This window comes from Durio zibethinus, chromosome 24 (assembly GCF_047325235.1).
Source record: "Durio zibethinus cultivar Kanyao isolate XHJ-2024 chromosome 24, ASM4732523v1, whole genome shotgun sequence".
In the NCBI taxonomy this organism is placed as follows: Eukaryota; Viridiplantae; Streptophyta; class Magnoliopsida; order Malvales; family Malvaceae; genus Durio; species Durio zibethinus.
The window spans coordinates 4836840-4908676 of NC_143185.1; the positions used below are offsets into that span (position 1 = coordinate 4836840).

Sequence of the window (71837 nt, forward strand, 5' to 3'; positions counted from 1 at the left end):
TGTTTGTGTGAGACAAAGAGTTTGAAGTTTGGTCTTCTTTTCTGGTCTCTAAAATCTGTTTAGACTTCTGCATTGCTTCAAGTATTTGTTTAAGGGCTCTAAGATCCTTTCCCGACTTCTTGAACTCAAGTTCTGTCAACCTTTTCTCAATTTCACCATAAACAGTTTGAGAGGAGATTGGGGATTTCATTGGAGTCTCTCGACACTTCAAAGTTGATTTTTGACCCTTGCTTCCATCCAGCTGCTTCCATGGAGCCGGTTCATATGGGCATCTAGTTACAGGTTTCTTTGGGTCCGCATTTGTCAAACGGGGTGAGCTGGGTTCCTTTTTTGAATTTCTTGGAGAACCCGAAATCCAATTTCTCTTATTCTCATCAATTCTCGATGAGACTGAGAGGGGATCGTCTTTCAAATCTTGACAGGTTTTGATCGGTCGGCTTTGATTCCCATTGGTTAAAGTGGGGTCTGGCAATGCTTCCAACCCCATCAACTTGGCTACAATACTAGATGGTCCTTTGTAGCTTCCAGGTTCTTGCTGTTGGTTTCTTACATCTTTGGAGTCCATGCTACTTCTGTGCAGCTCTTCTAGAAGAAAATTTGATTTCATACTGTTGATGGAACCTTTTATGGAGCTTTCCCTACTATCCAATGATAACCTTGGGAAATCTCTGAACTTAATTTTAAGTGCATCTTGTGACCCCCTCCCATCATAAGAGAACCGAGGAGCATCCCTTTGTGGGAAAGTGAGAGAACCATTCCTGCATCCACTGGACGAACTAGACGCTTCATGAAGCTTAGAAAGAACATGACTTGATTCATTGAGACTGGTGTTCCTGGTCTTTGCAGGTTTTGGTGATTGCAAAGGCCTTGGCGAATCTATGTACTTCAAGGTTTGGTGGCGCCCTGCTGCCACTTTGGTTGCAGTTTTAATTGATAATCCACGGGCTTCTCTGTAGATGGAGTCTTTAACCACATTTCGGAGGTCAAGGGAATGTTGGTTTGATTGCAAAAAACCATTTGATTGATAATTGGATATTTCCTTCCTTGGGGTTTCAGGGAAAGTGGTTTGGCTCAATGAAGGTCGGTCTACTTGAGATGCTTTGCTCCATTCAGCAGATGAGAAACCAGATGAACAAGAAGAAGATGAAAGCGAGGTTCTGGGTGATTCAAAGGAGAATCCTTGTTTCTCCTTCACAGTCTTCTTCAGATTATTTTCCTGCAGGAGTAATGAAAGTTGCATTAGCTTTAACTATTTTTGTCGGTTCCTCCACAAATATAAGTGATTAGAATTATTTCTCACTTTTATCTTTTGTGAGTCAATCTTGGGCTCTTTTCCATGCTTGCCATTTGGACCTAGAGAAACACTGAATGTCAGCCATAGAAGGTAGCAATGTAGATGGTTTTAGACATTAAAATGTTGCAAAATAAACGTAGTAAAACAAAATTAATTTTCCAAGCCAATGCAGTATGAATGAAAATTCTTGTAGATGCAGACAGAAAAGGAAGAACTGAGAAAAATGTTACAAACTCTAACTTCATTCAGTACGTTGGTATTTTTCAAATTGGAGTTGAACATGCAGCTGAAATTAACAGAACTGGAAACCTCTTAAAATTCATGCTGTTTGGCCTAAAGATTCATGATAGAAATTCAGAAACGTTAACCTAAGCTAATCTCTCTTTACATCCTATAGAAAACTGAGAGAAATTACCTGAAGGAAGCCTTTTGTGGTTTGGACTGGCAATGCGTCGGCTACCAACGAAATAGTGGCGGTCAAAGAGCTGGAATAGTCCATTCATGCACCCAATCTGCTTTTGCAGATCTGGGTTTTCATCTGATAAAGAATACATAAACTTTGCAGACATGTTCAGTTCCTCTCTTCAACTTAACAAAAACAAACAGAACCTAAACTTTCTTCATCTGATAACATACATTGGCAGAAACCATGTAAAGGGTTTTTGTTGTTAAGGCTTCTGAATAAAATCTAGCTGCTTACATGTCAGGATTCTGAAATCTGAATGTTGATGTTTTATTTTTCTTTAACTCAGACATTTCTTTCTTTTGGGAGTCGTGTTTGGTGAGGTTTCAGAGAATTTTCAGAGTAATGACAGAAAGGAGAATGGGAGGGACACATTTAAAGATAAAAAGAGAAACTGATAGAACCCCACATTTTCTGTTCTTCCCTTTTGCAATGAGATAAAACGTTTTCTTGGGCTTCACAGAACAAGGTAGCCAATATCTTCCGCGAGAGGGGACCTCAAAAAAGAAAAAAAAAAACAAATAACAGTCACCGCCCTAATAGCCCCCACCTTCAAAGGACTAATCTAATCTATGAAGAAAGACTGCAGGGGAAGTTCTGCAGACCCCAAGAAGAGATGTTTTTTGGGTTTCCTCACCGAAGAAAAGAATGCTTTCTTTTGGCTCTCTCTAGGAATAAGGCAGCTAGAGTCTTTGAGTATTTAACAGGGGATGTTGGCTTATCATAGTTAGGCAAGGCAATGTGAAAATCTACTTATGAAAAGTAGTAGTGCCAATTTTTTATAAAGAAAATCGGAGTTGTAGTTTGAAAATTAAAAAATTAAATTAAATATTTAAATTTAAATATTAAATTTGTTAAATATTTTTATTTGATAATTTTAAATATAATATAATAATATGACATAAAAATAATATAAATAAAAAATATTAAAAAATATAATTTAAAATTTTAATAAAAGTTATTAATAAATTTAAAATATATATTTTATATTTTTATCTCTTAAAATATAATTTTTATGTAAAATAAAATATAAACATATAAATTTTTAATATTTTATATAACATAAATATATAAATTATTAGATCTTATATAAATTAATTAAATTAAATTTTTAATTGTACTGTCAACTTTTTTTTTCATATATTTAATATATGCGTAAGAAAGAGAGATTTAGAATACGTGGGTCAGATCTTTCTACGAAAGACTTTAACAAAAAAAATGGCGGGCAATAAATAATTGGAAAAAGAAAGAGGTTGGAGCTGGAGTTGTGGTCGGAGGTGTGATTATGTGAACAGGTGGGTCTCAGATCTGGTTTGGTAATTTTCTCCCACTTCCATGTGGACAAAATAATGTGGTGGGTCAGCCGTCTGGACCTCTCCCTCATGAGCATGTGGAGTCTGTCAGAGAGCGGCAACAACACCGTCGACTTATAAGAAGAAAGTGGATTTATGTACTGGAAAGCTGCCCTTTTTCAACCATTCTCTTCAGCTCTCAGCTTTAATTTACCAATAGTACTACCCATTGGATTCCACTCTTGGATTTTAACGTAACACGTTACAACCTAACACTACACAGAGAGGAAATGCTAATGTTCAAGAGTCTAATTGTACGATTACTTAAAAATTAAGTATTGAATATGGAGATTTAACACCTACCATCCCTTCTACTTTCATCTTATAAATTTTTTTTTATAAAAAAAAATATATGTAGATATAATTTCTTTTATTACAAAAAAATTAATATCCTTACAAGGGAAAGAAAGATGACAGGATTGAATTCATGACTATGTAACTTTTAACCCGTCTCTTAATTAGATTAAGAGAGGAAAGTCGATATAATATTATTTATTTTCAAACAAGATAGCATCACTCACATAAATGTTGATATCCTATTGTGATTTCAATGATGAACGTATGTAAGGTTCCTGGCTGAGATGCAATAGTCATTAGTGGCTAAAAACACTTGTCTCGTTCTGTGGTGGTTCGATGTGTTCGGATTAAATCTTTAATTCTACTCTAAAAGGATGATAATAAACAAATAAGAAAAAAATTTAAAGAACATACAAGATTTATAACGATTTACTTTCAATGTAAAAGTAATATCCATTTGTACTCGTTGAAGATTTTTATTGTAATGATTGAAAGATTACAAATGCTTGATAGCCCTTTAAATAAAGTATAAGGAATCAAATTATATATGTGAAAATCCCAAAATACTCTTACTAATAATATTTTTACATATAAAATTTTTTTAATGGGCTTTGTCCTCTTAAAACCTTTAGGAGGGGGTTTACCACCTCCATCCAAGCCCTACCTCAATTTTACCATGAAAGTCAATTGGCATGTTGACTCTACATAAGGACAATGAATTTCAAGAGGCTATACTCATCTTAACACGATAAACTACTTGAAAACTTCAAACCACTTGGTTTCTTTCATAGATAAGGTTAATATGCACTAAGATAGGATCATTCAGTATAATTAAACCATATTTATTATCTAAAATCTGTAATCTGTAATCTGTGCTGTTAGATATTGTCATGGGTGCAGAACATAAATAAACTGTATAAATTTTATCACTTGCCACATTGTTCCGTGTTGCTCCAACACTTCATGTTTCTTGATTTTCCATGTACGACGCATATTTGATCGACGAGGATATGACTTTTTAACCCTTGAAATAAAAGTAAAAAGTAAAAACATAGTAAACAAAACGTATTTGTGTTGGAAACATATGATCTGTATCCTTCAATTACCAGCCCTAGAATCATAGTTGGTGATAATAGTTGCACAAATCTACCATGTGATTCAAGATTAATAGGGAAAAGAGTGATAGAGAGAAGGCTATTGAATTATAACATGATACGCAAGAATGCTGGTGGCTAGACAATCATTTAATGTAATTTTGGCAACTTAGGAGTGAATGCGATCAACACCTGTTAGCACTGATATGTCCAAACCTAGGATTACATAACTTCGACCTCATTTAACAAAATGGGCTCCCCAACCTCTATCTTGTACAATTTTATAATCTTCCTATAATTAACAGTTTATAATATGGAGAAATAGCTGCATATAATGTCTTCTGTCTAGCACTTGGTCGATTATGGCTAAGGCACTATTGCTTTCTTACTTTAGGTTTAGAATTGGTGAATTAATCATTTATAGTGTTCAATTACATTTTTCATAGTATCATATCGAAGTTTTGATGCTTTCATTTTGATAAATTTTGATAAATATGAGAAATGACTATTATTTTGTACATTAACGGTGAAATTTTTTAACAAATTGTTTATAGGAAATTGCCAACATATTGATTTAATAGTTATGTAAATATTTAATTTTTGTAATTATAGCCTAATGCAAATGTAATAGTCTTCTAAATTCAGTTGTGAAGTTTAAAAATTTTACTATCATAGAATAATTTCTCTGTCTACCATGAAGATGGTTCATTCTCTTATCTAATATTCGAATAATTGATCTTTCAAGATAGTACATTGATCAATAGGATGGTCCAAAAAATGCTTACTATTTATGTTATAAGAACATAATTTTACATTGAATAGGCATGGTAAAGAGACAGGCAAAGAGGTGAATGGGTACTGCTGGAGCTGCAAATCAAACATACTTACATTCAGACAGATTATCAACCGAGGTCCATGAAAGATTCTATTACTTCGATTGGGAAGATATCTAGGTTTGTTTTTTTCTTCACAATGTTAAATTTTCCTCTTTCCTTTTTTTCTTTTTTTCCTTTTGGAGCATAAGTTGGGAGTTATTATATGATGATTTCCATGTATATATCCCCATAATTTCCATGTAAAAGCAACAGGGTGGTCCTATCCTATAAAAAAAAAATCACAAAATTTACTAGGTTTTTGTCTTTGTTTTTGTTTTTTTCTTGTTTGGTTTTTGTTTTCATCCTAGAATATTTTATTTGCACAATTGTCTAATATTAGTTTCCGTTTGTTTTATGAAAATTGACTTTCAAAAAATAATTTTCATATTTTCAAGTGTTTGTTTGACAGAAAATTGATTGGTCAACGAAAAATGACTTACTAACCAATAGAAAATGAAGTCACTTTTCTAAAAATTATCTTATGAATTTGAAAGAGAGAAAACATTTTTTGGAAAAGAATTATATGTGAGTATGTATATTTATTAATACTTTTAGGCATAATTTTACTTATAAAAAATATTATAATAATAAATAAATAAATAATATTATATTACAATGTATTAATAAATAATATTATATGAATAAATAATATACTATTAATATAATATATTCATAAAAAAATATTATATTAATAAATAATATTAAGAAATAATAATAAAATATTAATAAATAAAATTATATTAATAAATAATATAATAATAAATATTATTAATTTAATTAATAAATATTATAATAATATATGAGTAAAAAATATATTATTAATATCATATATTAATAAATATTATTAATAGATAATATATTAATATATTAATAAATAATATAACGAATAATAAATAGTTTTATTTTAAGTATTTATTATATTAACATAATATTTTAATATTAAAATTATTATTAAAATATAATTATTTTTTAATATTAATAATAAATAATTTTAATATATTTTAATAATAAATAATTTTTAATATTTTAATAGTTATATTAATATTATTTTAAAAAATAGATTTTTTAGAAAATAACTAAACAATGAAAAATATGTTTCATTAACTCATCCAAATAGCAAAAAATCTCTTTAATTCAAAAAATATAAACATTTTTCAAAAATTATTTTTTAAAAATTATTTTTTATGAAACAAAGGACCCTTAATTACTTCAACCTTGACACTAGAAATATATGCCATGCAAGATGGAAATACTTAAATGTTCAATATGACTATCCAAAGGATTGTTTTTTATATTTGCAATTAATAGGATGGTTTTTCATTTGGTCAAATTTTTGAAAACTTAATAAAATTAGTGAGATTTTTAGTGCCCAAACATTTAATTTATTAATCGATGTATGATCTCTTTTTTTTTTTAAATAAAGTTTGAATCTTCTCTTATTAAATTAAAAAAATAAAAAAGAGATATAACAAAATTTTACTATCAATGTATTTAATAATTTTTTATTTATTTAATTACCTTATTCCACTAGCAATTTTTTCACCACTTCATGTCAATAAGGGTCTTTTATTTTTCTTTTTCTTTTTTTTATCAAAGAAAAAATAGTTGGTTTAATCCTTTTACCCACGTTGATGTCAAGAAAGAGGAAATTTCTAAGTACCAATCATTGTCTTTAAAATAAAAGAAAATTAATTCCCTTATAGGTTCTACGAGTCATCCTCAAGAAGATATTTCAATGGCCTAACTTGAATCTTAAGATTTTAATTTAAATAATGAGATGAATGAATATTATGTCTTATTATGTAATTCAAAAAATTATATGTACAAAAAATGTAAAATTTTCATTAACCTAGTTTTGTGTTTTTTTTTTTTTTTTGGAAATACAAAAATTAACAAAATTCATAAAATTCACAAAAATTAAAAAAAAAAAAAGTTGTCTTTTATTTTTAACTAATTTCAATTATAAAAATTAGGGTTGGCATCGGGTCGGGTTCGGGGCGGGTTTTGCTCGCCCCGAACCCAACCTGACTTTATTCTTAAAAAACCCGAACCCGACCCTACCCGAAAAATTTTTGTTTTTTCATACCCGAACCTGAACCCGAACCCGACCCGACACTATATAAATCGTACCCGACCCGATCAGACCCGAAATTAATAAAATATTATTTTTTAAATATAAATATTTAAAAATATCATTATATAAATATATATATAATTAAAAAAATTAAAAAATTAATTTAAAAAATTATTTTTATATATATATCGGGTCGGGTAGGGTCGGGTTTGCCTAAAACCCGACCTCGACCCGACCCGACCCCGATTTTATCTTCATGCTACCCGACCCGACCCCGACTCAACCCCCGATTTTCAAAAACAAAAAACCGACCTTAAAAAATCGGGTCAGACCAAAACCCGTCGGGTACGAATTTTTTTGCCTTCCCTAATAAAAATGCATTTTTAATATAGTTTAAGTAAGAGAATAAGTGGAAATAAGATCTAGCCATCTAGGGATATTTCGATTATATTTAAAAATGGATAAAAATAATTATTATAATATTAGAGAATGAATTGCATGATCAATTTCATTAGACAGAAGGGCTAAAGGGCATCACGTGCTTTTGCCTACCAAATGAGTTGTACGACCAATTGTGCTTGTAGCATCTTGGAAACTGCTGTCTACCAATTTTATATTTGCCCCCTTAATTTTTTTTATCAACTTTGGTTTTATTATTAGATATTATTAGCACACTATTGAAAGTTGTATTGCTTGCGTAATCATAATTTTTTTTGTAAGAAAAAATTTGAGTCAAATAAATTGTACAAATTTTAAGTTAAAATAAAATATGCCATATTTGATAATTTAATATAGGTGATTGTAAGTCATGATCGTGCATTCAAAATGATCCTAACAAATGATCATTAACAAGATTCAAATTTAAAATTTTTTTTATCAAAGATCTTAATCAATTGAATCATTCATTTATTGGTATTTTATTCAATTCAAAAAAACAATAATGATATGTAGTTGATGATGATGGATGAAATGCAAAGATAGGGAAAAGGAGATGCAAAACCACATGCTAAAGGTAGGAGAATCACATGAAGGGTGCCTACGCTTCATCAGGCAAGCAGGGACCAAACACCAACTAAGCCATCTCCATCCTAAAACTAGGTTTCTAAAGAGCTGTTTTACCTTATCAAGCCAACCTTGATTGGCACATGAATGTTCCTTTAACCCAAATAAACCACGTGAATCACCAATTTTAATTAATTTCTTTTGTTAGTTTTCTAAGTCAACACCAAAATTGGGATAAACCATCCCACAAGGAGTTTTTGAGATCAGAATAAAGAATTTTTTGGTCAAAGATTGAAGAGGGAAATTTTAAAATGCAACAAAAGCAAGTAGTAGTATTTTTATTCAATAACCTAAAAGGCAGGTTCATGCTCATATTCCAAGGTATTTTCATAAAGGAGCCTGGATAGTGTGACCATTAAACAAGGGGAGGCTTGGGTTTATTTTTTATTGTGGGGTTAAGTCAACATTCCATCTTATCCCTTTTCTCACATGTGAAAGATAATTATTTCAAATCTTTACATATATAACCTCCAAAAAATTAGATTTTACAATTTTAAATCCAATACTAGATACAAAAATAAAACAAAAAAAAAATATAAAAGCAACATAATTTATAATTTTAGAAAAATTATATATTTATGAAATAAAAATAAAAATTTGTGTTTTATTTTTGACGTATCGACATAATTATGATATAATAATTTTTGTATTATATATTTATATTTGATATAAAATAAAAATAATACGTGGAAACAAATTGTTAAGTTTATAACAAACTGAAGTAGAAATTTTTGAAAAATCATGTTGCTTTCCAACTTCCTATATGCATTGTAGTTTGTTTATGCCAAATTAAGGAAGGACATGCCCATTGGTGAGAATGGCTTAGTACCCAAGCCAAGAAATTGCTTGAACAAATTGAACTAAATGACAGGTTGTGGTCCTGCGAGATCATTGAACTTGCATATGCAACTCCTTTAATTATACCAAAAATAAAATTTAATGATCCTTGCCACATGTACCAAGCAGCATTTCAACCACTAAAGGATTAGTGATTTTTAACGCAAAATGTGGCAGATTAAAATGCATCTTAATGAGATTTGCAGCACATTGCAAAAAATGAGAAAGAGAAGGTCAAGGAAAAAATATGACACAATCAAAATTGACAGTTCATTAGCAGCAAGAGTTACCTATACTTCACGTGCATGCCCACTTACCATATCTTGATCAATCAGATATGGTTAGAAAACTCTAATTCTTCACTTCATTGCATCATTAATGAAGATTCTTGCTTGATTATACTAATTACCATATCTTGATTAATCTGATATAGTTAGGAAACTCTAATCTTTCCCAATTGAACAATATTTGTAAATCAAGAGTCTAATTAAACTTTCTTTCTTCACTTCAATGAATCTTTAATGAAGATTCTTATTTGTTTGGTTCATGGGGACCTTTCTATTGGTGGGTTCAAATAAATAAGCATTCTGTCACTATTGTAATTGTCATACATGTATCAGTTTAAGATAAGTTGTTAGGGATAGCAAGGGATAATAAATAAATAAATATTTGGTATTATTTAATTTGATTTGATTATATTGAATTCGGATATTTATAAACGGAATCGAATAATAAATTTATCATCTGTAACGAATTTAGATTGATTTTAAATAGTGATATCTAAGTTCATTTAAATTTTTTAACGATAGTATTAGATATCTGAATTTATCGTTTATTTGCGTATATAAAATATATAAAATTTTATGTTTGTGAAAGGGTTAAAATCTTAACAAACAATCTTTATTTATTATTAAGAGTAAATTTAAATTTTATTTATTTTATATTCAAAAAAATTAAGGATATTTTAATAAATTTGAATATTTAACATATAATACTTATTTAATTAGATATGAATTTGAATAATAATATTATATTTAAACAAATAAGTAAACAAAATCAAATATCATTAAAATTAAATAAATACAAATAAAAATATTTAAAAAATAACATATGTCCATTTCGTGACCATTCTTAATTGAAATATGGTATGTTAACAGTACAGTAACCCTTGGTCTGTTATTTTCTACAGCCAGGCACAAGATTTTACAGTAGGGTCAGCTGGGAATGGGCAATGGACCTTAAAAGCTTGTAAAGTCAATACCAACTTCTTTGAAGTGGTAAATTAGAGCAAGAGAAAATGATGGTATTTGATACAAAGCCATGAAAATGCAGACAGCAGCTTGCATGCAGCTTTAGTAACCATTTGGATTCAACCGGATTTACGATGACATACGATTAAATTTATTGTATCATTAATTATATTTAAATATTAATTTTAATAAAATTAAATTAATATAAATTTTTTAATTTTTTTTATTATAATTATAATAATTTTTAATATTATTTTTAATCTCATCATAATTAATTTTATCATTAATCCAAATAAAACTTTACCCATAAGATGTCATGATTTTACTAAACTTGAAGACTTTTTATTTGTTATGTTCCACCACTTTGTTCATAAAAAAAAAAAAAAAAAAAGGATTAAACTAAAGGAATATTACTATATCAATTCTACCAGAAAAAGCAGGAATGATTTGACAGTTATTGTTTCTGTTCATTGGATAAGCACACTTCAAATGTGGTAAAGCACATTTATTTTGTGAATTTATTGGTGATTTGAAGCGCCAAAAAAAAAAAAAGAAAAAATTCAGCTGGCCATTTTAATACTAATCATGCCATTGCTAGTACGTTCACTACTCCTTGGGTACGGAGTCCTGACCTAAAGCTCTTTCCCACCCTTTACCCTTTGCAAGACATTATTTTAAAGATGTAAATTTTTTTTTTTTGAGTATCAAAGGGGGTTAGTGTCCGAATAAAGGGAGAGGGTATGGCGGGGATTGAACCCTCGCCTAGATGATTTTCTGACGGCCTCTTAACATTTGGGCTAAGAGGGGAAAGTCAAAGATGTAAATTAACTATATATAAAAGAATCTTTTTGTGATTTCATGATTTTTTTTTAATTAATAAATTTAAAAATATTATTTATAATTATTTATTAAATTTAATAAATAATTATAAATAAATAAAAATTAAATTTATTTATAAATTATTTATCAAATATTTTATTCATTTACACCATAAACATTAGAAGACTAATTTATCGATTGTCTATTTAAAAAACTTTCCTGCCCTCTGTGAAAGACATTTGAAGCCTGCTGAAACTTTTTTTTATATTTTGTAAAACTTCTAACATTTTCCTTCTGTTACTCTCTATTCAATGATTTCTGCCTGAAATTTTCTTTCCCTCGGCCCAAATGTGATGAACAAACACAGTTGTAGCAAAGCTAACTCTTCTAATTTAGCTTACTAAACGCTTTCTCTCCTCAAATTTGCCATCAGTCCAAGCCGAAACCACAAGTCATCCTCCCATTGGACTCTTGTTTTTCTTTTAAATGGTGAAATGTTGAATCCTTGACGGACATAAACGACCAAGCGTAAGAAAGAAAGGGACAAATATAACATCATCAAGGGATGGTTTTGGTTACATGGTTTGACATCATTGGAGGCAAAAGGACCTCTTACAATTGAAAAAAGCTTAAGTTGAAAAAATGTAATTAGAAAATATGATTAAAAATTTTTAAGTATTTAATATTATTATAAAGAAATGTTGAGTAATTGAAATGTTTAAAAAAATTCATAAAATAATAAAATATATGAATAATATAGTGATTTTCTATTCCAAATGCATTTTTTCACTGCACAAACATTTCTTAAAGAGTTTTTTTTTTTTTGGTGGATAAATCAAGTTTTTTAATTGAAATCCCTTTTTTTTTTTTTTTTGTTTAGCATTAAAATTAAGTCAAAAGTAACATTTGAATATAAAAATTATTTTCAACAGCAATGCTAAATTAAGCCGAGATTATAAGATAGTTTTGAATTAACTTCATCCCTGCTCATGATGTTCCTGGGTTATGACAGGAAAATCCATATGCATTACACCCCAAAAGCCCTTGCTTTTTTGCAGGCCAACCCACAAATATACGTGAAGTAGGTTGCCCTGCAGTTACCCTTCCTAACAACGTCCAACACTCAATCAGTACCAGGCTGTCGAAAGAAGAGGACGTTGCAATTTGATATGATTTCCTAGGTCTTATCAGCTGACATTCACTCCATGATTCTCAACATAATGTTAATCCAATCCCAATCCAACTAGAGTCTGAGTTGATGTTTGCAACAGGACTTAAAACAAATGAACTAAATCATACAAAGTTGGCATCTCAAGTCCCTAACACTCATTGATTGGAGCTCCATAGTTTGTCAAAAAGGCAAAGAGATGTTAATATACAGTATATATACTTTGCAATTCATAACAGTAATTCCATAATAAGATAGGATTGCTCTATAAAAGTCAATCAAACCATGTTTCCAACCACTAGCTTGCCATAAACATTGCACACTATAACCATCTCTATGTGATCCAACAAAAATACAAATTTATAAAAGCATGGCACAAAAGCAAATCAATAAATAGCAATTATCAAAAAATAATCCTCCCTGCAACTTTATTTTTAAGCTTTCTCTCAAATTCTATCTTCATGTAAGTTGCTTGTGCTAAATTCCACTTAAAAGAATCCCAACTAGGAGTTAAGCTGGGAGACCCACATTATTTTGTGGTTCAGAATGAACATATGTATTGATAACCTGGCTGTAGAAGCCCCAATCATGGCTTCTTTCAGTGATAGCTCTCTGACCAAATGGGTTTTGCTCTATAAAGTTCTGTACATTCTCGGCCGAAGCTAATCTTTCCAAATAAACTCTAAGATCACCTCCAGCACCTGACATAAATAACTTGAAATCATTATAACAAAAAAAAAAAAAAGAAAAATTTACAAACTTACCAGCAAAAAGTATTGTCCACCAAACATATTTCATTAAAAAAAAAAATGTACATATGAACTTTACTTCAGCAAAGAATAGAGACAATAGTTCGGCTTTTCTTTTTTCCCCATTCATTTTCATTTTATTTTCCTTTTACCTCTTTGTGAGGTGATCAATGCCCAATTGAGCATTGAACCAAAAAGAGATAAACATAAGTTATTCAACATTCTTTCAATTACGGAGCTTAACAATAGTAAATAATTTCAGAAGTCATCTTACCTAATGAATTATCATTCATGCCGTACTTGAATGAATGAGGAAAAATTGCAGTATGCGGCTACAACATCAAAGATTAACAGAAAATCAAAAACAATAATCAGGAGTTATACTAAAAAGACAAAGGAAACTATTAGGGACATAAACAACAAATAAAATAGTCGATTTACTTACGGGATTAAGTAGTGCTTTGTATGGAGAATCATCTATCAACAACGTATTTGATTCATTATAATATCCCTTCTCCCATGGAAGATCATGTTTTCCCCAAATCTTCCTCAACTCTTTAAAAACTAAGGGCTTATATCTATGCCCAGGAGCATTGAATCGTGTCGTAGTGCAGTAAAATGAATCCTAATAAATCATCATGCATAAAGCAAATGGATCAGAGTTTTGAACTGTTCCCAGTTTAATTGCATATGAAAATTGTGTTTGATGCAAAAAGCATTGATATCTTCTCATGCTATCTCTATCTAGCTCTCATGTAGAATGGTGTCACAAAAGGACTCCTAGCAAAGCACCTAATCCTCAAACTACAGAAATCGAATTTCTTTACACATGAGGCACCAAAGCGGCGCTTTTTTTTTTTTTTTTTTCCTTTTATACAAAGCAAAAGTTAAATACTTAAATGGGTTAGAAGATTCAATTTGTACTCTTGTTGGTGATCAACCATCAATCTTGCCTAAAGTCAGCTTGAACATTTTCGTACGCATGTATAACAAGAAGGCAATGGTAACAAAGACAACTTCAAAATACAAAGTATACAAAAAAATAAAGAAGCCTTCTGCAGCAAAGCAAGTTTAACAGAAAGTAAAAGGAAACAGGCCACATTTACCCAACAAAACAGCAATTTATGTTTCATGTCTCCAATCAGAAAATCAAAGATTCTTTCCAAATTTTTCCTGCAAAAGTTAATAAATCCAGAAAAAACAGTAATATATCAGCGCTCCATGGTAACAATTTAGCACTAAAAAAAGGCAATCAATTGTTTGTTTCCAAAAAATCAATCTTATTGAAATATACCTGTTCCTTGAAGACCATACACCAACTTCAAAACAGTCACAACAAAACCTTAAAAAATCATCACAAAAGGGTCTCTTAAAAACTGAAAAAGAGAGAAATTACCAATTAGTTTTTAAATACTTGGACATAAAATGTATTAACATTAGCAAATAATTTTTTTCAAGAACATGTTCTCACTTGCCCGCCCTGCAATGCGTGCATCTGCTGTGCAGTTCTTTGGAGGACGATTGACTATATCAGCAAGTAACCCATTCAAATCAAGAACAAGAAGTTTTTTCTTCAATTGACTAACAGGAGTTTTAATAATAGCGAGAGAAACATCATTTGTTTCATTTGCATCAAACGAATCACTATTTTCTTCACTATTTCCTTCATCTGATAGAGTTAGAGTTGAAATAATATTCAATTGATCAGTGTTAGTAAGGCCAACTTCCTCAGGCAGCTTATCAATTTGATTTTGACCATTATTTTCTGAGGAATCAAGCTGCTGTGTCGCCATCCTTTTCCTAAACTTGGTTTTTTTGTTATATCGATGATCTTTCTTCTGAAAAATTCCAGTTGTACCCTTGCCTGTCTCTAAAGTTCACACGGATGAAGTTTGTGACATATTCACTTCTACAATATTATCTTGCATTTCAATCTAGACAACTGAAAAAGAATCAGAATTGGTTGAAACCCCACAATTTTTATGCGAGTATTGTTTTGATCATTTGCCTTAACCAAGTCAGCCTCCGTGTTTTCTGCAACCTCCTTTATCATTCCCCCCTTTCATAAGGGCCCTGTTACCAAACACAAGAAGCATCGAATGACATGATGAAGCAAACAGAAACTTATTATGTTTTAGCTTAACAGAGCCAATGTATGTTATATGCAAAATTTAAGCTCAGCACCATTAGTCAACCATTCAAATTAAAACTTTCTCTCCGTTATTAGGGACCAACCAAACAATTCAATGGGTTGGACAACTAGGCAAAGAGTCTTAATCGCTAAGAGTCTAAGCCAGAAACACTCTAATTGTTAAAAACATATTCTAACTCAAGTCAGCCAGTTACACTGAAATGTTACATCACGAACAATTTACAACAAGAATCTATATTTTCCTCTTTTATTAACCCACATGACCTAGCAAAAACACTAGAGCGCCACTAGTAAATGCCATCTTCACTAGTTTTTGTACTTGAGATTCAAGCATGGATAATTTATTATAAATTGTTGGTGGAGTCTGAAAACTTCACCAGTGAATTTATACCTCGTCAGTTATCCATTTATCTAACTATATTAACTTAAATAATCCAACGTTGGATTCCTTATTTATAGTTAAACCGACATGGAAACATGGCAATTACATAAATCTGCTTACCAAGTTTTTACACTGCACTGCAATGCAATCCTTAAAGGAGTCGCTACAGTGGCAAATCAAATCGGCCCTTCTTAGAACAAAGAATTAAATCTTAAAAAATTATAACAAAAGTTCAGAAAGATTGCAAACCCAATAAAGAAAAATCAAACAATAGCAATAAAAACAGAAGGAAAATTTTCCAGGCTATAAAGAAATAAACAAGTAATTAGCATATTACGAAAACGTACGTTTGATTATACGAACAAATTTAAACAAAAAAAAACACAAATATCCTTACGAAGAGCCTGTAAAAAACCAATAAAATTATAATTCAAACAAGGAGAGTGATGAAGAGATATTGAGCTGTAATTAGAAGTAAATTAACATCAAATTAAACTCTGGTTACCCAGAAAAAAAAAACAAAGGAGGTAGAGAAGGACAATTACCTTTGCGATTCAACTGTTGACTTTGTTGTGTGGAAGAGAAGAACTTACCGACATCTTACAATATGTTTTTCCAGATTTGCTTTTTGTATTACCCTTAAGCCGATATCAAGACTCTAAACTAAAAACGACGTAGTTTCAGCCCATTAATCAAACGCAGACGGTTGCTTGCTGGATAAAATTGGGATAGGATTTAAATGTTCAATCCGACAAACTTTCCAACCGTTGCTAACCAACAAGTGAAGCCTTTTCTATTTTGTTTTTAATCTAAGATTGTTGGGAATTTAGGATTCCAATCCATTTACTATAATTAAAAATTTATTATTGGTGTCGAACTCTAAATTAAAAGATAAAATTTTAAATATATAAAAAAAAAAAATCGTTAAAGATAAAGTTGAGAGTTATGTCAATGTTTAGATTTTGACACTTATAAATCGATCAAAAGAGAAAATAAAAAAAAAGTAAAACATAAAAAAGCGTAAAATATCTAGATAATATCTAGATGATCATATTTATAATTAAAGATAAAAGATTTTGAGATTACTTAAGCTATCCACAATTAATCTTGTGGTTAGAATAATTTGACAAATCGAGTTGATTTAAAGATTGATCATTTATTCAAAGAATAATAAATTAGTATAAGTAAGGAGTATTTTGTGTAAGATGATGAGGTGATCAAGTTGATGTAACAAAACGGATCATCTAACATGTTAACTCAATCTAAAAATTATAAATATTTTTTATTGTCTGTTAACTACTTCTAATGAAGAAAAAATATATAATTTTATCTTTTGGACTTTAAAATGTTCATAACGTTAGCATTTTACAATCTAATTACATAAAATTTAGCAAAATATTTTATTTATTATTGTTATTGAGGATTTACCTATTTTTGCAACAATTGTCTTTTATTGTGACATGTATTTGTTATGGTACAAAATTTTAAGGAAATATAATTTTTCTTTTTGGTTATTATATATATGTAGTTATTTTCATGCTATAGGGATGTAAGTGCGTCGAAATATGTTGAAAGAAAAAAAGGAAAATGAAACTAAAGACTTGATAGCAAAACTAAAGAAATTATAGTATCATTCTGAGCCAATTATTGAGCATTTGGAATCATAAGATGGACCTTTAGAAACATCAATTGATATACCTAGGCACCACAGCATCATTCCTAACTTAGCAGTCAAGTTTTCAACACAACCTTTCTTTTTTTTTTTATCTCTTAAGTCATAGATAAATTTTTTAAACTCGTAAAATTTCGAAAGAAATGAGATTCAAAATTTTAATTATTTATTTGATTTGATAATTTTAAATATAAGATAATATGATATAAAATAAAATTTAAAATAATATGATTTGAAATTTTAAAATATGATACTCATTAATATTATAGTCTAAATTTGTAATCTCTTTATCTGTCTTTAAATTATGACTTTTTTATTAAAAAAATAAATTAAAAAAAATTGCAAAAAAAAAAAAAACCAACAAAAGCTCTCTCTCCTTTGAACCTAAGTATATGCCCAATCAAACCAAATTGTATGGCTTTATTAGTTTTTTCACTTGAAGAGCCACTTGAATCTGGTCAAAACTTTCAATTTAACCCATGTGAAGCTTTAGTCCCAATTAGGGATGGCATCGGATCGAGTTCGGGGTAAATTTTATTTGCTTCGAACTCGATCCGATTTTATGATTTATTAAATTCGAATTCGATCATATCTGATTTTTTTTATATCCGAACTCGATCCGATATTACGTAAATCGTATTCGATTCGATTCGACCCAAAATTAATAAAATATTATTTTTTAAAATATAAAATATTATTTTTTAAATATAAATATTTAAAAATATAATATATAAATATATTAATTAAAAAATAATTTTTTATATAATATCGGATCAAATTTTAGACATACTTAAACCTGACTCTTCCCTAATTATACCTGACTTGACTCGATCCTAAATCTAAAATTAAAAAAAAAACTCGATCTTATAAAATAAAACCGAATCAAAACCCGTCGTATACGAGTTTGATTACCGTCCTTAGTCTCAACTTTAATCCCTTAGAAAATAAGGTACATGTTGCAGTGGCTCTAATTTTAAGACAAAAGGAGTTAGCCCATTTGCCAAAGCACTGTTGATGCAAAATTGGCCTTAAACCTTTCCCTTTTCAATGATTGAGATGCTATTGGAAGCAAAATTTTCCCTCATTTTATAATCACCACTCCACTCGCACTCCACTTTCTAAGAAAAAGGACAAATGATCATGACCCCCCCCCCCCCTCTGCAGTCAATGATCTCTTGAAATGTTCATACAACATTTGGACCACAGATCAATGGCTCAAGAGAATTGATGAGTTGGTTGTGCACTACTGGTTTTGGTCCTTTTCCTTTAATATCTATATTGTACACAAAAACTATACACACAACACACACAACACACACAAAAAAATTAATACATTTTAAATTTTAATAAAACTTATATATAAATTTAATAAAATTAAAAATATATAACGTATCGATATAAATTATAATATAATATTTTTTATATTTTATATATATTAAATATAAAATAAACATAAACAAATATATTATCAGTCTACATGTGATCACATCTCTAAAGCTAATAACATGACATAATTCTATACCAATTACCTAGTGTTTGCTTTGAAGGGGGAGTTACTAGGATCATGTGCACATCATGCATGCCATGATTATGGAAACTCATGCTCCTTTGATTTGATTCTGCAAAATCTTTTTCACATTTGCTCTGACCATGATATAAGAGGTTCTCTTATAATAAGAGGAAACCACATGCTTTGTTATGATTCTTCATATTTACAATCTGCAGTCTGAAATATGCCTATTTTGGCAATTCAAGAAGTGGTCCTAATCAATAGTGAAAAATTTTGCTTATGATCTAATTTACTTTACACAGGATATCTGGATTTGCTCCATTTGGATAAGGTAATTGTTAAGTGGTGTTACTCATATAACCATGGGTTTTTTGTGATCTTATTTTGGGTAAGGCATGAAATTCTGCTATGCATAATTGATATTTACTGCCATGAACAAGGCTTTGGGGTTGCTTAATTTAATGATCGAAGAAAATTCACTCACTATAATTGGAATTGTTTCAGGGTTTTGAACATTTCAATGATAGAATCACCAAGTCTATGGCCAGTTGGCATTTTCATTCAAGTCCTTTTCATCTCAGCAAAGTAGCAGAATATAATTTCATTAATGATTTGTATGCAAAATAGTTCTATGAACGAAGTGTACCCTTGAACATCAGCTAACAAAATAAGTGAGAGAGAGGAGGTGGGAATTGAATTATTAGATATATGCACAGATGGGGAGATGATCTAACACACAGGCTAGGCATGTGAGCTTTAAATTTGCCTACACCCCATGCATTGCACAAGGGGCCAAAAAAGTCAAGCCATTAAAGAAAGCCTCAAAATCAGGAGCCTCCAACCAGCTCTTATGCAGATCTTCACAAGACTGGGGAGAGTAGGGAAGTAATGATAGATTTCACAATTTTAAATTTGACACCGTAATATAATATAAAAAATAATATAAAAATATATACAAAAATGACATAATTTAAAATTTTAATAAAAATTATATATAAATTTAATACAAATAAAAAAATATGTTTCGTATTTGAAATATCAATAAAAATTATAATATAAAAATTTTTATATTTTACACAAATAAATATATATAAATATAAGAATTATCATATCTAATTAAAAATCCGTTTATAATCCACTACCTTTAGAAGCTAAAGGAATTTTTGCATAATTTATTTGTTTATTTATTTTATTTTTTAGACAGGAAGCAAGCAGGAAGTTTACTCTTAATTGTCAAGACATACATGAGAAAAATACAAGTTAAACTTTTTCAATTGCAAGGCATAAATTAAAAGAATGCTGAATTGAAACCTAATCGATCAAAACTAAATTTGTTTGGGAATTTCTAATCTTGCATTGCATGTAATAGCAATGGATGTGCTTAAGCAAAAGTAGGAAAAAAAAAGTGAGAAACTATTGACAGCTTGAATATAGCTATTAGAAATTAAGAAAAGAACTGATAAACATGGCACTACAATTCCTTTATAAAAGTAGTACTTTTATCCCATTTATAAGAATCTGATTCCCAAAATAACAGGTGATTGATTGGATTTGAAGTTTTTTTTAAAAGAAAATTAAAGAGAGAATTAATGTTTAAGCCTCAGTAATGGAAATCAGGTCAACATTAGAGCTGAAAGTTTTATTCTATGCAAAAAAGATTATTCTTTAAGGCATATTGAAAGAGAAAAAAAGTTCCTAGAAGATGCATGTAAATTTTTTTAGAGACTGCAATGTGTTTGATTCATCTTATTTATTCACATTTTGGGTCAATCATCATATCAAAAAAGTTGTATTCTTGTGGTACTTGTCAAGGGTTTTGAAGGAATAAGCAATCTTCATCATCATCATTTAAAACAAGTTGAAAAGTCATAACCATTCACACAATTAGAACTGTCAAATGATGCATGGTGAAAGGAACTTTCCGTGAAAAGTAAAGTAGGTTGGTTGTTTAATCTTACTTTTGTTTAACTCATGCAAGCAGAAGGAGCGTTAGTCAATTTAGTACAACTGGTTACTATAGGGCTAGGCCCTTGTTGAAGTAGGAAATAAAAAAAAACAAATGAATGGTTGGCATAAGCAATAAATACTGGTTTTTTTTTTTTTTTGCTATTTGAGAGATTGTGAAAAAATAATTTTTCGGTTAGACAATTAATTGGTTCAAATTAATTAGGAAGAAAAGATAATTTTTTTATAAATTATTTAACTTCAGTAGAAATAAATTTACTTAGATAAATTGGAAAAAATATTGAACAAAATTAAAAATCTTTTACCATTTCTAAAAAAAAAAAATTCAAAGGAGTTCATTAAATCCCTATTAACATAAAGGTATGCTAGTTAATAGGTTATCAAATTCTTAAGAACCATGAACATTATGCTTAACCAAAAATAAATTTAAATTTAAATGCTTATAGAACTCCCAAAGCAAATAAATATTAAAAGAACTTGTGGAACTTTATAGTAATTTTTTTCTTTTTTTTTTTTTTTAAGTTACATCAATTATAGATCAAAGGAATATAATTTCACCATCCAAAATCATACATTTAATATCTCTAATGGAAAAATTTATTATTAATCATTAATAAAAATAACAATCACTAAATAAAAGACCCATAACATTCTATAAAAAAAAAAAAAAAAAAAACCCCATAAAATTGTTTGTCGTTCTTCTAACCATGCATCATAAATTTTCAATAACTCATCATTTTCTCTATCTTACTAATCATTGAATTCAACTCACCCAACTTTCCTCTAACTTCATTCATGTTTATTATCTAAATCTAAAATTTACTTAATTGAAAATAAAATTCAGCGGAATATCCTAATCATTTTTCTTTTTTTTTTTTTTTTTTTTTAAGAAACACTAAATTTTATTTGAATTCTATGTTTTAGATTCAATTGGTTACTTATTCGAATAAATTATTATTTTGAAAAAAAGAAGATTTTAGTTTGAAACAAAAAAAAATTATAAGTATTAAAATTTAAATTTAAAACATATTAGATATTATTTTTTAAATATAATTGCATTAATTAATTAGACTAAACTTTGGATTCAATAAATTATTATTTTATGCACACTATATTAACATTCAAATTAAAATTTAAAAATTTCATGTCATTATATAAAGAGTTAATTATATTTTTACTTTTGAACATAATTTGAGAAAATGTAAAAATTGGTATATAAATAAATAAAATGTACAATTTACACCTCGAACTTTCAAATGATATATAATTTTAATGCAAATTTTTATATTGTTAACTAAACTTGCATAAATGATATCTAATCAATATAATTTTGTTTATGCATATTATTTGTTAAATAAAAATAAATAAATATTTTGTCAAAACTTTCATGTAATATCACTTGACAAAAAATATTAACCAATCCTAGATATTTTTTATAGTTCAAATAAATTAAAAATATATATTTTTATTTATATTAAAAAAATATTAATAATATACGTGATAAACATATAATTTGATAATATTTATGAAATGCTATGTATATAAGCTGTGTGGTTAATGGGATTAGATGTTGAATTAATTTGCTTTATAATTTAAAATTTTAGGTGCAAATTGTACATTTTTTTAAAGTTAAAGATGTAAATGATATACTTTATTTCTTTAGGTATTAATTAATTTATTTTTTCAAAATTCAAGTACCAAAAATGTAATTAACTCTTATATAAAAAATAAAATTTATTTAATTACATAATTTTATTATTTTAATTAGTTTAATTTTTTTTTAAATTATTAATCTACTCTTAAATTACTCAATTTTACAACTTATTTGATAAAAAAATTATGCACATAATTTTTTTTAAATTTATAACTTTTAAGTGGTAACTCCAATAATAAAAAATATAAGACAGTAAAAAAATGAGAGACTTTGTAATTATTTATTGAATGTGAAAAGATCATTGATAAAATTCTAATTAAGAGAATAAAAAAAAAAGCAAGCCAAGTTTTTTCCCACACTCCTATAAAAACTCCTCCACTTCTGGGCTCTCCATCCCACGGCCGTCAGCCACGCACTTCACCTCCCTCTAACTCCCGCTCCTTTTCCACCTCCTCAAATCTCTACGTAAATAAAAACTGTATTTTTATACGTATAAAATACGTAAATACAAACTTATATGAACTCTCTCTTTGCCTTCCTTTATCTTCTTTACTCTTCATGCAGTCGACAAAATGGGAAACCTTTGCACCTGCTTTGCACGTAAACCGGTGAAGAAACGACTCCTCACGAAACGGTTGCAGAACCAGCAAAGCGGACCCAACTCCAGCAACCGGTGGGCTCGGGTCCGATCGTCGAGGAAAGACAAGCTTGATGATACTCTGATTCAGGAGCAGGCTTTAGCAGCTGCGATCCTGTTCAGGCAACACCAACAGCAAAACGGGGGCGTTTCGTTGCCGTTTGATAGGTCTGCTTCATTGAGGTACCCCAATTCTTGTTCGGGGTCTAAGAAAGCGGGACAGCTGCCTCGGAGCTCCAGTTCTAGAGCTAGGTCCCTTACTGACCCGCTTTTGCAACCTCATCAGCTTGTTAACGAGGTTTGTGTAATTTTCTTTTTAAATGGTGTTCTTAGGTAGGTTTTTTTAGGTAATTTATTGGGTAGAAATTGTTTTTTTTTTTTTTTTATTAATTAGGGGGGGGGGGGGTCATTTTTGGTAAAGTAGGCTGCTTTAGTAAATGAGGTATTGAGTTTAATTTTTTTTTGGGTGAGTTTTTGTGTTCTTTTTGATAATTTTATGACTTTTAATTATGGGATGTATGGTGGTTATGGATGAAATGAAGATTATTTTCTAATTTTTTATTGGTTATAGTATTAGAATTTTTGTCATTTGTTGTTTATATTTTGTCAGTCGGCTGTTAAATTTTGGTAATATTTGCTGGTTCTTTTATCTTTTCTTTGGGTATTTGAGGAAAATGGAGTTTTCATGTCATTAGAGCTCTGGAAAATGAATTAGCAATTTTGGAACTTAATTTAATTATGTAAGTGTGTAGTATTACATTCCCCTGTTAAACCTTGCATGTTTAAAAGTTTCTTTTTGAGGTTTGCCGTTGCTTCTTTTTTTTTTTTTTTTTTTTTTTTGTGATTCTCTTGTTCATAAATGCCTTGAGAACTCTTTTTGTGCACTGGTGTATGAATTTCTAAATCTTGCGTAAAACCATGGGAACCACACCTATTTCCATGGTGGCTAGTGGTGGTAAGGGAATGTATTTGGCACAAGAATGTCAAATTACAGATGTCTTTTTGGGAGATTCTTTGTTCCATTTTTGCCTCACATCGTGGCGGACATTTAAGGTTTTTTGCACCATGGCAATGAGCCTCAGTTGCACAATATGTGGTGGAATAGTTTTATGGCATATGTTGAATTATTTCAGCAGTGACAAACTGAATATTAAGGATGTTTCTGGTCTACTTAGATTAACATTGCTCATTTATTTATTTATTTGACTATTAATGATGAGAATGGACTTAATGAAACAATTACTATTGATGCTCTTTTACTCAGTTTGTAGTGCTGCAAGAGTGAGTTAAGAATAAAAATGAATGATTCTTTTGTTGTTTGTAAGAATGCCCATACATGTGCAGTTATAATGATGCTAAGTCCCACAATTGACCATTTAAGGGAAAATTTGTTAAATTCCAAGTCAACTGGATAAGATAGAATTATATTCAGAAAATTTCTGGACAAATTTATCTATCTTATAGTGTTATTTTGCACTATTGTCTATTGTTTGGCACTACAGCCAATTTCTTTTATTATAATTATTTTTATGGCCTAGTCTAAATTCTACCAATCCGTCAATAGTTTTCCAAGAAGACTGCATATTCACAGGTTCTGTTTAATTGGCTGTTCTTGGTTGCCATTTCACGTCAATTTGTAAATTATAATATAGTAACTTTGCTTGGTTAGGTGTACTTTAATTCTTTTGAGTGTCCCTTATGATTTTTCTCATTTTTTGTCTTTGACAGGATGTAAAGCTTGATACCTTGGAAACAAATCATTTTGTCCTTGTCCATGGGGGAGGCTTTGGTGCTTGGTGTTGGTATAAAACAATTGCACTGCTAGAGGAAGGTGGTTTCAAAGCTACTGCTGTTGATCTGACTGGTTCTGGAATTCATTTATTTGACACAAATGGCATTACCAGTCTCTCACAATATATGAAGCCTCTAACTGATTTTCTTGAAAAACTTTCTGAAGGCGAGAAGGTTCTTTTCTATTTCTTTCTTTCTTTCTTTCTTTCCTTGTATTAATTTCTGTTACTTATGCTCCCTGCTCCCTTTTCAGCTTGTTTCTTGGTCAGAAGAGACTTTTTCTTATGGAAATTAAATTTCAAGCTTGTTAATTAATTCAAGATGTGTCCTGCTCAGTACGAAACTTTAAACCTTGGGAGGTTCTAAAATAGTTAATATAACCCTTTGTGGGGTATATAAAATTTTATTTTATATTGGTTGCTAAAGTATTATACTGGTTTTGGCCAAAAAAAAAAGTATTATATTGGTGCTTGCATGTTTCTGCTACCAATCTTTGTGACACATTCTTTACAAATTTGCATTCTCGCTGTTATTGGAAAGTTTGAGATAGTTAAGAGATCAAGAACAAAACCTCATTGCTCATAGCCTTGAAATAATGCAGGTGATCTTGGTGGGGCATGATTTTGGTGGGGCATGTATATCATATGCAATGGAGCTGTTTCCTTTTAAAATTGCAAAGGCTGTTTTTGTGGCTGCAGCAATGTTGACAAATGGACAAAGTACTTTTGATATATTTGCCAAGCAGGTTTGCATTGGTTGGATCGTTATAATTTCCAAAAGTTGGTATTGGTTGAATCGTTATAATTTCCAAAAGTTGTTAATCTGCAGAAGCCTGCTAATTATGTTGGACTCGAAAAATACACCCTAAGAGATTGTCTGTTTTAAGTGTCTGTAGTTCAAAATTCAAATTGCTTCTTAGTACTTTTGCTGAACTTAGTGATTTGCATGCATCTTTGGCATTGGCGTCTTGTTTCCCCATATGTATCTGCCTTGGCTCTGTTATCTCTAATCTTTGAAGGAAGTGAGGCTTACCTTTCTTACATATCTTCAAATGGGTATCCGTTCTGCAGAAAAAAAAAAAGGGTTAAGTATAGTAAGACATCCATATAGAATAAACCTTTGAGATTTTGAATAGAGAATGTCAGATTTATTCTTATATTCCATTTTTAGTTGAGAACAAACCTTTGAGAGAGGGAGGGAAATCTAACTTCCTATGAGATTTATTTGGATTGCTGAAAACCTTTTCTTGTGTATGTTGAATAAGTACCAAACGACTTATTAAGGAAAAAAATCTGAACTTGCTTTGAAGTTCCATATTGACTTCTTTATTCAAGAGAAAGGAATTTACTTGAGCATCAAGTTGCGTTTTGTCCTAGTCATTTCATCCTAGATAGAACATGTTAATGGGTTGCTCTAATCCTAGATAGTACTTGTTAATGCTTTCTATGAACAGTTAATCTAACTATTTGCACTTTATGGCTTTATGTAACTAGTGTTAAAAACTTTTGCAGGCAGGTTCTAATGATCTAATGCAACAGGCTCAGATATTTCTGTATGCTAATGGAAATGACCACCCTCCAACTGCTATTGATCTAAACAAGTCTTTATTGCGGGATTTGTTATTCAATCAAAGTCCTTCCAAGGTGCATCTGAACTCGCAATTAATGATTTTTTTTCTTAATTAATTGAGTTATATGTCATACAATTAGATCTTTTGGCATACTAATTAGATATTTTAGTATGCTGGCATGCAACAATGTGCATTTATTTGCATAACCACATGCTTCTCTGTATGAATGCAAACAAAGATTTTGTATTTAAGTGGGTCTGTGTAAGCATTATGTCATTAGTAGCTTGACATCTCCAGAGAATATGAAATGACTAGTTATGCTGGTTGTCTGCTTTCACTTTAAAGTAGAAGGTTCATTGGAAAACAACTTTTATAATAAATATGTTAATGATCAGGTTAATTTGCTGCTATTGTGAAATGGATTTAGTTTCTTTCCTGGGCATCGGATAATGCTGTTTATTTCTTTTTGTTGCCTCATCACTGTGTCACAATATATTTGACATGGCATTTTAATATAATAGACTACTCCCCAGTGGATTGGAGAAGAGTAAATCCATTTGAAAAAAATGACTGGTTAAGACTTAAGAAGGTCATTTGTTGGTTCCACTTAACAAGTGAATGATTCATCAAGCAAATTTTTTTAAGTATTACTTGTAATAACTGCTAAGATTCCTAGTTCTTGCCCATCACGGCAAGATGTTCTAAAAGCCCATTTTAGATTGCTGAACTAAAAAACGGATCTGTAGTGGGGTTGTACATCTGGATGCTACCAGCTATACTTTGTAGCCTTTGTAGTTAACCCTTCTAACTTCATTGTCTAAAACTTTCTGATTAATTTAGTCTTTTGATTCTTTATTGTTCAAATTAGTCTTTTTCTTTTGTATGTGTGTATGTAATGCATTTGTGGTCATGTGCAACATGTTGTTCTTTTTCTTACTCTCACTACCGCTGATTTTATTTCACTTTCCCTGGTCCAGGATGTAGCATTAGCATCAGTTTCGATGAGACCAATCCCTTTTGCACCAGTTTTGGAGAAGCTTTCTCTTTCTGACTTGAAATATGGATCTGTGAGGCGTTTTTACATAGAAACTCCTGAAGATAATGCCATGCCTATGGTACTTCAGGAAAGCATGATTAACTCAAGCCCACCAGAAAAAGTATTCCGACTAAAAGGTGCTGACCACTCACCATTTTTCTCAAAGCCTCAAGCCTTACACAAACTATTGGTAGAGATTTCAAAAATCTCTTCACCTTGAGAGAATCTAATTGTTAGATGTTTTATGGAAGTGCCACTCGGGGCTTCATTTGATGTGGTATAGGGAAATTATTCACTGAATTTGAGTGAACGTATATATGCACATACCATCAAAAATGGTGTATGGTGCTCAACCACTAGATAGCTTAGACCTCTGTATCAGAGCACAGAATATGTTGATATCTTTTTCCTTGGCCCTTTTTGTTTTTGTTTTTGGTTTTCCCTTCAAGACATATTCATATTTATGCTAGTGAAAGATTCACACTTCAAAATAATGCGATACAAGCTATAGTTTTTCCCAAGGCTTGGTGCATACTAGAATGCTTGTTTTGTTAATATGGTTGTTGAATCGAGTTCTCTTGTAACATGATGCATCTGAGCTTAAACTTGTTGAATTGCTGAAATAAAAGGTTGATGATTTATTGTGGCTTATAATCACTAAGGGATAAGCAGTTCTGCTTCTCGTTGTTGATGACTCTCCCTTCGGAGAACTAACAGGCACAAACAGGTGCGGATGATTGCATCGTAAAACAATTCTGTAGATTTTGAACCCTGGAGAATATGCTAAACTAATTTCAGTTGGTATCTCCATTGGCGTAAGCAGGAAAAGGCAATCTTGCTGGAAATATCATCATATTAAATGCTTAATACCCTACACCTTGATCGCTTGATGGATATGGCTCCCACAACATTGGATCACATTTGCGGGCCGGAAGCCACTGGACTATACCACCACAAACGTTCCATGTTACTAAATGGAGTTTAAGAATATTTAGTAATAGCATTATGACTTTAGGTGAAACTATGAACATAGACAGGCAGGTAGTCATATTTTGCCACAAATCTTTCTCGAAGATGAGAGAATGTAACCCTTTTTTTTTCCCTGGAAGAAGGTTAGAATTTTAATTGATGAAGAGAAGGGGCAAGTAGTAGAAGAATTCCATTAGTTTCCATCCACAACCACAATTTCACATCACTTAATGTTTCTTTTTTATTTTTATTATCTTGTGAGCCTGTTAACAATTTTTTAATAAAAAAAGCCGAGAGTAAAAGAAAGATTTTATTAAATATTACATTTAATTAAAAATAATTACATGAATCAATTGAATAAATTTTAAATTTGTTCATCCTTATCCTTACAATCCCATCTGCAAAATGAAGAAAAAGCAAATCTTAATAGACAGAAGAATATCAGTATCTGCCATAACAGAATTCCCCTCAACTCATTACATGTTTTCTAAACGAAATTTTTAGAAACGAATGTAAAATAATTAGTGATGGCAACGAGTCGGGGCGGGGCGTGTTTTTGCTCGCCCCGAACCCGACCCGATTTTAAATATATAATACCCAAACCCGCACTTGACCCGATAAATTTTTTTATTTTTAATATCCGAATCCGACCTGACTCGATATTATATAAAATTAAATTCGACCTGATCCGATCCGAAATTAATAAAATATTATTTTAAATATAAATATAAAATTAAATATATATAAAAAAAATATATAATTAAATATAAAATTAAAAAAATAATTTTTTTTATATATATCGGGTTGGGTAGGGTCGGATTTGCCTAAAACCCGATCTGACCCCGAAAATTTTTTACTCTACCCGACTCCGACCCGAACCGATACCCGATTTAAAAAAAAAAAAAAATCGACGCTAAACTGTCGGATCGGATCAAAACCCGACGAGTTCGGGTGTTTTACCTTCCCTAAACATAATATGCATTAAAGAAAGTAAAAAGGTCAACCAAATTAAGACAAGAATTGGATTTGAATTAAGTTACTAAGGATGTCGGTTGGTGATTATTACAGGCAATTTTAGAAACATAAACTTTGTAAACTGCTTTAACGAATGAATTAATGCCTATTTAGTTATTAGGCCAAATGCAGCGGTTGGTGGAGTTTATTTCAACTTAACAATTTTAAATAGAATATCATATAAAATATATAATTTAAATTTAAATATTTTTATATTTAATATATTGATATATGATAAAATAATTTTTATATTTTATATTTATTAAATATTAAATAAACATCTACGTATAGACTATTAGAGTTTATTAATTTCATTTCATGCTGGCCAAAATTTTTTTTTTCTTTTGGCATTTAAAAAGATATAAAAAAAAAAAAGTTAATAGACGGTAATAAGTATAACCGTCTATATAATATAAACATATAATAAAACTACAAATCCAAAAGTGCTAGGGTTTTTCATGCTCTCTGTTTCTCGCTCTGCCCGGCCCAATAACCGAAACGAAACTAGGGTTTTGTAGATCTTCAAAACGATAATGACGACCGTCGTTCCAACCACCGAAGAAGATGCCGCCCTCGCTGTTGTCCGATTCACCGCTGAAATCGCTTGGGCCGATGCTGGTCCCGATGTAATCTCAAATTTTTTCCAAAAATCTAATCTGAAATAAATTATTTTTTCAAATTTTTATTAATTTTTTTGTTCAATTATGGTTAAAGGTTGCGGAGCCGCAAGTGACGAGGCTGTGTATGGAAGCACAAGAGTGTATGGTGATGGGAAGATGGTTGGATTTGGCTTCTTTAATGCTTACTTCTGCCGATTTAGTCTTTTCCAAGGTCTCCGATAAAGGTGCGATTTGTTTTCGTTTCATTTATTTCAATAATTTAGCAGATTTATAAATTGAAATAAATACTATTATCTCCGTTCACACCGCGCTTCCATGGAGATTGCTGAATCTTAATTTGAGTTAGTATTAGTTAATTGGCTGAGGATTTAGCTGCTGCTTTACTGTCCCATTTGCTAAAAACGTGTTTGGATATTAAAGCGAACAATGTTTTGGAGAATTTACAAATTAAAGATTGAACTTTTGGAGAATAAAATGGTTGATTTTATTTTTACAATGGAGAAATTATGTTGGAATTGGTTTTGCGGTTTTGTCTTATGTTCACTTTTAATCAATTAGGATTTTTCTTTTTTTCTGCTATTTAGAATGTGAAAAGCAAGAAGCAAAAACCCACAATGGAGCCTTATTGCATTATGGTGTTTTAGTTCCAAGATTATAGATACTTTTCAAATTATGATATTGTAACAGTTCATAGTTCTGCAACTTATTTTTCTGAAAAGATAGGTGAGATCTTGTTGTTCAAGCCATCGTTTGTTCCCTGTGAATAACTTTTGTGTAACTAATGTAGGTAGGAGTAGGACAGATTGAATTGTCATATGTACTTACTGTCATTATGAAGTTATAAATATTCATTGAAGTTCTAGTTTTACAAATAATTAATTTCTTTTTTAATCTTTCTTCAGATCTTGAGTGTACCTTCACTGTTATCTGTGATCTTGTCTCGAAGCTCGAAAATCCAGATGAAGAACTTGAGGTGGCAAAACTCATATCCACAAAAGTCACCCAACAACCAAATGAAAAGCCTGCAATGCGTTTAAAGATGTAATGTTCCACAATGATCTATAATTCTTGCTTATATAATTTTCAAGGCTCTTTCTGATGTTTCTAGTTTTTTTTCTTTTTTATTTTTTCCAGCTTGTTTAATCTCTATAATTTGTTGGAGGGCCCAGATAGCCGGTTCTTTGTATACATGCAAGCCTTAAATTTGGCATTGAATGGGAAAGTCACTGATCATATTATACCTTCTTTCAAAAAGATTGATAGTTTCTTGAAAGAGTGGAATATTGGGGTCAAGGATCAAAGGAACCTCTTCCTTACCATTGCAAGTGTACTGAAAGAAAACAAAAGGTATATAGGAACCCCAAAGCATAAATTCATTTGCCCATTATCTATATGTGATTATACCTGTTCTTTTTTATTGTTTGCACTCTTACATATATTTCAACTTAATGGCTTTTTCTGCAAATCCAGCTCAGGAAAGGATTCTATCAAATTCTTGACCATGTATTTGGCAACTTTCTCTAGTGAGGACTCATATACACTGAATGAAGCCAAGGAGGAAGCTGTGCACGCAGTCATAGAATTTGTGAAGGCACCTGACATGTTTCAGGTATCTTACCAAAGTTGCAGATCCTGGCTGATCTGAATACATATGTTTCTTCATTTTAAGCTTATTTTGTTCTAGTCATTTCCATGCTTCTTCAAACAACCCTCCTTTTTTTTTTCTTGCATTTAAACTTTTTTGTTTTATGTTATCCCTCTAGAGCTTTTGAAATATTTGGCTTGTCTTGTGTCCTACATTCTAGCAGAGTACCTGCACGAGCATTTAGTCTTCTGCATTCTCCTTGTTTTGCTCAGAGTTAGTTGCTTGTAGATTAATTCTTGTTGTCATTTTGCAGTGTGATCTATTAGATATGCCTGCCGTAGGGCAATTAGAGAAGGATGCTAAATATGCATTGGTCTATCAACTTCTGAAGATCTTTCTGACTCAGCAGTTGGATGCCTACTTGGAATTTCAGGCTGCAAATTCTACCTTAATGAAAAGTTATGGTAATGCTTTATCTTTTGCCTTTACACACTATAATGGCCTATTGTACGAGCTAAAGTCCCTACAAATTTTAATATATCTCAATATTCCATGGTTCAGGTCTTGTCCATGAAGATTGTATAGCAAAGATGAGGTTGATGTCATTGGTTGATCTTGGCTCTAATGAATCTGGACAAATTCCATATGCCCTCATCAAGGATACTCTTCAGGTAAACTTGCTTAGCTACCTCTGCACCAGATTTGCTGCATAATCTAGGGGTTTTTTTTTTTCTTTTAAACTGATGTATTTCTCTTTGTAGATCAAAGATGATGAGGTGGAATTGTGGGTTGTTAAGGCAATAACTGCTAAGTTAATGGACTGTAAAATGGATCAGATGAATCAGGTTGTGATTGTGAGGTAAGCTGTTAGTTCTCTCTCTCTCTCTCTCTCTCTCTCTCTTTGTGTGATGCATGTGTGATTCAAGTTGATCTGATTTTCTGGCAAAAAAATGTTGGTCTCATTTCATCGCTTTCTTGTCCATGGGATTTATCTAGAATATGCCTTTTATTTATCTTGACTATTTGTTTAACATGCAGCTGCTGTACTGAGCGCATTTTTGGACAGCATCAATGGCAGTCTCTTCGATCAAAACTAGCAACATGGAGGGTAAAGAATTTCACACAATTGATGCTTCATTTTTTTCACTCAAGTTTCTTCTTTTTTCTGTGATATTTACCATACGTGTAGCAGTTGGCATGGAAAATGTTTCTTTGATTATTACCTAGCCATTTATCTGTTTGAATGTTCACAGTTTTTTGGTCTTGGTTGAAAATATTTCCAATGTTCTGCATCATCTATGTACTTGTCAGTAACTACTATTCCTTTCATCGGATATATCAATCTGATTAAAATTTGTTTTAGTATAATATATCTTATCGAGTCGAAAGCAGTATGCATCTTTCATTTGATTTAACTTGTGTTTGCATTTTCTAGTGACCCTATCTATTTCATTTCCCAGGGTAATGTTGCCAGTCTCATCAGCACCATTCAAGCAAACAAGGTTGTTGAAGAAGGCTCACAGGCGACGCAAATGATGGCAATTCGTTAAGAGTTATTCTTTTATAGCTATTTTTGTCAGCCATTTTGTTTGGAAGACCTTGTTTATGCAGCAATATATGAGACTATGAGCTGGGCAAAACTTTGTACTCAAAAGTATTCCCATGGTTTTCATTCATTATCCAAATGAATCGGAAATTTTGATAGTGCAATTCTTGATTCTATCTTGTTCACAAGTCTACCATGCATAATTTTATCTGGATGGAATTTTTTTTTTTTTTGGGTTTTTGCGCTATTGAAGGATTAGATATAAGTATCAATTCCTAAGGTCTCGAACTGCAATCGATATAATCAATTTGGAAAGCTGCAGCTAATCTTTTATGTTTTTCTTTTCTAGGGTCTAGGGTTTAAGTGAACTTTATGATCACAAATGGGTTAACTTTAGAAATTGCTTGATTCACTCCTGCAACCATTTGTTCCATTGAAACCTGTCGATCCTGGCATGTATTATACGGTAGTTGTCCTATGTTTTCAAGGAGTATGATTGCTGCTCTGGGATTTGAATTTGAATTATAATTTAGTTGGTTTATATTTTTAAAAAGTAATATCTAAAAAATTTAGAGTTTTGAATTTTAACACTTTCAACCTCTGATTTTTGTTTTTTCGGACTTTCAATTTTCTTTATAAAAAAGTCTGCCAGATTACTTTAAAAAATTTGTTGTAAACAAATATCAGCAATAATTTTTTATTTGTAATCTTTTCATTTTTAGTTCAAGATAGTAGAATCAGTAATGAGAAAGCAAGACACTGGCAATTTCAGATTCTTTGTCTAGCCTCTGAACACTCTTTTGTGAATAGGCTCCTGAAGTAAAGCTGTATTATTTTTGGGTGTGGTATCTTTTAAGTTGTCTTTATAACTTATTGAAAAATTCAGTTTTAAATCTATTTAGAATTCAGATTATCAGAATTCCAAGCCATTTCCTGATTCATATTGTTTCTATTTACCAAAGTTACATTATATATATATATATATATCTTCGTTTTCATTTGCTTCCAATGCAGAACTTCTCAATGACACCTTCTTTTTGTTATGATTATCTCATCTGCTCCTCCTTATGTCCCACAAGATGATATTACCCTGGATTGTGGAGCTCTTGTCATCTTAACAGCTTCAGATTCTGGATTGTGACATAAACTCGAAGTTTGGTCCAGTAGAATCATCCCATAACAACTATGCAGCCTATAGGGCTAATCATCAAGGTGGTTCAGTAGATACTGCCCCTTACTTCACTGCTTGTCTCTCTGGCTCCGAATTCAAGCACTTTTTTTTTTTTTTATAATGCAAGAAACTGCAGCCTGAAAATTAGAGAAGGCATTGCAGCTTGCATGCAGGAGTTGGAAATTAAACTTTTGACCTACCCAATGCTACCTCTGGCAGCATGAACCATTGAGCTAAGCTATAGGTTCAATTCAAATAGATTTTCCCTGCTAGTGCTGGAAAGAAATTCGTTCAGACTACTTTTATCCTGTTTCATATGAAAATTTTAACTGCTCCAAGGCCTTTTTCTCTGTAAAAGGAGGTTCTCACACTTCACTAAAAAATTTCAGTTCTCTCCTTACTGCTGAGTTTATAGATTTTGAATCATTTGTCAAAGAATTCTGCTTGAATGTGGAAGAGAATCAGGTGTTGGACCTGATTTTCACTCCATCCCCAAGTGCTTCAAATGACACTAGGCTTTCATCAATGGAATCGAGATAATGTCAATGCCTCCCAATCTTTACTACACACCACCAGATCATTATGGGGTTTCCCTTTCATTGGCCAAATTTCTGGGTTCGATATTAACAATAACACCGCACTTGAGATGGTTTATGGGTTGAACGTTGGTGGCAAAGTCATCTCACAGATGGAAGATACTGGCATGTTCAGGCTCTGGTCTGGTGACTTCAGTATGCTTTCCTAGCTTCGCCATGTTCTTTTGGTGTCCTTAATTCGATAATGCAATGAGGACCATGGGATGATGCTCATGCATCATTAATTGATTACATGATTAATGGAACTCTTTCTGATTATCTTTATGGCTCTAATTACGATTCTGACTAACCAGTGAAAATACTCTGGACAATGCTACATTTTCTGCTTGAAAAGTTTCAAATCAAAATCAAGTCCGCTTCACAACTGGGAAATAAAAATAAAGGACAAATAACATAACCATCCATCACCTCAAGGGCACTGCCTTGCTCCAGATCTGACATGGGGCGGTTTGATGACTGCTTATCATTTGCCTGCACAAATGGAAGTGAATTGTTTCTATTAAACTAGTATGCTTTACTAAATAGATAGGCTTTTCCTCATCTGAAATTAAATACCATCAATTGCAATTTTTTTTTCCCAAACTGAGCTTTTTCTTAATATTTTTTTATGCAACTATATCAAGAGTCGCCTTCAACATTCTTCTTCATTCTGCCAAATATTGTTATGGTATACATAAGCTATTTGCTCAATTTATGAGTGAGTTTTAGATATGAATATGTGTCTCTAAGCTTGATCATTTTAAGTTTTTTCTTTTAGTAAGAGCATTAATGTATCATATATGTGCTCGAGACGTATAATTTAACAAAAATGAATAGTCAAAGTGACATAGGACATAAGGATTTCAAATTGTATGGTTTCTGAGAGAATTTGAGTCAATGATAGTGAAATTTTGTGAGAGTTTCAGTATCTGAGACTAGAAATATTCACTTATTTCAGCCTAAAATAGCTATAGGAGTTAGGACTCAAAATCCGAAGACATTGCTGTCAATAGAACAAAGACCCTAATCATCAGTCAGACTCAAAAACAGAAAGATCCAAGAAAGAAACAAAAGAGATTGTAAGACAATATATTTATGTATCATAACTCAAGATACTTTACCATATATTCATGCATCGGAACATATTGGCTACAATAAAATGAGGTGTTTTAGAATTGAATCATTAAAAATTAACAAACTACAAAGTTAACTTGAATGTTAAAAAAGAAATCCTAGAAAACATAATACAAAACCAAACAAGATGATATGTATATGTTACCATGAATATATAAGAGAATAAGAAAACAAACTTCCTTGTACTAAAGGGGGACTCTTTCACTGCCTGAATGAGAAATGGAGCTTGAGGCCCATGCAAGTTTTGTTTCTTCCCCATGTTAAAAGAGAAAAAATCATTTTTTATTTTGATTTTTGGGTGCATTGTTGGTTTTATAGCATGTTTCATGAGGCCATTTTATATCATCAATAAACAAAAAAATGCAAACAAATCATTTTTCCCTTCTAGTAAAAAAATTAAATTTGATTATGCAACAGCTTAGGTTAAAATCAAATATATAAAGTATATACAGAGAAGGAATTTTCCTTTAAACGTTAAGCATAGAAAAGAACTGTATATAATAACTTATCATGTTTAATGCTTCTTTAGATGAAAAGCAAAGGCCAAATGGCAGGGAGCATGAATCATTTTGTCTTGTGTTGCTGAGGTTTTTTCTTTTTTTTTTTGGTACAACGAGGCCATAGTCTGGGTCTAAGAAAAAGGGTTGAAGATGTTGGGATTTGAATATTAAACCTGCTTGATGTTAACTTTTAAAGATAATTGTATCAACTAACTCAATGAAGCTCTGGATTTGAGTTGCTGATGTTTTGCAATTAGTGTTTAGTTTTTGAAGCTTGTTGGAATATTATTTTCATGTGATGGTTGTTAGTTGTAAAGCTCAATTCTTAGCCTCCACGCCCTAGTTCTTGCCCCGGAAATCATAGTTTTAGGTGATGAACTTGTTTTTGGGTTGAGAAGATCTGATTATATATCAATTAATATATGCAAATCAAATTCCATCCCAGTCCACTGATGCAATGATTTGTTTCAAGGAATCCAGGATCCTTGCATGAAACTACTCTTTGCTTAACATGTATCATGCAGAATGTGGATGCTCTTTTTTCCCTTCTATCTCAGAATTATTTGCCCGTTTCCTCTGAAATATGCTTTATCTGATAATGGAGATAGTAATTTGAGAAATGAGAAGTAGCGAAGCAGTCTTATCAACAAATTCCATTGAAGAGAAAATGCCATAAAGGATAAACAAAAATGCTTTAGGGTGAGCAAGATATGCATATGGACATTGTTTGACCATTTGGAACAAGATTTTGATGTTTGATCCTTCTTGTTGCCTTCCAACAAGTGCTGTGTAGATACATTCTAGCTGAGAAGCTCTTCATGGGTGTCATTCTCAGCTCTCTGTTCATCGGACATTGTTTGACCATTTGGAACTAGATTTTGGTGTTTGAACCTTGTAGTTGCCTCCTAACAAGCGCTGTGTAGATGCCATTCTTACTGAGAAGCTGTTCATGGGTGCCATTCTCAGCTATCTGTCCATCAGATATGACGGCTACACTGTCTACACTTTGGACTGTTGAAAGCCTGTGTGCTATGACCAGAACAGTCCTACCCATCATCAATGAATCCATAGCATCCTATCCAGTGCATTAAAATTAGTTAGGGTATTGTTTTTAAAGAGTGACCTGATTGAATTGACAGATAAAATCAACTAAATACATCTCTTGAGTTTGAAAGAATTTCGAAAATGTTAACGAGCTCCAATGCATTTAAGATTACCTCACCAACAAGGCAAACAACAGTAATATTGTAGGCTAAAGAAGACAGAGTGGGTAGGAGAGATAGGATTCACTTTTTTTCTTTTAATACTTCCTTTGTTCTTAAAAAGGAAGAGTTAAGAGTCAGATTGTATGAAAACCAATTGTCTTGAATGCTAATAAGCAGCTATAGTCTCACCTGGACAAGGAATTCACTCTCGGCATCCAGAGCACTAGTGGCTTCATCCAACAGTAAAATTCTTGGATTCATTAATAGTGCTCTTGCAATTGCTACTCTTTGTTTCTGGCCTCCCGAGAGCCTCAAGCCACGTTCTCCAACAACTGTTTGATACTTTTCAGGAAATTTTTCTATGAATTCATGAGCATTAGCCATTTTCTGCAGCATTTTACTTTATTAGAATACATGCATAGAAAAACTGAAATCTGTGAAGAAGGCTTATTGATATTGGTAAAAGAGGAAGAAGAAGGTAGAAGATGATCATAACTCACAGCTACTGATTCTATTTCAGCACTGCTGGCTTTTCCATTTAGCCCATAGGCAATGTTCTCCTCTATAGAACAATTGAAAAGAACAGGTTCCTGGCTGACTATACTTATCTGTATTCCAGAAAGACAAGGAGAGTAAGGGTGTTTAAGTAACCTCAGGACATCCAAATGATTAAATTTTTGTGAAAACCATAGGTAATGAAGGAACAAATATTAAAGCATTTATATTAAGAATCAGAGGATTATAGTACATAAAACATGAATCCAAAAGGATGAAATGATACACTTTACATAATTGTTTACACAGTTCCTTTTCTTCTTGAAAGATTGATAGAAAGCTTAAACTATGTCATGCTTTCAGTCAATTCTAGTTCAAGACAGCAAAAATTGCAGAGTTGGTGTGAATAAGGGGGGCTGAATGTCCTTATCAGCAAAGTGCTTCAGTGATTAGTGTAGGTGTCAATTATGATGGACATTGCAAAGACAAGCTCTCATGGATAAAAATAGGTAAATTTGCTGCAACAATGTTTTGTGTTGATGCTAAGCTTTCGAAGTGACTTCTTTTCCTTTTATTGGATAATGCAGATTTTGAAATGACATTATGGAAGTCCGTTCACGGTTATGAACTTGACTAGAGTTTTTATAAAGGCCATGCAGACACTTGAGAGATATCAGAAAAACAGGGGATTACCTTTCTGTGAAGATATTCATGTGATACTTCCATTAAAGGAACACCATTTAACAAAATCTTTCCCTTCAGAGGATCATAGAATCTTTCAATTAAGTTTGCTATCGTGGTCTGCAACAGATCAAAAATTTAGGTTCAGTTATTAGTATTGCGGGTCATAGAGGATGGAGAAAATGACATCGACTGTTGAAATACACAAACAGAGACAAATAGAAAAGAATAAGAGGGAAAGGGATGATAATGTTACTTTTCCACCACCACTTGGTCCAACAAGAGCAACCTTTGAACCGGGTTTTAATTTTAATGTTATTCCCTGCAATTCAAACAGTGTCATCAGATTTAAATCATGAAGTTAAAAAATTGTAAAATCATGACTTAACATGGTGATTTTGATACAAAAATTAAACTCCCAAAAAAAGTTCATTCTATACTCAACTGTTCAAAGGTAGGGTTAAATAAACATCATTCATTGGGTTGAGTAATGCCAATCTATGTACTGGTAAAATCTCAAATCATTAATAATTTGCAGGAGTATAAAATAGCTAGACTTAATTATAAAATATTTATTGTTCATTTCCCTTATGTTTCAATGTTTCTCGTATTCATATTTATCACACTGCAAATCCTAAAAGGAAGGACCCACTAAACCAAATCCATCACCATGTTATAAATGTACTTTCTTAGTTCATGCAAAACTGAGATTAGTTTAGTAGAGGATAATATGTTTTAGATTGAAATGTGACATGTATGTGTAACAGAGAAACCATTACCTTAAGTACGATATGACTTGGTCGAGAAGGGTAAGCAAACCAGACATCATTCAATTCTACATCTCCATCTGGATTTCTGCCATTGACCAATATATTCATGGATTAGAAGCAATCAAAGTCTAGACAAAAAATGGTAAAATGATATAATTCTATGCACGATTTTAACACTGTTAAAGAACTGTCTTGCTCCTGCCATTTAGATTACTTGGATTTATACAAGGACATTGTCATATGACTAACCCCTCTGGGCACTTGTCTCCTGATTTCAGCATGCTTGAGACACGATCTAAGAGCTGGAAAACCCTTCTACTTGCCCCTGCAGCTTTCATGGCAGTTGTATATAGTCCAGATAAAGAGGAAACTGAGGATCCAACTGCAGGCAGAGAGAGATACAGCTATATGAAAATTATAGTGACAAGATTCTGCCATAAAATCTACAGAATAGGTTAAGCTTGGAATATTAATTTATCACAAACCAACAATCATGGGTTGAAATGATTTAACCATCGCATGTAGAATGAGGAGGAAAAGTCATGGAAAAAAAAATGATAGAACAAAAATAGCCTCTTACCAAAGCTTTGACCAATGATATGCTTTCATCTTTTTTACCAGAGACTTGTTTTTATGTCCTATAACAATGGATGAGATCTATCACATTTGAAGATTATTGCTGCTTTTGACAAACTTTTACAGAGAGGCCAGAAATGTTGGTTAAATTTCTACTATGTTTCAGGTATTTGCAGTGTCTCCATTGAGACCAAAGATTAAACAGAAACTAGGCAAAACTCGGAAATAGGGCAAGCTGCAAAAATTGAGGTACCTGTGAGACTATAAAGGATGAAGGATGTAAGAGAACCCGCAGTCATAAATCCTATTATTGTCAAGTAGGCACCATAAATCACCACTATCATAACAGACAATGTGGATGCAGCATTCAGTCCTCCAAAGAATAGACCAACTACTTTCTGTTGAAGAAAACAGTAGAAATTATGCAAAGTTTAGTTTCTGAATGGCTGTACATGCACGTGTGAGTGACCGGAAGAGAAAGAGAGAGAGAGAGAGAGAGAGAGAGAGGGTTAGCATCCTGAAACTTACAGCTTGTTTTAGTCCAAGCTTCAGTGTCTCATCAACTTTTTCAGAGTAATTTGATATTGCATAACCTTCTTGAGCAAATGATCTAACTGTTCTAATGGCTCCAAAAGATTCCTAAGCATTAAAATAGCTCATGAAGGCTAGAATATCAAATAACGGATAATGACCTTACCATGCTTTCCTGCCTGTTTTTGGTACTTAAAATTTCTCAATAATAGAGGAAATCAGATATACTTAATACAAACCTCAGCGATGGAAGCAGCTACTGCAGCAGCAGCTTGGGTTGTGTGTGAAAGTTCTTTGAGATAGCGCCCAAATTTTCGTACAGCAACAGAAATAATTGGCACTACAGCCAAGGCTAGCACTAAACCAGAATAAAAGCTACTGTGAGTGCTATACTCATTTGATAGAAGGCATCCATAAAAAATACTTAAACAAGAAAAATTAAATACATGTTAATTTCCACGATGATGAAAACATGAAGCCAACACCAATCAATGCAGTTGTTAGATTCCGCAGTGCCTCTGAAAGATTGGTTGTTGCTGCATTTTTAATGATTTGGGTGTCCTCAGATAGCCTGCTGAGGAGTTCCCCTGTTCGAGTAACATCAAAGAAGGCTACTTCCTGTTGAACCATTTTAGGATCAATATTGCTGAAAATTGAGTTTTTTTGCTAAGGCTGATAAAAAAGACGAGCAGAAGAACTAGCAAATCATTGGTCTTAGACTATGCTGGATGGTAAAACTTAAGTCAAGCATTCATGAACCATGAATTTTAAACCTGCTCTACTAATTATTAACTTGGCAAATCTTACAACCAGTTGATGATTTAATTGGCCTGACCTGCTGAATAAGGTGGCTGAATAAGTCTTTCCTTAGGCGAGCTACAACCCGTTCACTGGCAGAAGAAAACAACCATGCTCGAAGTGCTGAGCACAGAGACCTAAAAGGATGCGAGAACAAAAAATGATCTATGGGATCAATCCATTTAAGATAAAAATCAAGTGATAAAGTTTTTTACTTTGATGCACAGATATAGATACTATAGATTATGCAAACAGAGATATAGAAATTTTTGAAAAAGTAATATTCTCATCTCTTATTTTAATACTAATCTTATATTAAATTAAATCATACAAGGTTTCACGCATAGAAGCTTATTATAGATTAATTTCATCAATATTTCTTTTCATGAAAATGCTATAAAGTAAAAGAACTTCACTTTCTTCATTTTAGTTCACAAACTCATTCTTAAAATGATTGTTTTGAGGTTCAGCATGTGTTTGACATGCACCTAAAAGTATCCAAAAGTATTTTGCGCACCTTAAAAGGAAACTTTTAAGTTTTAAATTCTGGATAAATTTTTGAAGTGTTGAACATGTGCATGGAAGTAACACTAGACATGGTAAGAGATATGAGAGCCCTATATAAGTATCTGCTATCTAGGTTCTTGCTAGTTATCCAAACATTCTAGAAATATAAAAAAATAACTGCAATTCTAGTAGGAAATTGGTTATAAGATCAATATCTTAAACATAGGAAGCAAAAAAAATGAAGAAGAGGTCAGATAAATTGATGTTGTTCATAAGAAAAACTATGACTGGATGCTGACGTGATTCTTGAAGCATTCAACAGACAAGTTGGTCATATAAAAATGGCATTGGAAATATCAAAACAATGTAAAGATCAGGGAATGCTCTTGATCTGTTTCTATTGACACATGAAGGAGCATATGCAAATATTACAAGAAAAAGAATTGCTTTCTATGTAAATTTTATTCAAAACCAGATAATTCCATTTGGTTACTACTGGGTCTAAATGACTCACAATTTGATGATTCCAAATAGTTAAACAAGAGACAACTGGAAATAGAACCATAATTAGTAGAACATGAAAACTGAAAAAGGAAAAGGAATACCCTACTACAACTATCAGCACAATGTATATTACAGTATTCTTGACAGCTTCCAAAGCATCTGATTGCTGTTCAGGTGTCCTTATATCTCTTGACACAATGTCTATAATCATTCCACCATATTTAGGCTGCAACAAACATACTTTAACATTATATAAACAAGGGAAAAAAAGCGAATAAGTGGTGTATTGAAACTTATTTCAATGTTAAATTCTGCTTTTCTTTTCCGACATGGTCGTATATGAGCATTTTCATCTGAGCTTTTTAGAAAATAGAGTCTGAAGTGAAAGAATTCCATCATAGGCTCACTTCATGCTTGTACAATATTGCTCAGAACAGAAAAAACAGAGAATGCCTGAAGGAACTACTCATAATCTTGCACAGTATTACAATTCCTTCACTTTTCAAAACGCAGAAGACTAAAGGTAAACTTGGAACGGAACAAAGGTGAAAATATTTGTGCAATATACTGTTCTATGTAGGGAAAGACACTGCTACCAAACATCTCAGCTAGAAGATATGATAATCTCAGTAAAAATTGCCTACCATCTAAGAATTTGACTTTTTCTTTGGAATTCATGAGGGAGAAGCTCTGAGAATAAGAGCTTCCGAAAATAAAAATGAAGGGCCATATATGCAGAACACTCATCTTGCAACAAAAGGGATGAGATTCACATAAGAAGCTATGGCCCTCATACGGTAGAAGAGCATTGGCATACAAGAGAACAATTTTCTAGCATAAACAGTCATCAATGAGCCAACTCCACTCCTAAAAGGTACTTTGCTGTTAACAGCAATGACTTTTCACCCATGTTTATCTCAAAGAATAATAGATTATGATCCAAGGAGAAGGTAAAAAATAAGGAAGAAATTAAACGAAAAACATTGGGGGTGTAAAGAGATCAAAGTTCATTAAAGAGACAACACACAATCAAGAGATTTGATGTGGATGCTATCAATAAAGCAATGGTGCCAACAATTATCTTCCCAGCATCTGGCTTTGCCTGAAATTTAGAAAAAAAAAAAAAAATTCAATGCACATCAAGTTAAAGTTCCATGCTCAGAGATCATGGGAATAAAAAATTCATCACTAACCAGTGAAAACACTCTGGAAAATCCGACATTGGCTGCCTGAAATTTTCAAATTAAATTCAAGAGTCCTTCCCAAAAAAATGTTATTTGAAAAATAAAAATGTACGACAAATGGAATGAACAACTATCACCTCTACCGCATCCCCTTGCTCAAGGTCTGATACAGGATCATTAGGTGACTGGTCGTCATTTGTCTGCTTACTTGCCTGCACAAAATAAAGTGAACCGTTTCCATTAAACCTGTGTTTCTTTTCTACAAAATGAAAAGGCTTCTACATTAAGTGAATCGCTTCTATTAAATTGCCAAATAGAAAAGTACTTTAAATGGTTTTCTTCCAAAGCTATTTCTGCAATTTTTTTTTTCTTTTAGACATACATAAGCACCAAGGAAAAAGGGTAATTGATATTTCAGGTTTAAGACTTTCTAACATTTTTATAGTGTGAAATAATCTCAATCGGTCTTCGGTATTTGTCAAATTTTCTTTTCAATATACAAAAGACAGCTAAAATCTAATAGGATTTTCAATCTGAGAGTAAAAGAAAACCCACAATCACTAAAATAAGTAAAGAATTTGATGTGTTATTAATCAATTACACACCATAACATCAGAAGATTTTATTTTCTTTAGAAACAAACAAAGACCTATCCAAGAAACCTACTTCATAGAGGAAACAGAAAGATCCCAAAAAGGAAATAAAAAAAAAAAAAGGATGATGAAAAGTTTCTAGAACAACGCATTGCAGCTAACATATTAATACAGAAAATTCAGGTGTTTCAGCAGATTCCCAGAAACCAGGAAGAAACATTTTTTTTACAAAATCAACTACAAAAGTCTAAAAAAGTGAACAAGAATGCTGATCAATAAAACAATCCAGAAAAATAAAACTAAAAAAAAAAATCAGAGAAGGAAGAAACAAACCTCCTTGTTCAAAAGGGGCACTCTTTCCCTGCCAGATTTAGAAATGGAATTTGAAGTCCAATCTAAGTGCAGCTTCTTCCCCATGAAAACAACCTCCAGAAAAAACTGATAAAACTCAAAGCGGCAAATGGGAAATTGGAGATTGGTTTTCTTTTTGTAGTTGCTTAGTTGCTTTGTTAACGACTTTATAGGAACTAATGCACGCAAAAAATAGTTAAAGTCTCCATTGGTTTCCCTCCTGGTTTTCAACTGTTAAAGTCTCTGTTACCGTTAATGTCACTCTGTTTTGTTTTTTAACCAAGCAGAGTTCCAACTGAGACCTTTTGTTTTGGAGTCAGACTTAGTACAAATATATGTTTTGTTTTACCTTTCATTGGTAATATTAATTTAATCTTTCATAAATGTCATATTCACTTACTTCGATTGAAACTAGGTTTCTTTTTTAAAAGTCTATTCATTTGAACTTCAGTACAAATCTGTTATTATTTATTTTTAGTGGAGAGTATTAATTTTAATCTATTTATATTCACTTTCATTGAAACTAAGTTTTTTTTTTTTTTTTTTTTTAAGTTTACATATATTATTTTATTAAAATAATCAAATAATTAATACAATAAAATATATATTAAAAATTTCAAATCTATTTCATAAAATTTAAAAACTCCACTAAAATAATATTATTTTATTTTACTTATTTATCTTTATCATTTTCTTATTAAAGAGAAATTGACTTATATCAGTATAAAAATTTTTTAATTTACATTTTTTCTAGTTATTGATTGTAATAGAAAGAAGAGATGAGATCAAAATATTTTTTTATTTGTTTATTTCATTTTTTTAATTTATTGAAATCAATAATTAGAAAAAATATATAAAAAAAATATTTTTTATTTGTGTAAGTTGATCTATGGCCTTTCTTATTTGTAAGAGTTAAAAATGTATTTTTATGGTTTTATTTTCATATGAAATATTATATTAAAATAAGTGTTCTTTCTAATAATTTATTCATTTATAATTAATTATAATTTTTTAACCTTATAACAAATAGCATTTTATGAAATTAGAGAAATAATAATAATAATGAAACAAATTTTAGTAAATTATAAGTATAAGAAAAATTACAATATAATCAAATATTATATCTATATATACAATATCACTAAATAATTAAACAAATAAAGACATACCTAAATAAATCCACAATAATAATAATAATAATAATAATAATAATAATAATAATAATAATAATAATGAAAGAAACTTAAATAAAAAAAATAATTCATTTTAATAAATATGTTTTTAAGTTATGTCTTCATTATTAAACATCTAAAATTAATTTTTACTTTTTTTAACATTAATTTAAAGTTTATATCTATATAATCACATGAGAATATGCCATCTATTCAGAAGCACAAATATAAGAATCCATCTGTGTCAGAGAACCAATATTTGGAGGGATCTTATAATGGACAAACATTTCCCAATTAAAGAATTGAGCCATGGTTCATTATTATTATCTATATTATTATTTTATTAATCTCTTTGTTGTTCTCCCAAGTCACCCCATGTAAGATATAGGTAGCAACAAGGGGGAGGATTATATGGGGATGGTGTTATGGGAATCTCAAATGGGATTTTTATATTATTTTTGGATTTTAGTGTGGTTTTTGTTGGCTTATGGCTTGTTTCATGAGGCCTTTGATTTAAACTTTAATCAAACAATTAAAAAATTGTAAGCAAATATTCCTCTTGCACTTCTAGTCAAAATATTGAGAGGTGGGAGGTTAGGTTATGTATCATTTTACCAAACTTAAAATTGATTATATTAAAATTTTTCTTTTTTATTGATTATATTAATACAATATTTTTTTTATCTGATTGGTGAGATTTGATGAATTGATCTTTGAGTTTCTATTTTTTTTTAATCAGAAACAAATAAAAAATTAGTCTTTAAAGCTTCTTGAAAAACAGATCTTCTGTTAAAGAAATAAAAATGAGAAATAAAGTACTACACTTAACATGCATCTTAAGTTATGAAGCATTTAAGCATTACTTTTATATAAAAAAAAAAAAAAGAAAAATCCCTTGAATATAGTCAAAGATAAAGACAAATTGGTTAGTTTTGTTGTTTACAATTGTGATTTTCACTACGTATGTGCTAAGATTGGACGATGCATGCACTTAAGCACATGGATTAGGATAAGAATATCTGAGATTAGATGTAATTAAGCCGAAGAGCATCTGCTTGGAAACAGTGACAATCAAATGTCATAAAATCAACTACTAGAAACTCAAACAATAAAACTGATCAAAACGGATTAATTTTTTCTTATCAAGTGAGTTACTTGGATACAGGCATGCCACCAAAAAGGTAACTCGATGTTAATCTCATTAAAAAAATTCCTGAGTTCTTGAAGTTGTCTAGCTATAACAACATAAAATAAGTTAACTCGATAATAATGTAAATTTAGACCTTTATAACCTTGAGTCATGATCATTTAGGAACTACATAGATATTATCCATACTAAGAACCGCAATATCATGTTTTTCTCAAAATGAAAAAACTTCAACAAATAAAGGGTCTTATCGATCATCTCACATCTTATGTAACTATTGTTTTGATATTTCAATTCATTTTAATGCATTAAATATCTTGATCACTTGTTTGCCCAGCTTTTGACAAGTCATTTCAATTTTTTAGTGCATTATTTATCAAGTGTAGGTTGAAAACAAAACTAAAAGGTTGAATCAATTGCAATAACACTTGATCTTCAATTCTTTGTTTAGAATTCAAACTATTTTTAACCATATTATCAAACACTTCAACAATAGATGCAAACAAGATAATTATGATATTGGCAAAAAAAAAAAAAAGATAATTATAATGAGACATGTATCATAATGAGAATACCATTGAGTATCACTAATATGTTTGAAACTAGTTTCTTGGTTTAAACCTCTTTCACTCGTAGGCTCTCCATTCTTTAATGCCTTAACAACTTTAATAGTTTGACTTTCTCTAAGAATTTCATAGCATTTGCATAAAACTCCTACAACATTAGCCAAGTATTAATTTATAAAAAAGTGAAGCAACTAAATCTTCATTTCTTGCTATAGCTACAAGAGTTAATTGAAGTTGGTGAACAAAGCTACAAACATAAAATGCAAATTCATTTTCCTTCAAAATTAAACATTTCAAACCATTGAATTCACCTTACATATTTCTTGCATCATCATAATTTTGTCCACATAATTTTAATAAACTCAATCCATGATTGGAAAATAATGATTCAATTACTATTTTGAGTGCCTAGGTAGTATTAGAAATGTGTACAATACTAAAAAAATTTTCAACTATAAATCCTTTTTTATTCATGTATATAGCATAAAACAAAAGCCATATGTTTTTTCTTTGACATATCACTAGATTCATCAATCAAAATAGAAAATAAATCATCTCATAAATCATTCATAAATCATCAATGATAATCTTTGTTGTCTCACTTGATGTAGCACTTATTATATCTTATTGAATATTAAGTGTAGTCAATTTCAAATTGCTAAGAGCATTCATTTCAAAACAATATTATTATTAGCTTTATTATGACCGATAAGAAACTGTAAGAGTTCAAGAAAATTTTCTTGGTTTTTTTTGTTCTCTTGAAATGTTATAACCACAAAAAGTTAGCTCTTGACGTAAGAGAAATGAAGAACAGTCTACTAAAGTAGTCAACCTAGTCCAATATTCAATTGGGCCAACTAAAGTAGTCAACCTAGTCCAATATTCAATTGGGCTTGATTTTATTGTTTAACCAAAGTTGATTGAATGTGTCGATTTTCATTCATCAAGTCTTTACATTTCCTATAAGCATGATTATGAGCACTATTAGGACCACCAATATAGGTTTTAAGTTTATCATTCTTATTTTAATTGGGAAAACCTTCAAGAATAAAAGAGTCATAGTTTTCTTTTTTTTTCAATGTCTTGTTTAAAAAGATAACAATATAAGCAAAAAGCAACATCCTTGGATATGCTATATTATAACCAATTACCAAACTTTTTAAATCAATTGTGATTGAGTAGAATAACGTATTTTCTATATTTCTTTGAGAAAAAATATGATTACGCAGTTGATAAGGTCCTTTTTATAAGTATCCCTTTGTATATTATGATAATTTATAACTCTAGAATTAAATTTGGAATAGTAAAAGGATTTTTAAATCAATTTCAAATGAGAGTTTGCTTTTGAGCTTTATTCACTAGTTTCTTGAGTACAACGTGATTGCTCCAATTCTAATTTTCTTTTGAAATGCCTCTTCATTAACTAAATATAAAAAGACACTTTTAATAAAATCTAAAAGTAAAATAATTATAATAAAAAAATATGAACTTTGTATAATTGAAATTATCAAAATAAAGCTAGTAAAATTATATTTTTTTTTCAACTATATATTTTTCAAACAACTAATTCTTCACTTGCAAAATTATTAAATCAATAATAAAAATTAATTTTACACAATTTTTTATCTTAATTCATCTAACTTTTTTTGTTGGATACTTTTATCTTTAACATTAACTAGAATGCATGCCTGCACCACATCGTGTTAAAAAGGTAAAATACATCAAGATTCTTGAGTTTTAAATATAATTTAACTCAAGTCCATTAGTTTGAAAAATAGACATTCTGCCTCAAAACTTTTCAATTAATACGACACTATGGTTATTCTTTCAGTTAACTCTGTTAAGAGGCTCATTAAAAGATTATTTTATCCATAAAAAAATCAATATCCTTGAATGCTCAAATAAAATAATTATTTATAATAATGATTTTTTCTTAAAATATATAAAATATATTAATAATATATAAAAAAATTTTAGATGCAATATATAAAAACAAAATTCACTATCATAAATAACATTTTTTTTTCGATCAAATATTTTTGCTTATTATATGTTAAATGTTCTTATTATAACATTTGTTCTTATTATAATTTTGAATTTTATTTTTATATATTGCACCTAAAAATCTTTTTATATATTATTAATATATTTTATATATTTTAAGAAAAAATTTATTATTATAAATAATTATTTTATGTGAGTATTTGCTTATTATATTTATATATTCTTATAGGTGCGATATATAAAAACAAAATTCACAATTATAAATAACTTTTTTTTTCAACAACATATTTTTTCTTATTTTATGTTACATATTCTTATTATAACATTTTTTTCTTATTATAATTTTGAATTTTATTCTTATATATTGCACATAAAAATCTTTTTATATCTTTTTATTAATATTTTTTATATTTTAAGAAAAAATTTATTATTATAAATAATTATTTATGTGAGTATTTGCTTATTATATGTTACATGTTCTTATTATAACATTTTTTCTTATTATAATTCACAATTATAAATAATATTTTTTTCAACCAAATATTTTTTCATATTATATGTTACATGTTCTTGTTATAACATTTTTTTCTTATTATAATTTTGAATTTTGTTTTTATATGTTGCACCTAAAAATCTTTTTTATATATTATTAATATATTTTAAGAAAAAATTATTATTATAAATAATTATTTTATGTGAGCATTTGCTTATTATATGTTAGATGTTCTTATTATAATTTTGAAATTTGTTTTTATATATTGCACCTAAAAAACGTTTTTATATATTATTAATATATTTTATATATTTAAAAAAAATTATTATTATAAATAATTATTTTATGTGAATATTGCTTACTCTATGTTGCATGTTCTTATTATAACATTTTTTTCCCTTATTATAATTGTGAATTTTGTTTTTATATATTGCACCTTAAAATCTTTTTTATATATTATTAATATATTATATATATTTTAAGAAAAAATTATTATTATAAATAATTATTTTGTGTAAATATTTAACAATATTGATTTTTCAAGGGTAAAGTGATTTTTTACTAAGCTTTTTAACGGAGTTAACTAACAGAAAGATTTTAGTGTCCTATTAATTGAAAAGTTTTAAGGTAAGATGTCTATTTTTCAAACTAATGGATTTGAGTTGAATTATGCTTAAAACTCAAAGATCTGAATGTATTTTACTCTTTTAAAAATATGTAATATTTTCAAAATAAACAAAATAATGAATGTTGATTTACATATTTTTGTCTAATGTATATTACTCTTAACAATTTTTTTTATAGCACTATAGGTTGTAATATATATATATATATATATATATAATATGAGTACAAAATTTTTTTTACTTTGAGCCAAGATTGATAGAATAGTAAACATAATTAGCATTTTGGAAAAAATTGAAAATCAAATAACAAAGACAACATTAGCTATGTTTTTGAGAAACTATTGATTGATTTTTTACATCATTTCACCCTGCACTATTACTCTAAGACTTTTTTCATTATATAAATTAAAATTTAGTATGAATAAAACTTTGATAAAATAAATTATGTTTATAGTAAATAACTATATATATACCTTTTTCTTTATGAAAACTTCTCTTTTTAGCAGTTCGCTTACTAATTTTGATCTCATCAGATTGATTGTCACTAGATTTATTGAATCTCAAACGTGTTCTATTTTCACTTTCACAACTCGATTTTTTTTTATGAAAAGACAATGAAAATAGAAAAAGAATGTTGTCACTAAAAAAGGCAAATAAAAAACAATCCAAATAGAAAAAGAACACTAATAGTTTCACTTCAAAGTCACCCAAAAAAAATCTAATCCATCATCTATAAGCTATTAAAATAAAAAACATTGCAACCTATTACCCACAAAACAACACAAAAGTATATTATCAAGTTAAATACAATCTTAACTATATTATATTTTATATATAAAAATCTTGAAGCACAAAAAAAAAAAAAATTGATTAAGCTTGTAAGTAATATCATACCCAACGAACCTTGCGGTTGGAACATTAGCAGTTAAAGCTATACCAATATTGATGAACACATGACCAATCAAATATATGATTAAGGGTGAAATATGCCATCAGCAATAGCTTTATTGAGACCAACAACCATCATCCACATATTTATACTATTTGCATTTATGAAAATAGAACATATAAATCCATTTTTCTTTTTCACAGGGCTGGTTCTAGCCTCTTTATTACTCATTTTCTTATCTTCCATGACATTTCTTTTTTTTCTTTTCTCCCATTAGCTATCAGTCCATCGATCTTAAAAAGTAGCTACAACTATAATAAAATGATACATTAACAACCAGGGAAAAAATGAAAAAAAAAAGGATAATTCATACCCATGGATTGGATTTGATTTTGTAGATAAAAAGAAAAAAATAAGGTAAGTGCTCAGCAAAGATGATTGACTTCCACATTTTTTATTGATAAAGAGCTATAACAACTCATAATAGATTTGTAGTAACAAAATTAATATTATTATTTTTAATTATATGGCATTTTTGTAATGAATTGGATATGAATCTAATCAGAAATTATTGTCAATTAGTTAGTAAAATTCTTGTAATGAGATACCTCATTAAAATATATAACTATCCATAGAAGGATAAAGTATTGTTTCAGCTTGAGGCATTGAGTAAAAGGATAATACCTAAAATATGACTTTGTAAACCATCCGACATGATTCAGTTACAATTGGAATGAGTTAGTTAAAATAAAACTACCTAGTGAGAATATGTATAAGCCATTACCCTTTCTCTTTTGATGACTGCCTCCTCTTTTCTCTACATTCTTGCCTTTATTTCCTTTTTTGTTAGCACACTATCATTCTAGTCTTCATGCTTGCAGCAGACTGATCCAACATTCAATTAAGTTACTCATTTTAACAACAACAAAAAAAGCAACTACATATAAAACAAATAGGAATATATGATCTCTAACTTTCTCTAAGTTCCTTAAAGTCATATGAACAAAAAAATTTGTAGGTAAAAAAAAACCATTCAAGGTGAAAGTGGAAGTATTATGTTATTTAAATACTTAATTCGACAATCTTGATGGAAAAAGATCAATGCTACATTTGAAGGAGGCACTGAAACTTATTGAAAAATTGGACAATTCTTTCTTTTTACTATTTATTTCAAAGAAGCATTTTTAGATTTAATAAGCTATAGCTATTTAAAAGAAAGAAGATTACATGCCATCAAAAACAAAACTAATGAAAACTTACTACATGGTTGAATGACCATTTGCCCAAGGTACTCTCCACTTCTTTATCATTCATAAACTGAGCCTGCTCTCGTGCTTAGTTTTCTAAGATTTGGATCCTACATGACTAAATCTAAGATTAAACTTACATAAAAAACTATATTTATTTCATGGTATTCATAATTTGGCATTTTACGTTTTAACATTTCATAACTCCTTGAAGTTTTTAAAAGCCTCTAAAAACCTTTCAAAGCTCTAAAACTTCTTATTACTTGTATTAGAGTTTTAAGATAATCAAGTTGGGAATCAAATATTGATGCAAAACATATCAATGCAAAAGATTTACTGTGTATCACACATAATAACACCAACTAACACATGACAGGAGCACTGCAATTAACTATTTGCTTAAGAAAACCTCAGTTATTGCTTGAGCCCATTTATAAGTTGTCCATATCAAATAGCTCTTTACATTTTAAGGGGAATTATGTTCATTTACAATATATTAATATCAATAGGAAAAAAGATGGAAAGGAAAGTGACATAATCTAGATGAGACTTGCACAACCAATAACTTAAAACATGAAATCGTGAACAATATAATTTTCTTATATTGTTATTCAATTCAACTACCAACTATTTCTCATTATTTGTCATTTCAAACTAGTTGCTCCTATGAAATTGCTCTTGAAGTCTTCTATTGATAAGAAGAATAAAGGATCTACCATATAACCTTTGTAGGTTGCTTGAATTTTCGTAACTAAAGCAAGATGGTTCCTTAAATTAGTTCTGGTCGAGGATGAACAATCCTAGGAAAATTAACTCATTACATGAAGAAAATCTATTACAAAATGCCTAAAATAAAATGCCTAAACACTGATAAATAGTGATAAATAAAAATTTCAAATAATTACAAATGACACAACTAATTAGAATCACCCAAATTAAAATCAATGAAACAAATCTTTATGACTTACTATCCAATTTGATGTCAAAACCTTTCAAAAATAGCAAATAGTAAAACCTAGCCTAAAACCCTGCAAAGCAAAAAGAAAACAAATTACATAAAAGTCAATGAAAATACATAGCACAAATAAACCTTTTTTAACAACCAAACTCAAGCATTTATTCATTAATTACAATAACATTAACATTATTTCAACTCAGATATTTAGCATACTAACTATTAAAAGAGTTTACAACTCTGTTTTGCATCAATTTATCACTCATAAGTAACAACTAAATCAAATAATAAACACAACATCAATAGCTTAATACAATAAAGATAAAAACATAATAACATGGACTCAAAAGTAAAAAAAAAAAATCAAAGAAAGAATGATCAAACCTTAACTTCAACATTCACCCCAAAAATTCCAAAATGACTTCAAGATTAATATGTTCTTACAAACCACATAAAAAGCAAAAACTCACAAAATAACATGCATGAATAAAAAAAAAAATATAAGCTATTATAACATCGACAACCACAATAATATCAATTTAAAACCCACAAAATAACATGTATAAAAAAAATTTAACATAAAACTAATAGTTTCCATCAATACACAGCCTACATATATTAACCTAAATAAAAAAAACACCATGCACAAAAAAAAAAAAAATTCAAGCACAAAACTCATACTTAAAAAACCTCATGACCACATAAAAAGAACAATATGCATAATGTAAGAGAAACTAAAACAATTGATCGAACAACATGCATGCACAAAAACAACAATATCAAAACACCAACAGAAACATATTGACAAAAAATGAACCACCCTTAAAAAAAAAAACCTAAGCAAGCAAACATAAGAAAAAAAGAAAAAAAATTCATCTAAACAAAGAAAAACAACAAAATAACAAAAATATTGAAAATCGTAAAAAAAGCGAGAGGAATAAAGAAACATACCAAATCTAACAACTAAAAGCATTAACAAAAAATCAAACTCAATTGAATGCATAATGTAAAACCCAAAATATCAAAGAAAGAAAAAAATCTATTTTTTCCATTCAAATGAAAAACATATTTTTCCTTTAAACGTTAAGAGAAAGTAAATAATTATTTAAGACAGATGGCTTGACGAAATAAGCAAGTTGCACGCATGATAAATATGTGGTTCTTAATTGCAACAGTTTTTGCTAGCTGTTTTTCAACCTATCAATTCTTTTCAATTTTACCTATAATTTTTTTGTAAAACTTGGAATAGCTATCCACCAAATTCTAGCATGAAAAATTTTAGAGGCAGCTTTTTATATATTTTATAGATTATAAATATCTCTAAAACCACTACATTAACATTTTTGTTTATTTTTTCTCTCTCCTTATGATGAAACAAACAAGGCAGGTGAAAAACAATAAAGGAGCATTTTGATGAAGAATTTTAAAATTTTGAAAAATTTTAAAATATTAGCATTTTTAAATGCATCAATTTGAAATAACAGAATTTATAACTATATTGTTTGGATAATTATTTTTTAGAAAGAAATTTTAAATATTAGAATTTGATGAGAAAAAATTATAATAAAAAATAATGATATTACATATAAAAAAATGAAATACTAAAAAAATATGTGTAATATGGATGTCATTAGGCTTATAAAAATGTGTAGATATTCCTAACAATATGAAAAATTCAAAAAATAAATTTTGTAATGAGTTTTTGTAATTAAAATTAAAGAAAACAAAAGTAGCATAAAAAATGGAACATAATAAATTTTGACTTATTACTATAAAACCAAGGAATTCAATAATATTTTGTATTTTTAGGTGGAATTTAAAAAGCAAATTTGTCGCTTCCAAAATTTCTCATTCAAATTCAAAGAATTTTGACAATTCCCTTTTTTATTTTGCCAAACAAAGTAATTCCATTTAACAAAGTTTAAAGTAATTCCATTTTAAAATTTTTAAAATCTCTCTGCAAAGGAAATGTCTCTTTAAAATCCCTCATCAAAACATGTCCTAAAGGTTTTTTAGTCTTTGCCCTTTAATTTTTTATATTATTAAATATTAAATATCAGACAATTTTTTGTATTTAGGCCCAAAAAGATAATTTTTGTTTCTTACACAAGATCACATTGGATTTTTGTTTCTTACACAATATCACATTAGAAAATTATGGTTTGCTTACCTACTTAAGCTTGGAACAAAAGACAAAAGTAAAAATAAATTAAATATCTTTCATTGACTCTTATAACTTTTTAAATTATATATTGACCTTAAATGTATTTTTTAGTAACATCAATTTTAAAAAATTTTAAAATATTTTTATATATAATAATTAAATTTAAATTTAAATTTAAGTGGGCTCAAGTGATGGACTAGTGGTGGAGCTAGGATTTTTTGAGGTGAACAAGTTGTAAGTTATGTGTTTAGATCTATAAATTTTGAGGGATTTTTTTTTTTAATTCTAATTAGGAGATTAAAAAAAAAAAGGGTAAATTTTGGTAGATTTCAAATGTTGAAAAAACGATAGCCAACGTTAGCTGTAATGATGGCCAATGAAATTAGAAGTGGTGCTAGAGTTTTAAAAGGAGAAGAAAAAAGTTGGGAGATATAAAGAGAGAAAAAAAAAAGAAAAAAGAAGGAATGAGCCAACAAAAAGGAAAAATATTGAAAAAAAAGGCAAAGTTCAATAATAACTAAAGGGTGATTTGGTATTATTGTTTTTTTACGATTTAAGTTTTTAAAATTTTTGTTTTATTTTATTTTTAATTTATTGAATTTGAAAATATATTTGGATAGAATTTTTTTTCAAAAATTTTGAAAACAAAAACATGTAAGAGAACATGTTAAAACTTTAAATTATAAGATGCTAGAAGTTTGAATCCTTTTAATAACAAAATTTTTTATTTTTAAATGTTAAATTTTTAGTCGTAACGATACCATAGCTAAGCTGATAAACAATGCACATGCAATAATAATACCAAAAATGTTTCCAAAATTTTGAAAACATCAATTTTGTGTTTTCAACAATTTTAATAACTTTTCAAAACTTTGTTTTTAGGTTTTGAAAACTGAAAACAAAAATAACTTATCAAGCATGTTTTTAATTTTAGTTTCCAAAAAATATGAAAACAAAAACACAAAACAAAAACATCTCCAAACAAGCAATAAATTATTGATTAGGGGGAAATATTTCATTAATTAACACATTTATTTTATTAAAACTATTTACATGTTTCGTATGTATGATTTATTCGACAATTTTATCAATTTATGTCGATTTTTAATCATAATGTTTCAATAGCTTCATTTAATATATAGAGAGAATGAAAGAAGGTTTTATGTAATGTTGTATTATCAAAATAAAATAAGACAAGGCACATCCAAGGTCCACCCATTAGATTCAATAGTGAAAAAGATATGATAACTTTTAGACAATGATTGAAATTAATGCCTCAATCATATCTTAAGACAAGAGAATAAAATCTAAACCAACCAAGGGAAACCATAATTCTTGATTAAGCCATAAAGGAACTGGTCACGTTGTTGTTGGAAAGTTAATTAAGAATAGATTCTGCTAGATTAGTTTGGTTTCAAAGGCGTCTGTCTTCCTTTAAACAAAAAAATAATAATAATAAAATAAAAGTGAAAGCGAATAGAATTATATTTATCTATGGGATGGGTCGATCAAATTTGGGTTGGGTCTATACAGAATCTTAATAAGTTGTAGACTTGCACAAATTAAATTTTACTCAAAATATGGGCTTCATTTGTTGTCCAAGTTCTGTGTTAAATGAAAAGAAACTATCTTAGCTCACCCAAGCTCATCGAAATTTTAATTTAAAAAATAAAAATAAATTTTATAATAAATATTAATTATGACAAAATAAATCATCAATAAAATAAAGTCTAAAAAATGATTTTGTTAATTTAATTTGGTTTTAGGGTCTTGGACAGGTTTAAATTGAATAGACTCCTGCTTAATATGATAAATGTAAATTTTAATTACTTTTCATATATTTAATTTTCATAATTAACAAATTTTGAATATTTTATAGTAATTTATTAAAACATACAAAAATAAAATTATTTAAATAAATCATTATTATTTAAAATGGTTTAATTAAAATTAAAAAAACCCCAATAAAGCAGTTATAATATTTCTATTTTTCAAAATTATTAATTACCTAATCAAATCTATGATTTTCAATATATTCTAAAATATAAATCTTTTTATAAAATGTTTGGAACAAAAGAAACAAATATACCAATTTTTTTTAATAAATTTAGAGGCATCATTTTAGTTTGTATTATTTACACATCATTTATTATTTGTATTTTCTGGTATTTGTATTTTTTTTATATTTGGAATTTAGTTTTTATTCACATAAATTTAATTCACATACTATTTTGATTTAATAATTTTAGTACAATCACTAATTTTATCAATTTTTTGTCATTAAAAATACTAATGTAGATATTGATTTGATGATGTAAGCGTTGACTTTACTAATGTAGTGTGGATTTTATTGGCTTGATAACTTTAATAGATGAAATCAGTTATTAAATTATGTAAATGGTCTTTTTACTCATGAAATTTGAACTTTAGTTCCTTTATTATAATTTTATAAAAATCTCATCTTTGTACAAGTTGATTTTGAGTTTAATTACAAATAAAAATTATACTTTTTTTTTACTTTTTTTAAAAATCAGATTTTAATTCTTTTTAAAAAAATAATATTTTCATTTTTTAGAAATTTTTTTTTCATTTTTTACAATTATAAATTTAATATTTTAAAAATATTTTTATTTTTAAAAATAATATTTTTTGAATTTCATAAAATCTTATTTTTATTATTGAAATTAAATATTTTGAATTTTTAAGAAATTGCTAGATTTTTTAATAATATTCAATATTTTAATATTTTAATATTTACATTTTTGTATTTTATTTTCAAATTTTAACATTTTATTTAAACAAAATATTTAATTTTAATATTTTTTTATATTTTGAAAATTTTATAAAATTTCCTATATTTTTAATTTTTATGTTTTTATAAATATTTTATATATTTTTTTGTTTTTAAAAAGAGTTTATAAGTTTTAAAAAATTTTCTACACGTTTTTATGTTATTTAGTGCACAATAAATCGAAATCGGAAATAATTCATACTTCATTATTGCTTTGTTTTACCCAAATTTTTATGCACTTTCACCTCAAATATAACAAAAGAAGATAAATTATAAAAATATGTGTCTTATTTATAATTTATTTATTTATTCATTTAAATATTAAAAATATAGAAATTTTCTAAAAATAAAAAATTAAAAAATATAGAAATGTTTATAAAAATTCCAAAACTTAAATAAATAAAGTGTTAAAATTTCAAAAATAAAAGTTCAAAAAATGAATTTTATTTTAAAAACTTTTATTACATTGAAAAACTAAATTTAATATTTTAAAAAATCTAGAAAAATTTCTAAAAAATTTGAAATATTAAATTTTTAAAAAATAAAATATGATTTTAAAAAATTCAAAAAATGAGTTTTTTTAATTAAAATATCTAAAAAGTATTAAGTTTAATATTTAAAAATTCTAAAAAAATTCTAAAAAAATTTTAAATTTGGATTTTTTAAAAAAAAATTAAAATTTTATTTAAAAAATAAAAGTATTATTTTTATTAGTAATTGGATCAACAATATTAAATTCAACTTATACGAATGTATGACTTTTATGAAATTATACTAGAAGGATAAATTTCAAAATTCTTATAAATACAGATATCATTTACATAATGTAACAATTAATTTCATTTATTCAAGTTATTATATCACCAAAGTCAAAAGCTACATTGTAAAGTCAACAACCATGTCTTCAAGTCTCACGTCAATAGTTTTAATTGTAAAATATTGATTGAATTAGTGATTGATTAAGATTATCAAATTAAAATAATATAAAAATTAAATTTATATGAATTATAATATATGAATTAAATTTCAAATTTTAACAGATTATAAGAACCTTTGGCATAATTTAACCGATTAGGAATCCAAAACACTATAATAACTATAATTATTTTCATTCTAATTAAAAATGAACATTTCTTCTAGTTGAAGCAAAGAAATTCTGACATGTTCTTATCATATATAGATATACTCATTGTTTCTCATTTTCCTTAGTAAAGACCTTGGAAAAGTTGATCAATTAATTAAATTAATTGACTTACATATCTTTGAAAATTTTCTTTTTTTTAAAATTGAAGTATGTTGCTTTGCTGATTCAAACTATCAATTGTTTAATTAGTGAGTGGAAAAGAAATTAAAATAATAATAATAAAGGAATATATAATGGATTTAGTATGGCTGCTGCATGGAATCAACTATAGGTGATAATTTTCAACTAACATTCACATGATACAATAATATAAAAATAAAATCAGATCCCACTTTGACAAACTGTATTCTTTTTGATTGAAGTGATCCTTTTGGCTCATCACTCTATATCCTCGGTTTAATTTCCACTTTTGCATGGGAGAGTTTGCTAAGCAAAAGTGAAGGAAAATGAGAGTTGATCACAGAGATGGAGATTCAGTTTCTCTAGCATTATTTGTAATGGTAATGTTGATCTTCAATACAAATTGTTGCAGAGCTGCTACAAAAACTGCACTTTCAGGGTATGCTATAATTTTCCATTAGCAAAAGTGTGAAGGCAAACGTTTTAATTTTTATGGCATTAAAGTTGTTCTAAAAACTTTTAAATTTTTATCCTCTTCAAGATTAGAGCTGTCGGTGGCCAGAGTCGAGTCTGCATTAGGTATCAACAACTTATATGTTTTGTGGAGGCTCAGCTTAGCTTGGCCTAGCTTGACCATTTGGACCTCAAATCAATGTGATATAAATTTTGAAATAATTTAAAATTTTGTGTATGATGGGTACGAAAAATTTGTGAAATCTAAAAAATGTTAATTGTACGTAACATTATAAAAAGGTATAAAATTTAATTAATTTTATATCATGTAATTAAAAATTTGTTTGATTTGCACTTTTGCTTTTTTAATAGAGAGTGAAAAATTTTTAAAAAATGAAAAAAGGGATAAATATTAAAAGCACCAATTAAATAAAATAAATCTTCTCATATAAATTTTCAATATATATAGATAACCTATTTTATCCCAATCTTTTAAAATGTCTTTGAAATAATTTAGATTTAGTTTGAATTTAATTATTGAACCTATTCTCCTTTAAGAGGTTTATTGGCTTAATTCAAATTCATTTTTATTTTGATTTAAAATTAAATTTGGTTCTCCTAATTCAAGCTCAAATTCTTAGGTTTAGGGATTTGCTTTTGTACATTGAGATATGGTTTTTGGATTATTTAATTGTTAATTGGGTTAATTGTACTTTACAATTTTTTATTGAGCACTGAGCCGAAGTAGATATGGTATCAGAGTGAATAAAAAATTAATAAAATAAAATATATATGTAAAATTGTAATATTTAAAATTTTTTATTTGATTTAGATTAAATTTAGATATTAAACATATATATTAAATTTGAATTGAATTTCAAATCAAAATATTAAAAATCGAATTGAATTATATATTTTATTTTATATATATTTTAATTTTTTATAAAATTAAAATAATTATTATATATATAAATTTATTTAAATATTTTAAATATTTTATTAAAATAATATAAAAATTTTTAATTTTAAAAATCTATAAATCTAACTGAACTGATAAATTTTAATTGGAATCGAATTGATTTCAAAATAAGATAAGTTTGATTTTGAATTGAATTTTAAAAATTTATAATATTATGCATTATTCAAAAAAAATCAAATTAAATTTAATTCAATTTAAATAGTTATCACTCCACTATAACATACTTAAGTTTTAAAAAATTTTCTTTATTTTTTAATTTTAATTTTTTTTATTTTAAAATTTTGAAAAAAATAAAAAAAGGCTAAAAATAAAATATAAAATTAGAAAATACAAAATATAAAAAATAAAAAAGGAAAAATAAAAAAAATGGATTAGAGAATTTTCGAAAAGGCAATAAAAAAGTTGAATATATTTACAAATCAAGGAAGAAAATCAAATTGAAATTCAAGAGAAAAAACAAAGTTGGTTTGCAAGAAAACCCATAATTGGAATAGCCTAGGCTCAAAAAAAAAAAAAAAAACGGAGGAACTATAAACGGTGATTTTTTTTTTTTTTTTGTTTAGTAATATCAAACTTATACGTTAGAACCACATGGTGCTTTTCAAATAAGAACGTTTACCGGATTTCTGCTGTGTGTGGGCAGGCTAAACCATACAGAGAATGAGTGTGAAGTGACCACCCAAGAAAGAAGGCTATCTCATCGGCTGAAGAGAGAGTATGGGGCTTGGTTGACAGCAGAGGAGACAAAATCATGGTCTAAAAAAATCATGAAGGATAGCTCATCCAATTTCGTGCGATGCTCCCCTCCTGACTCGCATGAGGGTGAAAATTAGAAACGGCACGAGTCGGAGAAAGGGATGAAGGAAGGCAGCGATAAGTGCAGCGACCACTCACGTTCTGGTAAGGGTAGTATGGTAAATTTTATGGGGACTGAGTTGGTGCAAGAGCTATCGGCAGAGACTGGGGCGAGGTTAAAGGGTTTTGATAGAGATGATTCCCGTTTTCTTGCGCAAGAAAAGAGGGATATCACTGGGGTTTTAAATGCTGATTTAGGCGGCAACTGGGGTGATTATCATGCAATAATACCAGACCGTTCGGGTCGGATTCCTGATAGCCCAAAGAAGGTAGGGGATGGGGTCTCTAGACCGCTGACAGAGGTCCCAATACTTATCGCCAGTCCAAATCGTAAATGGAAGAGAGTTAGAGGAATACCAACCAGGAAGGCCTTGCTAGAACGGCCCCAAACTCATGCTGGAAGGAAACGTATCCATGAGATTCTAAAGGCGGTAAGGGAGGGTGAAGGTGATTGGAATAAAAAGGTTAAAACTCAAGAAGAAAGGCTGATTGTGGTGGTGATTTGGTTCATATATCAGCAGAGGTTGGCAATGAGAGCTAACCCTGCCGAAAGCAATAAGTCTCTTGGTATGGAACTGCCGAGGATTAGGGGCACCCGTGCAGTTCATGAGCTGACCAGGCTGGTCAATGAAAATAAGCCCCAACTCATTTTCCTTTCGGAAACAAAAAAGAAAATGAATGAAATAGATTGGTTGAAGTATATGTTGGGTTTTGACAATGCAATAACAGTGGACTGCATAGGAAAAAGTGGGGGACTGATGCTTATGTGGTTGCAGGAAGCGAATATTTCTTTGTTGTCTCTTTCAACGTCCCACATTAATATTATAGTAAATGGAGTTGAGAACAACGGGAAATGGAGATTTATGGGTTTCTACGGAAGACTGGAGACACATGGAAGGTCGGAGTCGTGGGAGTTACTGAGAACCCTCAGGGATTGACGTTCGCTACCGCGGTTATGTGCACGTGATTTTAACGACATTCTGGCGGAGGATGAAAAACAAGGTGGGAGCCAAAGGCCTGCATGGCAGATTGATAACTTTAGGAGGATTGTTGATTCTTATGGTTTCGTAGGGATCCCAATGGTGGGGTCAAATTTCACATGGACTAGAACGAAAGATGGAGGAAAAATCCTAGAGAGGTTGGATAGGGGACTACGCGATACTCATTTTTTAACCTTGTTCCCATCGTTGTTGGAGAGCATTTGATGTCAACCACTTCAGACCATTTGCCGTTGTTATTTAGCTTACGAGAATCAAACATGGGAAATTGGAGAAGTAACAGGACTTTTGGATTTGAGAATATGTGGGTGGGCCGTGCAGAGTGTGAGGAGGTTATTAACATGGAATGGAGAAATAGACAGCCAAAAAATATGGAGGATTTGTGTCAGGTGATGAAGGGATGTGGAAGAAATTTGCTTTCTTGGAGTATGTCAAGGTTTGGGAACCTGAGTTCTAAGAAAGCTTAATTAAAGCGAAGACTGGAACCCCATGAGCAAGGGTCTAACGGGTTTGAACAAGATAAGAGGGACCTTAATGATCTCCTACACCATGAAGAGGTGGTGTGGCGTCAACAGGCTAGGGAGATGTGGCTCAGAGAAGGTGACCGTGATTCAAGGTATTTTCACAGCGTGGCGTCTAGGAGGAGAAGAAACAATGCAAGTAACAGAATCCAAGGAGAAAGCGGGCAATGGTATGACCATAGGGAGCACGTGGAAGCCGTTTTCTTGCATTATTTCGAAAACCTCTACAAGTCAACTAATATGGAAGGGGTGGATAGTTTTTGTGGGCTGGTAAGAGGCAAAAGTTACGCCCGAGATGAATAGGATCTTGGATGAGGATTTTTTGGGCAGAAATAAAAGATATGCTCAACCAGATGAACCCGGGAAAGGCGCCTAGCTCGGATGGGATGAATACAATGTTTTACCCGAGGTATTGGCATATCATTGGGAAGGATATTACAAATATTATTTTAATGTGCCCAATGATAATCTAGCTCTTCATGATAATCTAGCTATTCATGAGATTAACCATACAAATCTGGTGTTGCTAGCTATTCATGAGATTAACCATATAAATCTGGTGTTGATTCCAAAAATAAAATCTCCATGCTCTGCTAAGGACTACAAACCTATTAGTCTCTGCAACGTAGTCTACAAAATAATTTCAAAGGTGCTGGCAAATGGATTGAAAATGGTCTTGCCAATGATTATCAGTGAGATCCAGAGCGCCTTTGTGCCCGGTCGGTCCATTTTTGGCAATGCCATGGTAGCGTTCAAAACCTCATAGTTTATGAGAAGCAAGAGAAAGGGAAAAGGTAGTCATATGGCAATCAAATTAGATATGAGTAAAGCACATGATAGGGTGGAGTCGAATTATTTAGAGACTCTGATGAGGAGGTTCGGTTTCTTAGAACGATGGATTGCTCTGATAATGACGTGTGTGCGTGTGGTTACTACTCGGTTGATCAATGGTAAACCATGTGGTAGGATTTTTCCTTCACGGGGACTAAGAAAGGATGATCCTTTTTCGTCTTACCCCTTTATCTTGTGTGTAGAGCGATTGTCATGTCATCTTAGTAAAGCAGAGATTGATGGCAGTTTAAGGGGGGTGGCAATTAGGAGTGGTCCGCGGGTTTCCCATTTACTGTTTGCAGATGACAGCATTTTCTTCATAGAAGCAAAGGAGGAGGTAGGGGCGAGTTTACTACAAATCCTTTGTAACTATGAAGCTGCCTCCGGTCAGATGATAAATAGTGAGAAATCGGCAGTATTTTTCAGGGCAAATACAAAGATTGCAAGTCAAAACTAATGGATTTTTTTGGTATCCACAAACCGATGGACCATGGTTCGTACTTGGGCTTCCCTACGTCTTTTGGCAGGGATAAACTTGCTATTCTTAAACCAGTTGAGAGTCGGGTGTGGGCGAAAATACAAGGTTGGCGAGGTAAGCTCCTCTCACAAGCAGGAAGGGCTATTCTCATACAATCAGTGGAACAAACCATTCTAACAAACCTCATGCCCTGTTTTAAGCTACCAAGCAACTTTATAAATCAATTGTCTTCTTTAATGGCTGGCTTCTGGTGGAGTGATGTGGATGGGAAAAGGAAAATTCATTGGTGTAAATGGAGTCTATGTGCTACTCAAAGTTAGATGGAGGCCTTGGATTCAAAGATTTAGCAACCTTCTACATGGCTTTGTTGGCTAGGCAAGAGTGGCGACTAATTCAAAATGAGGAATCTTTATGCTCTAAAGTTTTAAATGCGAGATATTTTCCACATGGTACCTTTTTTAATGCAGAGCATGGAGTAAATCCCTCCTATTTGTGGACTAGCTTGCTAGAAGGTAGGAAAGTTTTACTCCAGGGATCCAGATGGAAGATCGATGATAGCAATAAGGTGGATATTTGGAGCGACAAGTGGCTGGATAAATACCAAAGTTTCATGGTGGATCAACCTAGGGGTTAGACTCCTACACTGTTGAAGGTAGCAGTCTTGATAGATCAAGAAATAAAAAGGTGGAAAAACGAAATTGTTGATGAGTTATTCACAGAAGAGGGTGTGGCTAGGATTGTGAATATACCTTTGAGTAAATATGGGCCAGGGAACACTCTGATTTGGAATGATACTCTGCTTGGAAATATCACAGTGAGGTCGGCTTATTTTAAAGCAAGGGAGGAATTAGGTAAAACTAGTCTTGATAAGAGTTAAAGGCATCCAGCATGGAAGTTCATTTGGACTTCAAAGGTGGCCCTAAAGGTTAAGAATATTTTCTGAAGGCTGGTTCATGGTTATCTTCCAACAAATGGGAAACTTATTGGGAAAGGCATGCAGTTAGAGAACTGCTGTCCAGTATGTGGGATCATGGGGAAGTCATGGTATCATGTTTTCATAGAATGCCATCTGAGTCAGACGATCTGGGCGGAGATTGTACAGACAACTGCCTGGCCCATCTGTCTATGGTAACCCGGAGGATTTTTGGCTAAATCTTTTGTCTTCGGCAGCTCAAAAAGGGTTTTTGGAACTATGCATATCAGTGTATGGCTGATTTGGACAAATAGAAATAAATGCATTCACCAGGGGACATGTTTCACGTGTAAAAACCTTTTGGGAATGGCTTGGTAGATGTCGAGTGAGAGGTTTATATGAGTCTCGGAACGTAAGGATACAAGTCCAGAAGCAGGGAGACTGGATTCCTCCTGAGCGGGGTCTACTCAAATTAAATGTTGATGCATCCTTTGATGCTAAAAAGAATGAGGCAGGGATGGGGGCGGTTCGGAGGGATTATGAAAGGAAAATTCTTCTGTCAGCTTGTTAAGGAGGAGCAATGGGAAGCAATGCTTTGTTTGCAGTAGTAAAAGCCATTAAATGGGGCCTGCAGCTAGCTTGTGATCATGGGGTTGAAAATGTTAAAAGTGGAGAGTGACTGTCTCCTGGCTATACAGCAGATAGTCCACGCACAAAATTCTTTCTTTGCAGGTGGCAATGTGATCCATCACATCAGGGCCTTGGTATCAGGCTTTCAGACATGTAGATTCCAATATATTAATAGGAGTGCAAATAGACTTGCTCATGATCTAGCAAAATTATCAGGTTCTTTAGAGGAGCAGCGGCTATGGCTAAACTCTCTACCACCTGAATGTAATGATTCTTCCGTGGTGAATGAATGAAAAGGTGCTTTCTCATAAAAAACACTTGCACGTTAGAACATATACTATTTATAGAAAAGATCAGTTGAAGAAATTACTCAACGTCAAAAGATAAAAATAATTTATATATATTAAATTTCTTAAACTTATCATAGTGTCTATTTTTTCTCACTTATTTTTTTTTATTTTATTAATGATAAATCCTTTTTCATTTTACCATATAACAGGTGTCCATAAGTCTGATTTATGTTATATCATTGATTTGTTCAATTGGGAAGAAACAGGACTTTGATGCAGCCTTCATTTAGCACCTTCCGGGCCAGGCTTGAATGGGTAGGGCTTAGATTCATGGGATACCAAATAGAATTTAAACGGGCTCTTCCTTTGTTGGAAACAAAAAAAAAAAAAAAAAAAAAAAAAAAACATTTGTTTTAGAAAATTTTTTTGGTGTAAATTGATTGGCCCAATCTCATAGAGCATAGATGGCAAGAATAATTTCCCTCACCAAATAGTATTTAAGATAGGTCATCCATAAAACTTAAAAATACCAACACAAATTACCAGCGAAATGGAGAAAGCAACAGTAAATAATTATTTCTTTTTTTTTTTTTTGATATTTAAAATTATCTGAATTTAAACTCTAATTATCAAAATTATAAGTTTAGTAATTTATCAATAATCGTATTTTGTTATTAGCTAAAATAAAGAGGGTTTACATAATTTTTTTTAAATATTTAAGATTATTAAGATTTAGATTTTAATTATTAAAATTAAAAATATAATTTTTATTAATAAATCATTTGATTGTTAACAAATCATTCTTTCACTTTATATCAAGTGTTCAAATTTTTAATCAAAATAAAGTTTTTTTTTGTTTTTAAATATTTTTTACATTTACTTTTTTATATTTAAAATTTATTTTTTAGTTTTGATCAATAAAAACATGATACATCAACATTATAAAAAAATTTACAATATTAAATACATAAAATTAAAACTATTTTCTTAATATGTATGAAAGTTAAAAAGGAAATTAAAATGAAAGAGAATAATTTTAATAGGTGGCGTGTTTTTTTTTTTTAGGAAAAAAGAAAAAAGACAAAAGTAGGATTGAAAACACGTTCGTGTCTAAATCACCTCATGTCATTGCAATTGAATAATGTTGAAGAATACCGTAGCATCATTGATTCCCCAAGTCCTTTGTCTTCTCCCAAACCACAAATGAAATTGGGAAAAGCGTTTTGAAAAGGATTTTTTTAGCATAATTTTTTCATTGGCCGGCTTTGCTGCACGACAAAGGGCTTGCTTTTGCTTCAATATCTATCACATGCTCAGTTTCATCACTATTTTCTTTTGGACTTTTTGACCCTTTATTTTCAGCCACGATTTTCATTACTTCAGTCTAAGTTTTGAAATTTGAACATGCCTCACGAAATTTCTACAAAATAAAAAAAAAGGTTAAAAGCTAAGATTATGGTAAAATTTAAAATTTAATTCAGTTAATTTATATAATTATTTTTTAAAAATAATATCTAAAAAATTTAAAATTTAATACTTACAATTTTTATTTTTATTTTTAGATTATAATCTTTCTTGTGAAAAAAAAAAATAAGACTATATTTTTGTTGGTATTTTATTATTTATATTTTATATTTATTTTTGTAAAAATTAAAAAAATAATAATAAAGTATCAATTAAAAAAATCCAATTAATCCTACGTCTCAAAAAGAGACATGCAACGAGAGAAATTTTTTAGCTTTTTTTTTTTTTTTTTTTTTCACTAATGCATTCAACTCAATATTAAGGTTAAGTACATTCCACTTTTTTTCTTCTTCGAATAAAAAATTTTTTTTATATGTTCAATTTTTTTAAAATGTTGCTTTCATATGTGTGAGAATATATAATTTTAACCATAAAATTAAGGAACTTTACATAATAATAATTTTAATTTTTATCTATATTTTTTTAATACCAAAGATATCTTTTTTTTAAAAAAAAATTATAAATATTGAGATCTTAATCAAATATATATTAAATATTATTTTTTAAAAATAATTATATAAATCAATTAAATTAAATTTTGATTACAATCTTTATCAATATTTTACCTAAATAAGTTAGCCCAAATTGGATTAAAACTTTCATAATCCTACATCAATTCAATAGAAAATGGCATGAATAAGAGGACAGGATCCACAAAATCAGCTAGAGAAAGTGAAGTCCCTGATAGGCCACATGTTCTCTTTCAAGAAGTATCACATAGTTACAAACAAAATCTGTCATTTTCTTAAAGCAACCAAATATATATATAAAAGAAGGTACTTGTTGTAAGTTACACCAAACAACAACTAGGAAGGTAGCGCCAAGGGAAACGACAACAACTATAATTTTTAATGCCATAGTGAGATTTAGATGAGAGATAGAGAAGTGCATTTAATTATTTAAAATGTTTTATAATATATATATATATATATATAATTATTATAAATTAAATTTTGATTATTAAAATTAAAATTTTAATATTTTATTGATACATCAAATGTTATTCATAATAATAATAATAATAATAATAATTATTATTATTATTATTATTATTATTAGGTTAATGATTTAGGGTTTAAGCTATAAAATATTAAATCAATATTAATTCATATTAAGTTTAAACTATTAATTTTTTAAATTAAGATAAAAATAACTTTATTAATATAATGCGTATATTTATAAAATTAAATAAATAAAAAATTACTTTTATATACCTAGAAATGAATTGACAAAGCACTTTAAATATACTTCCGACTTGAGTTCATTTTTTTTTAAAAAACCTCAACTATCTTAAGTCAATTTTGATGTTAAAAAAATCATCTCTTATCATATCGAAATAGGCTGAAATACATAAACTAAGGATTATTTTTTTGCATCTCTATTAATTGGCTTATTAATTGACTCATTTTATGGCAAAATTTATCTATTAAAAAAAAAAAAAGTGAAAGGAAAAAAAACCAAATGAGACTCCACATTTATACCTTTGCTGGATTTTTTTCACAAAATTATTTTAATAAAAAAGATAAAGACAAAAAAGAGCCGAAAGGAATAAAAAAGAAAAAGAAAGCTCATTGAGGTATTACGGGCATATCCCAATTGAGTAAGAACCATCATATTCAAATTATTTTGGCATTTTATTTATCAACTCATTTTTTTTTTGCAAAATTTATTTAATAAAAAATGAAAAAAAAAAGTAAATCAAAATGCCACATGAACACGGGCATAGATTTTTTATACAAAATTTATCTAAATTAAAAAAATTAAAAAAAAAAGAAAAAAATAAGGTAGCACATCAAAACCTTAAATGAGGGTCTAACAAAAGTTTAAAAAAGTCAAATTTATAAAATAGATGGTGTATTACATCTTAATTATGGATAAATATAGTATGTTATTAAATTATGATATTAAATAATATTTTTATTAATATAATACATATATAAATATAAAATTAAATAAATATTAAAAATATAATTTAATATATAATCAAAGAAAGATAGAATACCACAAACTTGCCTTCGATTCAACTTTGATTTTCAAGAAAAACAATCTTCATTCGTTTTCAAATAAAAAATGCATCAATCAGATCTAGACAAATCAAAATCCTTCGGTTGCATATTGTTTTGTTATATATACTTTCATTGACATTTTTCTTAAAAAAATTTATTTACTAATGTCTTTTATTATAAATTATTCGAATAAAAAATTAAAAAATTCAAAAGGCAAAAAGTGAAATAAAATGTGATGTGTACACATCGATTGGTTTTTGCAATAAAATTATATAATTAAAAAATAAAGGAAGAAAAAAATTAAAATTAAAAAAGGTAAAAAAGAAAAATAAATGAAAAACACAAAAGTTGAATTATCACTTGACATTAAATTGACCCTATAGTAAAAAAATTAAAATAATTTAAAAAATTATATATTTAAAAAGGAAAAAAAGAAAAAAAAAGAAGAAAATAACTTAACATGTGGCATATCTTTGATATGAAGTTGACATGATAAAAAAAATATAAAATCTTAAAAAAAAGAAAAAGGTAAAAAAAGTTAAACATGTGGCATATTCTTAGTATTAAGCGAATCTTATTAAAATTAAATTTAAAATCTTAAAAAAAGAAAAAGGTAAAACAAAAAAACAAAAAAAAGCATGGTATAAAGTGAGGCTCACCTTTAAAAACAAAATCTTTCAAAAATTATTTATTACATATAAAATTATTTATAAAAAAAGAAAGAAAAAAGTAAAAAAAAAAATGAAAATGACTAGTGGATACCTTCATTACTTTTTTTTAGAAATTTATCCACTAAAAATAAATATCTAAAACAAAAAAGTTTGAAAAATTTTGAAAAAGGAAAGAATGTAAAAAAAAATGTAGAAAAATAATAAAAAAATCTAGTGCAACATTAACTCCACATATTGGTTTAAAATATTGATTTATGAAATTAAAGTAAAAAAATATATTAATATAATACATATATGCATAAAATTAAATAAATAATAAAATAAATACTTATATATATATATATATATATCGAAATGA

The 71837-nt window shown here is 29.5% G+C and overlaps 6 protein-coding genes across 11 annotated transcripts in view; 3 read left to right on the top strand and 3 right to left on the bottom strand.

The window, feature by feature from the left end:
* The window catches only part of LOC111316012 (protein LONGIFOLIA 1-like), a 4740-nt gene extending 2289 nt beyond the window's left edge, over positions 1–2451 (bottom strand). Inside the window, exons 1-3 of the mRNA XM_022918026.2 lie at positions 1710–2451; positions 1301–1353; positions 1–1216 (exon numbers count right to left, since the gene is read on the bottom strand). The exon at positions 1–1216 is cut by the window's left edge and continues 761 nt beyond it. Coding sequence (XP_022773761.2) covers positions 1–1216; positions 1301–1353; positions 1710–1863 — 1423 coding nt within the window. The 5' untranslated portion in view covers positions 1864–2451. The remainder of the gene's footprint in view (positions 1217–1300; positions 1354–1709) is intronic.
* A 10340-nt stretch (positions 2452–12791) lies between these two features.
* Positions 12792–16564, bottom strand: LOC111316754 (uncharacterized). 2 transcript variants are annotated; one of them, XM_089753862.1, is made up of 8 exons: positions 16414–16471; positions 15989–16078; positions 14806–15407; positions 14629–14710; positions 14441–14507; positions 13780–13959; positions 13609–13666; positions 12792–13286 (listed from the first exon to the last, which is right to left on the bottom strand). In XM_089753862.1, exons 3-8 carry the CDS (start codon positions 15125–15127, stop codon positions 13096–13098), a joined length of 900 nt encoding a protein of 299 aa, XP_089609988.1. In that variant the 5' UTR covers positions 15128–15407; positions 15989–16078; positions 16414–16471; the 3' UTR covers positions 12792–13095. The 2 variants fall into 2 exon arrangements, with proteins under 2 accessions (XP_089609988.1, XP_089609987.1); XM_089753861.1 differs by lacking the exon at positions 15989–16078 and having other exon boundaries at positions 16414–16564.
* Positions 16565–23007: 6443 nt separating this feature from the next.
* Positions 23008–28357, top strand: LOC111316755 (putative methylesterase 11, chloroplastic). Of its 2 annotated transcripts, none has more exons than XM_022918857.2 (5): positions 23008–23604; positions 25035–25271; positions 25699–25842; positions 26609–26740; positions 27645–28357. In XM_022918857.2, exons 1-5 carry the CDS (start codon positions 23242–23244, stop codon positions 27921–27923), a joined length of 1155 nt encoding a protein of 384 aa, XP_022774592.2. In that variant the 5' UTR covers positions 23008–23241; the 3' UTR covers positions 27924–28357. The 2 variants fall into 2 exon arrangements, with proteins under 2 accessions (XP_022774592.2, XP_022774593.2); XM_022918858.2 differs by having other exon boundaries at positions 23067–23604; positions 26636–26740; positions 27645–28224.
* Positions 28358–30109: 1752 nt separating this feature from the next.
* Positions 30110–33601, top strand: LOC111316757 (uncharacterized). Its single transcript, XM_022918859.2, has 10 exons — positions 30110–30312; positions 30401–30530; positions 31209–31347; positions 31441–31653; positions 31777–31915; positions 32205–32355; positions 32453–32562; positions 32653–32750; positions 32930–32999; positions 33352–33601. Exons 1-10 carry the CDS (start codon positions 30220–30222, stop codon positions 33439–33441), a joined length of 1233 nt encoding a protein of 410 aa, XP_022774594.1. The 5' UTR covers positions 30110–30219; the 3' UTR covers positions 33442–33601.
* A 3845-nt stretch (positions 33602–37446) lies between these two features.
* Positions 37447–45200, bottom strand: LOC111316758 (ABC transporter B family member 27-like). Of its 4 annotated transcripts, none has more exons than XM_022918860.2 (17): positions 44995–45200; positions 44206–44280; positions 44078–44113; positions 43912–43986; positions 42986–43110; positions 41911–42010; positions 41522–41693; positions 41315–41433; positions 41073–41183; positions 40798–40942; positions 40218–40350; positions 39978–40053; positions 39455–39520; positions 39211–39318; positions 38523–38630; positions 38212–38409; positions 37447–37892 (listed from the first exon to the last, which is right to left on the bottom strand). In XM_022918860.2, the coding sequence occupies exons 1-17, from the start codon at positions 45076–45078 to the stop codon at positions 37689–37691; spliced, it is 1935 nt and encodes a 644-aa protein (XP_022774595.2). In that variant the 5' UTR covers positions 45079–45200; the 3' UTR covers positions 37447–37688. The 4 variants fall into 4 exon arrangements, with proteins under 4 accessions (XP_022774595.2, XP_022774596.2, XP_022774601.2 ...); XM_022918861.2 differs by having other exon boundaries at positions 43960–43986; positions 44995–45192; XM_022918866.2 differs by having other exon boundaries at positions 43018–43110; positions 44995–45152.
* A 19846-nt stretch (positions 45201–65046) lies between these two features.
* LOC149511878 (uncharacterized) lies at positions 65047–66929 on the top strand. Its single transcript, XM_089753443.1, has 6 exons — positions 65047–65413; positions 65495–65559; positions 65762–66010; positions 66098–66264; positions 66391–66573; positions 66692–66929. The coding sequence occupies exons 1-6, from the start codon at positions 65047–65049 to the stop codon at positions 66927–66929; spliced, it is 1269 nt and encodes a 422-aa protein (XP_089609569.1).
* Positions 66930–71837: the final 4908 nt, after the last annotated feature.

Excerpts from the sequence above, each read along its gene's own strand:
- LOC111316754 (XM_089753861.1), bottom strand. The coding sequence starts at position 15,127 with ATGGCGACACAGCAGCTTGATTCCTCAGAAAATAATGGTCAAAATCAA. Across the intron at positions 14,711-14,805 it reads ACGCATTGCAGGGCGGGCAA|TTTTTAAGAGACCCTTTTGT; the intron begins GTGAGAACATGT and ends TCTCTTTTTCAG. Across the intron at positions 13,960-14,440 it reads ATAAATTGCTGTTTTGTTGG|GATTCATTTTACTGCACTAC; the intron begins GTAAATGTGGCC and ends ATGATTTATTAG.
- LOC111316755 (XM_022918857.2), top strand. The coding sequence starts at position 23,242 with ATGGGAAACCTTTGCACCTGCTTTGCACGTAAACCGGTGAAGAAACGA. Across the intron at positions 23,605-25,034 it reads CTCATCAGCTTGTTAACGAG|GATGTAAAGCTTGATACCTT; the intron begins GTTTGTGTAATT and ends TGTCTTTGACAG. Across the intron at positions 25,272-25,698 it reads AACTTTCTGAAGGCGAGAAG|GTGATCTTGGTGGGGCATGA; the intron begins GTTCTTTTCTAT and ends GAAATAATGCAG.
- LOC111316757 (XM_022918859.2), top strand. The coding sequence starts at position 30,220 with ATGACGACCGTCGTTCCAACCACCGAAGAAGATGCCGCCCTCGCTGTT. Across the intron at positions 31,348-31,440 it reads CCTGCAATGCGTTTAAAGAT|CTTGTTTAATCTCTATAATT; the intron begins GTAATGTTCCAC and ends TATTTTTTCCAG. Across the intron at positions 31,654-31,776 it reads GTACTGAAAGAAAACAAAAG|CTCAGGAAAGGATTCTATCA; the intron begins GTATATAGGAAC and ends CTGCAAATCCAG.
- LOC111316758 (XM_022918860.2), bottom strand. The coding sequence starts at position 45,078 with ATGGGGAAGAAGCTGCACTTAGATTGGACTTCAAATTCCATTTCTAAA. Across the intron at positions 41,694-41,910 it reads TCAGCCACCTTATTCAGCAG|GAAGTAGCCTTCTTTGATGT; the intron begins GTCAGGCCAATT and ends ATGGTTCAACAG. Across the intron at positions 41,434-41,521 it reads ATCATCGTGGAAATTAACAT|TGCTAGCCTTGGCTGTAGTG; the intron begins GTATTTAATTTT and ends ATTCTGGTTTAG.
- LOC149511878 (XM_089753443.1), top strand. The coding sequence starts at position 65,047 with ATGACGTGTGTGCGTGTGGTTACTACTCGGTTGATCAATGGTAAACCA. Across the intron at positions 65,414-65,494 it reads GGCAAATACAAAGATTGCAA|GGATAAACTTGCTATTCTTA; the intron begins GTCAAAACTAAT and ends GTCTTTTGGCAG. Across the intron at positions 66,011-66,097 it reads AGATCGATGATAGCAATAAG|GTAGCAGTCTTGATAGATCA; the intron begins GTGGATATTTGG and ends ACACTGTTGAAG.